General features: G+C 38.1%; 4 protein-coding genes across 5 annotated transcripts in view; 3 read left to right on the top strand and 1 right to left on the bottom strand.

Annotated features, from left to right (window-relative positions):
• Nucleotides 1–692, top strand: part of n4bp2l2 (NEDD4 binding protein 2-like 2) — a 3,875-nt gene extending 3,183 nt beyond the window's left edge. The window contains exons 5-6 of the mRNA XM_007555937.2: nucleotides 216–292; nucleotides 380–692. Coding sequence (XP_007555999.1) covers nucleotides 216–292; nucleotides 380–548 — 246 coding nt within the window. The 3' untranslated portion in view covers nucleotides 549–692. The remainder of the gene's footprint in view (nucleotides 1–215; nucleotides 293–379) is intronic.
• Nucleotides 693–6,676: 5,984 nt separating this feature from the next.
• trmt9b (tRNA methyltransferase 9B) lies at nucleotides 6,677–15,602 on the top strand. 2 transcript variants are annotated; one of them, XM_007555936.2, is made up of 4 exons: nucleotides 6,677–6,961; nucleotides 11,840–12,036; nucleotides 12,248–12,421; nucleotides 13,667–15,602. In XM_007555936.2, exons 2-4 carry the CDS (start codon nucleotides 11,880–11,882, stop codon nucleotides 14,617–14,619), a joined length of 1,284 nt encoding a protein of 427 aa, XP_007555998.1. In that variant the 5' UTR covers nucleotides 6,677–6,961; nucleotides 11,840–11,879; the 3' UTR covers nucleotides 14,620–15,602. The 2 variants fall into 2 exon arrangements, with proteins under 2 accessions (XP_007555998.1, XP_016528876.1); XM_016673390.1 differs by lacking the exon at nucleotides 6,677–6,961 and adding an exon at nucleotides 7,700–7,858.
• Nucleotides 15,603–15,614: 12 nt separating this feature from the next.
• Nucleotides 15,615–20,759, bottom strand: hdac12 (histone deacetylase 12). The gene is made up of 8 exons (XM_007555935.2): nucleotides 20,585–20,759; nucleotides 20,318–20,461; nucleotides 18,839–18,998; nucleotides 18,562–18,758; nucleotides 18,325–18,475; nucleotides 18,084–18,200; nucleotides 16,786–16,928; nucleotides 15,615–16,687 (listed from the first exon to the last, which is right to left on the bottom strand). The coding sequence occupies exons 1-8, from the start codon at nucleotides 20,669–20,671 to the stop codon at nucleotides 16,664–16,666; spliced, it is 1,023 nt and encodes a 340-aa protein (XP_007555997.1). The 5' UTR covers nucleotides 20,672–20,759; the 3' UTR covers nucleotides 15,615–16,663.
• An 11,710-nt stretch (nucleotides 20,760–32,469) lies between these two features.
• stard13b (StAR related lipid transfer domain containing 13b) lies at nucleotides 32,470–60,194 on the top strand. The gene is made up of 5 exons (XM_016673354.1): nucleotides 32,470–33,586; nucleotides 37,215–37,358; nucleotides 38,586–38,732; nucleotides 45,397–45,430; nucleotides 60,055–60,194. Exons 1-5 carry the CDS (start codon nucleotides 32,714–32,716, stop codon nucleotides 60,192–60,194), a joined length of 1,338 nt encoding a protein of 445 aa, XP_016528840.1. The 5' UTR covers nucleotides 32,470–32,713.
• The last annotated feature ends 11,561 nt before the right edge of the window (nucleotides 60,195–71,755 follow it).

Here is a 71,755-nt window from a genome sequence, read left to right as displayed (position 1 = left end):
ATTGACTTTTTTTACTCATCTAATGTGATTACATGATCTTTATGTACATTCGTAATAGTAACTAAAATTGTTATCAATTTAACAATATTAACCCTACACAAATTTTACTGGTACATTCAGGAATGTTTTTGCTTACCTTTCACAGTTGGGTGGTCATAATGTTTTGCTTGCTTGATACATTATAGTCAGTAAACAGTTTAAATTATTTTTTACAGGCCTTGGACAGAGGATACAAAGTGGACTTTTATGAACCTGACACCAGCTGGAAATTTGACCCTTGTGAATTGGAGAAGTAATTAGAATTTTTTTTTTCTGTAGATATTCTTTTAGATTTTAAAGCAGCTCTTTATCATCCTTCCTTTTTGTGCTTTTCCTTCAGGAGGAACAAACATGGCGTTCCTCAGGACAAGATCGCTCAGATGATGGATCGCTTTTCGTTTCCCATCTCCGTAGACATCGTCATGAATTCACATGAACCGGCTCACGTCAACCAGAGGCGTCGACCAGAGCAGCAGCAGCAAATTAGGAAAAAAATGCATTTTTGTTAGTTTTGATAGAGAAAAAAACTTCTTATTTTACCGAAAGAGTAAGTAAGACCTGTGCTCATGTAAATGTCACTTTTGGCAATTTCTAGTTTTTAATGTATTACTTTGTATATTGTAAATTTATAATGAAGAAAAATGAATCTATATTTTTAAAGGTGTTTTTTTTATTATTATTATTAATTTCTGCCAGGGGAAATCAGATTTGTATATATTTTCCATCAAATATTTCATATGTAAGTTTTTTTATTTTTTCAATATGCAGCTACAGTATGTTTTAAAAAGATTCCTATTTGTCTTGCGCCAATCTGTCCTTATTAGACTAAACTAGTGCAGTTCACTGACTTTAATAAATTCTCGGACATAACACTGTTCTGTTTTAGGATTTATTTGTCTGTGGCTCAACCAATACAAGGCAAGGAGTTGCTTTGCTGAAGAATATGGTCTTGTACATTAATGCGTAAGCTTTGGGCATACGTCATTGCACTTTAAGGTGATCTTACAGTGATTTTTTATTTTTTTTCTCAGTTAAGTATAAAATGCAGTACTTCAAAAAGTTTAGTCACTTGGTGTTCTTATCAAAGTCTGTGACTTTATGCAATAAGGTAGGTTTTCATCAGTAATACTTTTATTGGTAAGCTCAACCGGGATCAGTATTTTAATAGTCTAAGCCAGGGAACTTGTCTTTGAGTAGTTTGGAGCGTGAAAGTGAAAAACACACACAAAGGACTCAGTAATAGAAACAGAATTTCTTGTCATTTCCGCTGACCAGTGCTGTATAACCTGTGTGTAACTCAAGCAAGTTAAAATGATAATACATTGTGAAACTGCTTCAGTGCAGAATCTTTCTCTGACATTCTGGGATTACTGTCTCAGGAAATAAGTCGTGGTCTCCTTGTTCCCTCCGGTGCTCATTAGAGCAGCACACGGTGCTGTAAGGTGAAACTTTTTTTTTCCTTGTAATCCCTCCTGTGCAAAGTACCCAGAGCAATCATTCTCCTCGAATGAGACTGAGACTGCTTTTATTTCATGGTCAGTTTGTTGGGTGATTTTTTTTTCTTTTATTTCTTTTTTAAGCAAACCTGTTTTTGTTTTTTTGTTTGTTTGTTTTTTTTTACAATCTCTATAAAGGTTTTGGGAATGATTTCCCATTCTCATGCATCATGATATTATGGAATAGAAAAATCCTTTATTGCCCCACAGTGGGAATATTCAGGTCTACCAGCAGCAAGTTAAAAATAGGTGTAAGAAAACATATTCATAAAAATGTAAAAAGTCTAAAAACAAATCATAAAAAATGTATGGTGTGGTTATTAACAGCATACCCAGATTAATAGAGATGTGCAACCAAGTAGGCTAATTAAAAGAAAAGATATTACAAGTGCATGGAAAACAGAAAATGATGTTAATATTTATTATCCTCTCTTGTAGGCTTTACACCATGCAGTTGTTTGAAGCAGCGTACTCCACACTGACAGATGAATTGCAGTTTTTTTTTTAAATTGCAACTTTTTAAGTCGATCAATCTGAGAAATGCTAAAGCACTAAAAAATGTGAAAACACATCACTAGCCAGCTAAATACCTCAAATTTGTTGAATTAAAGTAATTGCACAGTCCTATTTAAACCATGGATTTAAAGATATCGCTTGTTTTGGCTGTAATTTCTCTTTGTGTGCTTTTGTTGACTCTCTCTCCTAAAAGCTTTTTTTTATTTATTTATTTTTTTTTTTACTTTGACCTTATGACATTGTCGGCACTGTTCTTGAGCTGATCTGACAGTCACGTCAAGTTTGGCTTTTGACTCAGCACAAAGTCTGCGACCCCTGTTCCTCAGCATCCGCAAACTATGCCCGGAGATTTTATATGGCCTTCCACTTCACGGCTGAGTTGCTGTCGTTCCCAGTCGCTTTCACTGTCAGATTTTACCACTAACTGGAATAACTTGGTGACTGGATTTATTGCACAGGATACATCTGAGCAAAACAGCCTCACACAAACCTTTGTAAAAGTCTGCAGTATATGCCTAGTTTCTTGTTTTTATGCCTATGGCCATGGAAGTGATTGGAACATCTAAATGCAATAATTCATATGGGAAAACTAGTATTTCTGGTAATTTAGTGAAAATTTCAAAGAAGAATGAGTGTACAATACAAATTGAGATTATCTGCAGAATAGGTGTGACGTGCATAAAGCAAAACCAGTATCTGAAGTTGTTCAGATTTTTGAGTGTTGACAGGAGACTTGTATGATCCTGTCGTGTCTTTCTGACCTGAAAATGCATTGAGTAGAAGAATCCGATGAAGATATTAACATGCTTTTATTTAAAGCTTTAAATGCACAGGGAATCATAGATATCCCCCTGAGGGGATCCCCTGCAGGTGAAAACTCCCGGTTGGAAGCCACGCCCCTTCGAGTCCACAATCCCAGCTGTAAGATCTGCAAACTCACATGGCTCAGAACCTCAGTGATTGCCTTACATGCCTCGTGATGACATTTACCGTGAATTGATGCTGAACACAATTGATGTGAAAAGCACAAAGTGATGTGTATGGGGGCTGTTGTAGCTGAGAGTTTGTAGTGAAACTGATCTGAAAGGTGGATGCCACACATTTTAGATTATTTTTTTCTTTCCTGTACAAGTGTGCTCTGTTTTGTTGATCAGTCACATAGTCAATTTAAATTCATAAACCTGTTGCCTTGCCCTGCTTTACACAGATACTAACTTTTATTTCAAATGTTCACATTTCATAGTGCATTAGTTGGGCATAATTGGATTGGAGAGACGGTTATGACTGAAAGCAATCTGGACACGGAGACCTCTTGAGAGATGCAGAATTGTAAAGAGTGCTTTGGAGCAGCAGCGGCTGCAATGAAGTGTGTGAGATGTGACATTGTTATTATAATGAGAAACCACATAAACATGCAAATGAAGGTGATTATGAATATAAATTCAGCAATTAAGAAAAATTGAAAATTCCAGACTACTTCATCCAATGTTTGGCATTAGTTTTATGATTTTGTTTCCTTCTAGTAAAAAGATAGAAATCTCTGATGCCCTTTCCATGTTATATTTCTTGAACCACCAGCAGACTGTTGCCCCATCATAGTTAGGGTTTTAAATGATTATGAATTCAAAACCATAAAAAATATGTATCATTCCAGCTAGTTCTGTAAATTTTGAATTTTGGGGTTTTGAATGCAAGCTGTCATCTCACAAAATTTCAAACAAATTTGAGTATAAACTTTGACTATGCCACTCCAAAACCATAATGTTATTGTTGCAGAATGTGTGGTTCCATTAATTTCAGCAAATTGTCCATATCCTGAACCAGCAACCCTCCCCTAGAACATCATGCTAAAAACTGAAATTCTTAACATGATTTTTTTTCTTTCTTTTTCTTTTTTTTTTTGCTAAATCCAAAATGAACTTTGTGTTTTCTTCTTTGGTCAGCTGTGTCTTGAGGCTTTCCATGGTTATTTTTTCTTAATGACACTCCTGGGAAGGTTTGACTGCTGTTACGCATTTTCTTTTTTTAACCGATTATGTTCTCTGAAAGATCCTATTTGTATAACTTTTTTTTTTATTCTGCAGATCTGGTGGTAATAAGGCCCAGGTGAGGTTTCTGAAACTCAGATTTCTGGTTAATCAAAGTTATTTATTGATGTAGCAAGAAGGCCAGTGACTTTCGTCTACACAGGGCCAAGTTGGCTTGAGTATTTTTACAAAATGAAGCAATCATTTGAAAACTGCTTTTGCATTTGTTCAGTTTATCTTTGTCTGATGTTAAAGTTGTGTTGAAGATCATAAATATTTCAGTGTGACCAAAAAAAAAGTTAAAACGTGTACAGTGCAAATAGGAAAGTACATTTTTTATTTTAAAAAATATATTTGTATTTATCCCATAAATCAGTATTACTTTAACTCTCTTTATTGCCTTTTTTATTTCCAACATGTAATATTTCTTTATTTTCAGGACTGAAGTATTTCTTGGAGCAGTTATCACATGTGTTAAGCCTAATTAATACTCCCTTTCATGCAGAAACCAAAGTTGACCTTTACATACGGACTCTCAGATGTTGGGCCTTCACAGTAAGAGCAGTTCTTTCAAGTCTGATTGTAATAGAAGGAAGAACATCTGCTAACTTCTGTCCACAATCATTTTGGAAGCAAAGTTGATTAGCGACTTCTTAAAAGCCTGCTTGCAAATAACCTCCCTATTATTAAGTTATAAATTATATTTTAGCAGTTGTGTTTTGCTCTCTTGAATGTATCTTTAACACCTGCATTAATCAAAAAAAAAATCATCAATGACTCAGTGTTTTTGTGTTTTGCACTTTTTTTCCTAACCAAATCCCTCTCACATGCCAGCATTGGTCACAGGGGATTGACTCATGTAGAAAAGTACAACCAAGACTTGCCAACCACTTGTGTAACCATGACACAATATGCAGCTCAGCAACAGGAAATCACAAACAGGAAAGGTCATCTATGGAGGGGCTAATGACCTTGTGCTTCTTCCTGGAAAGAAAGCTGTCGAAAAAGTGAGCAAATCAAACAGTGTGAAAGAGGTGTGTATTTGTTATAATCGTCTGTGTGTTTGTCTGCACACATTTGCATGCCAGGTGACTTCAGGTTTGTTATGTGAGGAAGCCAGCAGCTGCAAAGAGCAGGCTGCTTAGAATGATGATTATGTAAGCCAGTTGTGATTGGTGATTTGTGCTCCCTGAATGGCAGTGATGAACCTCTTACCTCTAATGATCAGAAGACAAAAAAAGAGAAAAAAATAAAATCAGAGCTGGCTCACCAGGACAACACAAACTAAATGTAGCAGGGGAATGGGCTCTTAATTTCCCCACTGAAAAACACATTGCCTCTTGCATAATCCATGTTGGGTTTCTAAGTAGAAAATCAGGATAAACAGGAACCTGATTTCTAAGGTAGAAATAATTAAAAAATCAGATTTAAGTTGCTTAGTTATCTTGTTGTTGTGTAGTTTATTTTTGCTGTCATCTTGTTGCAAAGTCAATTTACGCTGATTGGAAAAAGGGGTCCAAGCATGAAATTAAAAGCTCTCGTGCGCTGTCAGCTGCCGTTCACGTTGTTTGTTGTGTTTGTCACGTGAGGCTAACAGCCAATAACAACCGTGTGCCGCGACCGCACAGCTTGTCATCTACGTACACACCAACGGTTGATCGGCCTAGTCAAGTTCACCTCAGTTAGAGCAGAAACAAGATATTTTTTTAGCCTTCAAAATAAAAACGAAAATAGAAACACAGGAGCGTGGGTGTCCAACCCACTGCTTTTGGGGGTTATTTTTGGATGTGCACATGGATCCCATAAAACAATCAAAGTCAAAGTTTATGACTTTTGCTGGGTGTGTGTGTTGTCTGAAACTACCAGTTTATAAAGGGGTTGAAATCAACCCACCGCTGTGACAGTTGTAAGCTGCCAATAGTCACAGTACAGCATTGGCTGACTTGTTTAAGAGTGAGATGACTTTGTGGCTGGATGGTGTGACGTACCAATGACACTTGGGCCACTTTCTGGAAACTGCTGGTATTTTCAGATGTTAATTGGGGAAAAGTTTCAAGTTTGATTTCAATTTTCAGACAGCAGTCTTGTTTATGTGTCCTTAGGACCCTGGGACAACCAGACTTGTGTGTCTTATAAATAATTCCTTCCTTTTAATATGCATTGTACTGGCTGAGTAAAAGTGCCCCAAGAGAAAACAGATCTCTAGACTTCAACCAAGAGTAATAACTTGAAAACAGAACAAAACTGATAAGATGTCAGTTCTTATTAGAGGAGCTCCAATGTACCCCTGGATTTGGATATTTTGATTAAATAACAAAGTATTAAATATTTTTGGAAAAAATGTATATTTGTTTGAAATACATCAGCTTTTTTTTTTTCTTTTTTTTTTTGCTGGAGGAATCACCCAGAGACCTATCAAGCATTCATTGCAGATTGAGCTGCGAGCTGGATGGAGGTGTCTGGATTTCCCTCTGGCATATTTAATTTAAGGAGCATAAAATGCTTAAAAGTAAAGAAATGTCACTGCTCTATTGTTGTTCTGCCTTCGCAATTTCGGACTTTTATTTTGAAATGCACCACAGGAAGTGCTCTCTTACACTCTCACCGCCTTGCCTCGTGAGGAGCACCAACATGCTATGGATATGATGCCGTGCTGCGGTTGAGCTCCAGGCGGTCACACACTCAGACGGGGGGTGTTTCCATAGATTTCGGTTCACTCCAGCCATCCTCCCCACGCTGTTCACAATGTTTCCGCCGCCTCTGTGACCAGCACCTGCCGCCCATCCTCATGACGGGTCGACCATTTAGATCCTTCGCCTGGAGCACTGAGGGAAGTTTAACTCCGGCGACCTGAGGATAGGGGCGGATAATTACACCAGAACAGTAAGTGAACTTAACACTGTGTTCATTTTTAAACTATATTTGGACTGTCAATTCAGTGCATGAACTGATTTTTATTTAAGGTGAATTGCCTTTATATTTAGAAATGCATAAGGAGTGAAGCATTTGGCGTTGATGTTTTTATTTAAGCTGACGGGAAATCCAGTTCAGAAACTAATTATGTCTAACTATTTGTTTTTAAATTCGCATGAATCTGTCTGGATACCTGGTTTAAATTAGAAAGTATTATTGATTTTTTTTAAAAATCCCCCAAGCTATCCTGTGGCTTTGAATAAACTCAATATTTACTGTTAATTGTTAAAACGGTACCAGCTTCGAGGATGTTTTCATTTCGTGAGCCCTTTCTTCATATTTTTGATGGAACAACTGTTAGACCTGATGGGTAAATCAGTTCCTGTTCCTCCCTCTGCTCAGATGTCCGCTTTTGCAGTACACCATATCTGGGCTACCATCCTGGTTTTGCATACATATAACCAGAATTATTTGGGTTTAATGCAAACACTTTTGAGCTATCAGTTGTGCATAATTCTGTATCTATATGGCACTTTGTAATTGTTTTTTCTCCCCCTTTTTAACTCTTCCTTTTATTTTTGTATTTAAACTGACTGATTAACAATTATCCACCAATTGTCCCGATCCTCCAACAGCTCTGTGTCTGTCATGCATCGCATCTGTCCCCTGATTTAATTTTAGCTCCAATTGTCAGTCAGAGCCAGTGCTGTAGCCCTCCCAGCTGCTGGTTACATAATGTCAGCTGAGGACTACCACAGTCTACTGAGCAGAAGAAAGAACTCCAATTCCAACACTGATAATATAGTAAATGAGGCTGCATTAAAGCTTTATGTGGAGGATGTTTTACTTCCACTCCGCTGGGATGATGTAAGTATCCAGAAATAGGTCTGACAGAGGGATGCTGGCTAGCCTACTTTCATAACCAGAAGAGTACATCGGCACACTGAGGAGATGGATCTGGCAGTTTATATAGACTAAAATAGACATTTAATATGTCTCTGCTCAGTCTTCCCCATGCATATCCTGTTCCCACAATCCTCATTGTGTGCACACTGTAAAAAGAGATCAGGGGGGGAAATGTCTGGCATTAGATGGATCATTAGCTCCCACTGCTGTGCTTTGGTTAAATTAGTGAGTTTTTTCGCTGATTGACTTTAAAGAGCTGGATAGGTTCTTTAAATTGTTCAGGCATGAATTAGCAGTGTCTACAGAAGACCATATTAATAAATATAAATGTGAAGCTTTCCTCTTGTTGCCGAATAAGCAGTGAAAGTTGTTTTGCTTGCCTTTTAATGCTTTATTTTTGCAACGGATGCTCAAACAGGTGTGTCTGATGTGAGGCCTTTTCATCTGATGCTTTCAGTTCACAGGAATGATGCACCCGTCACTGTATTGCATGGAGCAGAAAATCTGAGAACAAAAACCTGTCAGGTATTGCATTGTGGCCAATATCTCCCAGAGAGACTTTGAAGCAGATGCGGTTTTTTTCAATAAAGGTTTTGTTCGGTTTGGAACAGCTTGTTTGAATTTGACTTGAATGAAGGTTTTGAGTTCTGATCATATTGTGTGCAAACCACATCAAGACTGGCTTGACTGCAGTAACGTACGTGTGTGTGGGGGGGGTGTTAATGATTGAATATTATTTTTGCTCACGCATACGAAACAGTAAAGATCAGCTGAAAGGAAATTGAAAACTTTCATATTCATCGTGTACAGTTTAGTTTATAAATAGAAATGTAGTGAGTTACAAGGTGTTAATAAATGGAGATGTACTGAGAAATTGGCTGCTGACCAGAAATGCATGATATTCACCGTGTTCATCCCTAGTGAGCTGTGAAAGGCTGGTAAGAAACTTAAAAATACAATATATTTTTAGTTGTTTAAAGCCCAGCATTGCTGCTTTTACTGACAGAAGATTGAGAAGAAGATTTGAAGTTAGCTGGTAATCAAAAAAGCTTTTAAAATGGAGCCTGAGGAAGCCCAGAGATGAGAGATGGAAACTGGTTTGTCTACATGTTGAGAAATGTCTGTCTTTCATTCAGGTTGCAAAAGAGGGTGAGACTTGAAGCAGGTAACACAAAGGATGGATTGTGTACAGTTTTTTTCTGTCCATTTGAAATGTCAGCCTTTGAAATATGCTGCATGTAGAAAGATGCATGTTTGGGGAAAAAATACAAAGCCCACATTTTAGCAATACCATCTCTGCTGACTGCACGGCTAAAATAATTTAAAAAGTCAACTTTTTGTGAAAGTAAAATTATTGTTTGAAAATAATATTTTTGGAATTGCTCTTTTACACTTACAGCATAACATGACCTCTACTTATGTTTCACCATTAATAAAAGAAAGGCTGTGCTAACATAGTTTTAATACCTTTTCTTTACAAAGTACTATTAAAATTGGCCACAGGTTGTAACACAAGTTGAAAGCTTTACAAAAATCTTAGACCAGAAGTCATCCACAAACTTCAAATTGCTTCATGTTGATAATTTCTTTAACACTCCAGTTTCTGGAGGTAATTCAGTTCACTTACCTTTATTGCCATTGTGACATGTACAACAAAATTCAAAAATGTCTTTCATTTGGTTGGTAATGAAAACAGCATGTAAACAAACATTTTGCAAAGGGTAGTTTTCAAACTATTTTGATGAAACTTGTCTAATTGTTTGATTCTGTATATTCAGAGTTTAATTTAATTCACATTTAACTCAGTATATTCAGTTACATTGCTTATCCATGCTGTCTTTCATTCTCTACGCATTAAATTAGGAAAATATTTGTATATTTGTGTAAAAAAATAAAATAAAATAGAAATTTCCACGTTTTAAACCAGTCATATTGTACGTATTGTAGGACTTTTGCACATTAAAAATAAAAAATGCTTTGTGTGAAACTATTGAGGTCTAACTAATCTTTATGGAAACAACTACAGCATTGATTTCTTCGCCTTTGTAACAACTCCTCCTTTGAATATTTCTTAGAAGCCACCACATGAGGTTCGGTATAAGATCAGAAACACACCAGCTGAATAAGGACGCTGCATCTTCAGGCATTTGTTGCCTAATATATCAAAGTAATCATTTTATATAATAATCAAAATTCTTTGTAGTGTTCTGCTTGAGGGTGACAAAGCAGCAGCACCGCAGAAGCTAAGGGGCTGCATTCTAATAAACTTTGTGGACTGCAGGGAGAACCGTGGATAACGGATCCAGAATGCATCTGTGAACGTTTCAGGATAGGAATGCAGCAGAGGGTAAATCGCATAATAGGAATCTCAACGAAAGTCAAAATATTTATTACACAATGCTGCTGTATAAATCCCAGTTACAATGACAATTTTACAAGCTGATTGTGATACCAGTGGTTTCCTGCAGTGGTTCATTTTGACACCACCAGGAATCATTTTGCTTCCGTCTTTAAAACATCAATTTCACATTACCGCTGTAGAGCTGGAGCTGCTCAGAGCTTCATTAGACGACTTCTGTGTTTTTCCTAACAAGGGTATGTTCATCTGGAGGACTGCATTATGGACATGAGAAAGCTGGCTGACGCTGCCGCTACTCCAGGGACACAGCAGAACATTTGGCATTAAATTTCCACTGCTGCTGCCTGACACACGTTGGAGTGTGTCTGCTGATTAAGGCTGCCAGCTGACCTCGCTGGACCTTAACAAGCATGTGGTGAAAAACATCACCAGGCTGTTCCCTGGGGTTCTTATTTAGGTGTTTTTCTCTCCAGCCAAGCTGAGTAACTGCAGTGCTTTACCAAAGTATACACTTTAGTGGAATTTCAACTAGCAGACTAAAAATAAGTACTTTTGTGTATACCTGTGAAGTGTAAGGACAAAAATACTTGCAAACAAAACTGGGTCTGTAAGGGGTTGTAAAACATCAAGGGCTGGACTTGTAACTAATAAAGGGGTGTCCCTGTCAAAAGCATTCGCAAGCCAAGACAATCTGATGGAAAAAAAAAAAACTGAAATCAAGCAAATAAAGTAGTTTGATTTGTTTTATTGTACAAAACAATGTTATTCATCCTAGATTCAAAACATAAAAGGAATTTTGCACATTTGCTGTATTTAAAGAAAGACATTTAGTTTTTGGATTCTTTTGGGCTCGATCGAACAAAATAATTTTCAGCTGTAAGAACAGGACTTCACTTTCTTTCAAAATGCTTCTCTAGCCAATTAAATAAAAGCTGATTTGGGTACTGAAAAGTTGGGTTTTCAGTTAGTCTCTGGATAAACATGGTTCTACGTATTCTAAAAATTTGGTCATAAAAACATGAATACTTTGTGTTGCGCTCAACATTTCCCATAATAAGAAAATGATGTTGGTAATAATTTTATCTTGATTACAGATGAAGACCTGTGCTGGATGGGCCAAATTTGTATCAGTCTTGAACTGCATTTGGAAGGGGGTCACACAAAATCAGTCCAAGGGCCATAAATGACTCCCACTTTCGACACCCCTGAACTAATAAGTTAGGTAGCCCAGCTAATGTTAACACCTAAATCCAATCGGGAATCTTTGAGATGAGAAAATTGACGTTCAGAGATGCTCACCATCAAATCTGACTGAGCTTGAGCTGTTTTGCAAAGAAGAGGGCAAAGGTTTAGTTTCTGTTTGTGCAAAGCTGATCGACACGTACCCCAAAAGACTTGCAACTGTAAGTACAGCTCACAGGTGGTCTTACAAAATACTATATCAGGGGGACTGAATACAGACGTACCCCACACCATTCAGATGTTTAATCCTAATATTTGGCGCTGATTAATGACAAAGTGTGAAAAAGCTCCAACTCTCTGCGCTATGTTTGATGGTTTAGTGAGTTCTCTTGCCATTGCAGCCATGAAGCTGTGAGGCTGCAGGAGGCAGCCGCGACGAACATGATGGAGGAGGCTGCCAGTCAACTGGAGAGGGACCATGTGCACAGTGTCTACGACAAGATTGCTCCATATTTCAATGACAGCCGCTACAAAGCCTGGCCGAAAGTGCGGCAGTTCCTGCTGGACCTGCCTCCAGGGAGCATCGTGGCCGACATCGGTGGGCGTCGCCTCAGAAATGTGATGACATGATAATTACAGCAATGTCCTTTTTTGTTGTTCTTGTCTATATTCACATCATTTAAAAGAGGCTTAAAATACAACAGCAAATGAATACTGCATGTAATGAAACCTCTTGTCTTTTATGTTATTTGTAATACTTTATATATATATATATATAAATATATAATTAACTGTTTTGTCATTGGCAGGTTGTGGCAATGGCAAATACCTTCATATCAACAAGGAGGTGTTCAAGCTGGGGTGTGATGTTTGTCGCCCCCTGGTGGACTTTGCTTGGAGCCAAGGACACGAGGTCCAGATGTGCGACGGCCTGCGCTTGCCTTACAGAGACGGCTGCTTTGATGCTGTGCTCTCTATAGCCGGTATTGGACACACACAGTCACACACACACACATGCACACACACAGTTAAAGATGACTAACGCAGCTTATTACTCCCTTCGTATGCATGAGCTCAACATCTGTAGCTGCCATTTGGTGTAAATTTCATTACCACGTCTAATGATAAACATCAGTTTACAGCACCATGTGTTGCCAAGTCAACAGTGTGAAATAATTCATGTTTCCTCCAACTAACAGTGTAATATTATGCTCAGTTAGGGCAGCAGTCAAAAACACAGTTACAGTGTGTACTCTCAGTGCATGGCATGATTTGTTTCTTACAAGTGTTGACACGTAATAATCAAGTAGTGTCTTGGAAAAGTATCTACCCGTTGAATTCCTTTTTTATGTTTTGTCACATTAAAATCACAGACTTCAATTTTATTGGGATCTTGGGTGAAAGACCAAAACAAATGAGTGCATTGTTGTAAAATAGAAAGGAGAATTATTGGTTTTCGAAACCGAAAGCGTCATGCGTTTTCTGTCATCTTTGTCTGATACTCTAGAATAAAAGCCACCATTTATCATTCTGTTGTATGAAAATGCAAAGACTCACAATGAAAAAACCTCCTGAGACATAATCACTCACCCAAACCATGTGGGTGGTTTTGTAGGCCCTTTGCAATCCTAAGAACTTTGTCCTGTAATGTTATAAATCTAAGTATTGTTTCAGTGTTTAAACTGAATAGCAAAGGGTTTGATTTAATATCTGCAGTGAATTTCAACAAGACAGAGACAATAATGGCACTTTTGTTTGTTCAGATCTCTTGTAAAGGGGGTCAACATTAAGAGAGCACAAAGCCTCAAACCAATTTGCTATTTTAATTTTTTTTTTTTTGAGTGGGGGGGGAGAGGGCTCACGAGATTATGAGCCCTGGGTTGGTGTTCACCAGGACAATGACTTTAAATGCACAGCCAGAGCTATGTTCAAGAGTTAGATTTTCACATTCAAGTTCAGAACCTAAACTAAAAAGTTATGCTACACTTTTCAGATTTTTTTCATTGATAAGAAAAATGTTGGAAACCCAAGTATCATCTTCCTTTCTCTTTATGTAAGTGTGATACTTGTGTAGGTCAGTCACACATTCCAGTTAAATAGACTGAAGTTGGTGCTTGTAACAAGGCAAAACGTGAGAAGGTTCAAAGAGAATAGATACTTTCCCAGGGCATTGTAAACATCTTCCCTCCATCTTTCTTTATTCTGAAAAAAGCCTGTGTTTTGCACAGTCATTCATCATTTTTCCACCAAAGAGCGTCGCATTCGGGCAATAAAGGAGATGGCTCGCACGCTGCGAGTTGGCGGACGCATCATGATCTACGTGTGGGCCATGGAGCAGAAGCGGCGGAAATTCGAGAAACAGGACATCTTCGTGCCCTGGAACCCCAACCCTCATCTGTCCTCCAGCTTCAACAGAGACGACACCAAACCCAGGAGGCGGGCCGCGGCACAGAGCGTGAGTGAAGCCATTGACAACGCTGAAAACTACAGGAAGGTCAGAAGCACATCCTCTGTGGCCGATGAAGAAGATGTGACCCAGGCGGTGCCGCAGCAGAGGACACAGAGACTGTGGTTCTTTTCCAGGTCTCTGGATTCCGTGTTTGATTTTGGAAGCTTGGCCATCTCCTGGCCGTCCTCCAGAGACCTGAGACATTTACCGTCAGCCACAGGTGAAAATGAGGGGAACAAGCCCAACCAGCGGGCGAGAGGACGAGGCCTCATCAAACAGGTCTCGAGCTTCTTTTCCCCTCCGTCTGTGATCGGATCAGAGGAGGACGTTTTTGACTCGGACACAGACCTGCAAAAAGATCGGAACGATCCCGGAGGCCCTAGTAACCCAACCAACAATAACGGCAAAGAAAATGAGGGTGTCTCAGTATCTTTAGCACAGGAGTGTGGCTCACTCGCTCTGCCGGATCTTATTTCCTTGCAGCAGGAGAACCTGAGGCAGTCTGAAGATCAAAGCGCCGGGGGGCCAGTAGGAACAGGGCGACAGGAAGGCACACAGAGTCCCGAGGAGCAGGTGGAAGCTTCCTGTCTGAGGTACTATCACGTCTTCAGAGAGGGAGAGCTGGCAGAGCTGATAGAGCATCATGTCGAAGAGCTCCATGTCACACACAACTACTTTGACCACGCCAACTGGTGTGTGGTGGCAGAGAAGGTTCAGTTATGGAAAATTTGATTTTAACTCATGTTGTGTGTGGGCCAAATTTTAGCACTTCGCCACACAGTAACGCTTTACATTCAACGCAGGAAAATGTCTGTGAATGTGCAGTTGTAGCTACAGACACCCAGATCATTTCCTCTGCTTCTACATTATTATTATTAGCACTGATTTAAGATGGAGTCTTAAAGTAAAATGGTTCAGCTCAGAGCAAAGCAGTGTGCTAGGAAGGCATACTGTATAATAATAGTAATAATAATAACATTTTAAGTATTTATTCTGTGTGAAAGCAAGAGGTGGAAACCTTATGACACAACTTGAGCTTTCTTCTATTTATTTGAACTCTTTTCAAATCTAAGGGGATGTTGATGGTTGCACTGTTTTCCTTTTTGGGCTTAAAAGCCAAAGCGACTTAAGAAAGACTGACTGACATTATAAACTTCCATTGGTTTTGGTATTCTAATCATTTTATCTGTGTAGGAATCTTATTGTCTGCCTGTTTTATGAAAACATGGATGTTACCTCTGAGTATGTAGAGCCAAATGGACAGTATCTGTTTGTGTTCTCTGTTAGTTGTTTAATAGATGGCTTATACAGTGCCTTACAAAAGTATTAATATTCCTTTTAACTTTTTTAGTCATGTTGCTGCCACAAAATTTATTTAAATTGATTGGGATTTTTATTTGATGGCACATAATTCTGAAGAAATTGGGTTATTGTTTCATTATCTAACCCTGCCTTAAACCTTTTCATAACTAAAACCCTTCCACCCTGGTGTTTTTCAGTCTTCACTATTCAGTTTTTCTTTTACTAAAGTTCTCTAACCAATCTGTGATGCCCTTACAAAACTCTATTTATACTGAAAATTAAAGGTAGAAGGTGTTGTGCAACTTAAACATGCAACTTTTAGAGGTAATGGGTTGGCTTTTATGTAGGAGTAATTGATTTGATGGGTCTAAATACAAATAGAAATCCACTTTTATATTTATTTTGTTTTATTTTTATTTTTTTAAAAACGACTACTCTGTGCTTGTCTATCGCCTCAAATCTTTGGAAAAATGTTATCTAGAAATATTCCATGGGGTGCGAATACTTTTGCAAGGCATTGTAAGTCATTTCTTTTACAAGTAGTGCTCTGAACAGCTTAGAACATCTTCTAAAATACTGGTGTTACCCGTCTTAAGTGTTTTGATGTTAATATCAGGAACAGCTGCATAATGTCTTGTAACAAGCTGAAAAAAAACCAGCAGTGTGTTTCAGCAAATAAACTGCCTCATTTACTGTGAATGAAACATTGCACTGTACCATTAACGTGTCACTGCTTCATGTCGGAAGATGGCAGAAAAAAGTGACGCTTTAAAATCTGACTCTGTGCTTTTATCTGTACTCATTGTGCCAAGAAGAATGAGTTTCTTTTTTTTTTTTTTTAAATAAAGTCTGTGTGGACCAATTAATGTTGTGCGGCGTGGATACCTCAATGTCTCGTGGTTTTAAATAGCTTTTTCTTCATTAAATAATTTTGTCCATAATTGAGGTGTTGCAATAATGTTTAGGGTCATGATCCGTCTGTAACGTGAGATGCTGTGAACATGTCTATATTCTCAATATAACCTTGCATATCGTTATGTTTATAATCATGCATATGATTATACTCATAATGATATGCATCAACACGTCTTTTCCTTTACTGCTATATTAGCGCCATCTTTTGTTCTCCACGGTTACCTTTCCCCAATGATCTGGTAGAAGTTGGTCGTTTAAAAGGTTTATAAGAAAGTATAGCGGGGATATTGCGGTTCCACAAAACCTTTTTTGATTCGTAGATCATTTCCACATGCGCTCCCATTAGGCTGTGTCTTTCCAGGACTTGTTTATGTTGGCACATTGAGCATTTTTTTTTATGTTGGTGTAAAAAAAAGGTGAACATTTAATCACAGGTAAACTGCTTTGTCTAAATTCCATACTAGTGAACAACAAAACAACAAAGGTACAAATCGTCAGCCTTTTCTTGTTGTTGCTTTCTATTTATTGGTTCTTAAAGGTCATGGTTCACCTTTTGGTTTTACATTCCACACTCCCTCCAAACCTGAAACAAGGAGAACACAAATGCAATAATTGTTCACTTTATATGTGAAACGATGTCTGGACCGATAAGATGTGTTTAGGACGCTGAGATTATTTTACCTGAGTAGCTGCTCTGTGGACGATGGAGTGCCTGAGGGCCAGTTTGTCGATGTCTCTGGAGTATCCCCCACCAATAACGGTAGCAATAGGAACACCTCTCTTCACCACAGTCTTCATCACATAAAGATCTCTCTGGTAGAGCCCTAGAAGAAATAATACAGTGTTTGAAACCCTTTTTTTTTTTAGCAGAGAAGCTGGTTTTCAACAGCCAATCATAATTCCACCTGCCAATCAACCTTGATGACTGATTGGCAGATCTGAAACTCAAAACTCTGATGTTTTGTGTTTTAATTGGTGAACACAAAAGAGACCAAAAAGACTCCCAGTGGGACATGCCTGGAACATGTTCTTTTATTTTCTATAAAAATAAAAAAAAACAGTTTGAGGTTTTGGTTACTTCATATTAGAAAATTTTCTTCTTTTTGGTACAAAAAGTACCAACTTCAGCTCATAGTAAGAAGACTTAAAGTGTTGCAGCAAAGTTGCTTTATTCTAGATGGTTTGGAAATTTCAGCATTGAGGCTATGGTTGAAATTTTCAAAGAAATGCACATACAATTCTGTTCAAAGTTAGCAATGCTAACAGTGCTAACTGTCAGCCAAAGTAAGCCAATAAACCCAGTTAAAATGTTAACTTTGAAATTGTTCTTTTAAATATTACTTTACAGTTACTGCTCTTCTCACACACCTGGTATGAAAGTTGCTTCTGCTCCTAGACTAAATAATTATTGGCTACAAAAAAATTATCTGAATGCTGTAAATATTTTAGACTAACATTCGTGAAGAGAAACAGCAGTTGGCTTCAAGTGGTATCAGCAGGTTAAAGCTTTACAAAATCTCCCAAAAGCTGCATCTCTTCTTTTCAAAATTCAGGGTTTTTTTGTTGTTTTTTTTTTAGCATGCACTGTTGAGTTCTATACTTCAGATCTGGGGATTTTCCACTGCAGTAAATGGGCTCTTGCTGCTGAATATGGAGAAAACTGAGTGCCAGGGCAGCATCTGTCAGCAGCACTTTGAAGGCTGTTTTTGCTGAAAAAGCTGCACAGCTTGTTGGTGGAATATCAAATGTGTTTTCTTTTATCTATGATATCAACAATCAAAGCATTAACTTATGGCTGCGCATCTTCTGATCCTGGAAACGTTTTACTGCAGCGCTTTACAAAATGAGCTTGAAGAACTGCAGCCTGCTTTTGCGGTATGACTTGACTTCCTTCTGGAACATTTCAGCACTGAGGTGTAAATGTGAAAACGGCTTCAGTGTGTACATAAGGATAACTGAATACTAGAGGAAGAACTCACCTTGATCGGTCAGACGGAGCCTCCCGAGTTCATCATCCCGATGTGGGTCAACACCAGCGTCGTACAGAACCAGGTCCGGACGAAAAGTCTCCAGCAGCCAGGGTAGGTGCTCTGCAACTGTTGATGACAGAATCAAGCAGTTTGAACTATAGAAATTCAATATTTTTACCTAAAAATGTCAAATATGCTCTTTGAGCCGAAAGAAACATTGTAGATTTTCTGAACGTCTTTGTGAACATGCCTGTGGAGAGATACTCCTTGTCTTCCAGCCCATCCTCCACGCTGATATCCAAGTCACTCTGTTGTTTGCGAACAGGGAAATTTTTCCCACAATGCACTGAGAATGTAAACACAGATGGCTCATCTTTAAATATGAAAGCGGTGCCGTCACCCTAAGGACACAGAAACAAGGAAGTTAAATAAAAGTCAGTTCCAGAAATGAAAATAACTAAAAATGACAGAGAGAGTTAAAATCCACCTGGTGCACATCTAAATCCACGATTAAAACCTTTCTCTTCCTTGATGAGCTGTTCATGAGGTATTTGGCTGCGACTGCTAAATCATTGAGGAGACAGAACCCCGAGCCATAGCTGGGGAAAGCATGATGGGTTCCCCCGGCCGTGCTGCAGGCCAGACCCCTCCGTAGAGCGACTTCAGCAGCGAGAACAGTCCCACCTGTTTAGAAGCAGTCTGGATGTGAACTTTTCTATCCAGTCTAGCTGTCAGGCCTCCTGCTCAAATCTCGTTCTTCTTACCCGTTTCGTATCGGCACCGTCGCACGATGCCCTCGCTCCAAGGAAAACCCGTCCTCCGCTGCTCTTGCTCGTTTATTCTTCCACTTATGAAGTTGTTCAGGTAATCCCCAGTGTGCACGGCGCCGAGCAAGTCTTTCGAGGCAATCTCGGGAACCCAAACCTACTGTGAGGAAGGAGATTAACATTAACAGGAAACTGCACCTATTTTACTCACCTTAGGCTTTTCTTTAATAATCAACGTAGCTCTTTCATGTATTGTCAAGTTCCAACTTCAAACCTCTGTGTTTTTTACTGTGATTTAAGAAACAAACCAAGACAAAGCAGCTCGTAACTGTGAAGCTGAAGCAAAGTTGAGGTTCTCAGTCAATTTACCTTTCCCCTATTTCAAAACCTTATTTTATACCAAAGATAAATTAGTTTATTTTTTGTAGTAGTATGAGATAAATAATTGTAAAATGTCTCAACTAACTTACATAATTTCATTTGTTATGTATTATTTACCTGAAAACCCTCCATTGCACTCTGACTCGTTTGGAAGAGCTGACTCTAACATTTTAAAATATATGACTGATACGAGTTCCTAATGAAACCAAAATACTGGCTTCCATTTATTAAGAGTCATAAAACCACATTTCCTTACAGTAGATCATAAGTAACCATACAGTGGCAATCCCTAATCACAATTGATTAAATTATTGAGTTTATTTATTTCAATATTGAATTTGTCTTAATTTGGAAAGGTGGGAAATGATGACTAAAACCTGAAATTTCATTAAAAAAACACTTTGTAAGTCAGAAAAGTAACACTGCACGACACCCTGAATAGCCTAAAAGATTTTGTCTTGTAATTGTACCAAAAAGTGGTTCTACAAAGTAGATGAATACAAATGAACACCACACGTTCACAGTTTTATAAATGAAAACAATTGAAATGTGTCCCATTCCTTCCACTTCACAATTGTATTGTTTTGGTTTACCATATAAAATCCCAGTAAGATGCAATGACATTTAAGGTTGTAATGACAAAATGTAGCATATTTCAAGGAATATGAGTAGTGCATTGTAGTTGTTAATGTCAACTATGTTCTCTATTACTAGTAGTTGTTTACAAGATTAAATAAAACTAAAAAATAACTGCATACAATGTCTGGCAGTTGCCAACAAAACAAAAACTTTGATACATTTTAACTGTGGTTCTTTAGTGTTTTTATTATTATTATTATTATTATTATTATTATTATTATTATTATTTATTTATTTATTTATTTTTTAAACGTGTGCATCTTTTGTTCCCCCTCAGGTTTTGGGATCTTTTCCTACCAGAATGTCATGCACTAAAAAAAATTGTTAGACAAATTGAAAAAATCTGAAAGTAAATGGGGAAAAGCAGCCAAAGAAAAGCAAAAGAAAATGATAAAACACGTTCAGAAGGCCTGGTTACCTACTTCCTACTACAGTTTAATCTACTGTCTTTCTCACCTGTCTCTCTGTGATGACTTGGTCTTGAAGTAAAAAGTGTAAAACTCTAGGAAACTTGGCCATTGGAAACCTGTGGTTTGCTGGAAGCTCGCACACATACTTGCTGTGATGAACAATGGGCAGTCCGCTGGATTCGGTTCTGACCTGTGGGGTGAGCAGGAGGTTCTCTGAGGTTTGGAAACCAGACGGGCTCATGTAATGTCAATACTCTGCCTCAGCGTTTGCAACAACCTGCAAGTCGTTTTTTTATGGAGCGTTAGTACTTACTAGTTCCGCATGGAAACATCTGCCAGAGGCGAGAGTGACTCCGACAAGGCGACGGGTTTTGGAAAATATTCTCTTCATGCAAGTCATTTCTTACTAATGTTGAATAACAGTTGCTTATCTAACAGAGGGAATTTTGTTGAATTTACTGTTCCTGCTGCTGCCATCTCCTGTCACGGAGTAGAAATCACGCAAAAATGTTTGTGTTGTGATGCCTTGTCTCCCTCTACTGTCCGTTATTGATCATTACACCAGAGGTTCACTACTGACCCTTTTAAGAATTAAATGGATCAATTTAGTTCAGTTATTATCCGGTCTAACAGGTTCGTTCTTACAAACGTCAGCCTGCAAGACAAAAATAAGAAAGCTTTAGTTTGAATCTATATTAAAAGCAGACTCTGCTCATAAAAGCACACCTTGTGTTAATGGGGTTAGGGATGACGGATTTCTTATAAATCCGTACCTGTAGAATCCGTCATACATTCTACAGGTATGACGGATTTCTTATAAATCCGTCATCCCTGTAGAAGTTTCATTGTGTGTGTTTTATTTCTCAGAAGTTTACATTAAATTTTATTTAATTAAGCTGCTATGTTAATCAAACATATTAACATAAATGACTTTTGCTGTTTCCAATGTCGTCACCACACTGTAAACAAGTTATTTATTTTCGCGCAGTGTCCAGAAAGACGTGTTGTTCTGCTTGTTGCCTAACAGCTTCGGTCAGCATCCAGCGTTATTCATGTGCTTTTTTTTTAGGACATATTCCGTGCAGTTTTCTAAAGAAGTAATAAATTATTAAAAAGGTAGATTAGCTGTAGGGACCCAATCTGTAGTCAAACAGTAATAATAGTGACGCTAAACGGGATTAATGTCTTGTTTACAGTATGGTAACGAATCTGTAGCTGTAAATGTATATCTTGCACAATTTTTTATAACCCTTTAGCTTTTTTTTTATATTTTTAATCTTAAATTAAAAGGATAATTTTTAGTTTAAAAATTATCTTTTTAAATTAAAAATAAAAAATAAAATAAAAATTAAAAATGTTTAATTTTTAATTAATTAAATTTTTAATTTTTTTTAAATCAGATTTCTGTTGGTCACTGTTGGTCAATCTGATGGTGTGATTGACCAACGGAAATCTTAACATTACCACTACACTCCCTTGCAGAACTATTCATACAATTTAAACTGTTTTTCACATTACAGACACACAGTTAATCTGTAGAAATCTGCTGTTTCATCTAACAGACTAGCATAAAGCTGTGTAGACATGGAAGTTATAAGAAATAAGGTTTGTTTTTATTTCATATATTTTGCATAAATTCTTTGACATTTTCGTCACAAAGCAGTGTGATGATTGCCTTTATCTCTGTGAGGAAAGTCAACGAGCCTCTATGTTGATCTTCAGGTATTTGCTTCTTCATTGTCGTCCAGTGAGCTCGGTACTGAAACAGATTGTTCCTGTTTCATATCAGATAAGTACATACGCAGTGTAGATGAGATAAAACGTATAGCCCTCTTTGCTTTCACTTTGGGTCATTTTGAATTCCTTTTTCGCATGATGATCTGTATGCATGCTGGCTTCTTTCAAATAAAGCCAAACTGCATTAGAGACTTCTATGCAAATTAGTTACATTGATTATTCACAAGACTTCTTTCATTCTGGGCTTTTTCTCTCCTTTTGATTCAGGAAGTGATAAAAGCTTCTTTTACACTTAGATTTCTGAGCTTTCAAGCCATGGCAAATCTTTCCTGCTGTATTGACATGGATGGGGATAGCTCTGCTCCTTTGAATTCACTGCACTTCCTTTCTTATTTTTTTTTCTTCCTTATTTGTCTGCACCCTAACTATCTCTCCACATTGAACTCATCCTCTTTAGCAACCACCTTAATAAGGATGAATAGTATTGCTAAGTAAGCATTAGAAATACTTACATTTTATGTAACAATACCAACATAGTATTTGACTCTTGCTATTGTGTCTGGGTTCACTCCTTCTTCTGTCTGCTTTAAATTACTGGCAGGTAGCTCAAGGCACCGTCTGGCATGCTCTCGTCTCCGGGGATCTCCTGCAAATGTGTGTGTGGGTTTGATGAGTCTGGTATAGGGGGATTAACTTAACCCCCACCCGGGAAACGCGAGTTTATTCACAGTCAGATAAGAAAAAAAAGACGAGTGTGGTGGCCCCAGGTGCACAGAAGAAATCTTTGCATAATGGAGAAAGGAGATTAGAAAGCTAATTCAATTACTGACTTCTGCTCTGTTAAAAGGCGTTTCAAATATATAGAGATGAAGGGGGAGACGGCACTCGCTTCGCAAATGGAGGTTTCCAATTTATTTTGACAGAGCAATTGTGTGGCTTTTTTTCAAATGTTGAAGGTTATATTAATTCATTATCATGTAGGCTCTTCATACCGCTCCTTTTAGGCAAATGTTCTCTCTTTTTAAACAGATCCCTTGAACCTTACTTCTACGGTGACATTTTTTAAGCAGTCTTTTTGCTCTTTTATTTAATATTGTATGAGGCACACAGGTTTATAAATTCTAAAGGCAATACAAAGGCAACAAGGTTGTCAGTTGTTTAGCCAGAGTATAGCTGTTGAGATGCAACCTACTCTGTGCTATCTAATCACACCATTTCTAATAAATAATCTTGTCTTTATCTCTAAAAAGTCTAAAATCTAGAAAATAATTTCCAACAATTACCTCTTGTCCAAAGTGGACCATCATATCCTCAGTGCAGTTTGCATTCACTCATCATGGGCATGAAAGTTCCATTTTTTTAACGGTGCTGTTGGAATGAAGGTAAAAAACTTAAAACTTCACTGGGTTACATTTATTGCAAATTCTTTCTAATTCAAACAGGGTCTAAATATATGTATGTTAATGAGCTTTGACACCTTGACAACCTGTTTTTACAACCGCCAAAAGGTTTCCTGCATGATTCTGGTTGAATATTTGATCACTCATCTATGAGTTATTCTTTTTTCTATCTCTAATATGCCAAAACCTTGACAAGCCAGGCTTTTGGCTTGCCTTAGTGTGCTGCTGGAATTGTTTCTCATGTTTGTAGATGCTGATTTTAGATTTTGGGCCTTTTGGTTAATCAGAAACCTCTTATTTAACGGTAATGTGAAACTACTTCACTGTGGACAGGGACAATAATGTTTCTGTAGCTTCCTTTTCATTATACAATTGATTCTCTGTGGTTCCCGAAATGTTATGATCATGATACAGTTCCCTTTTATTTGAGGGGTGACAGTTTGAGTATGGTTTAATTTGGTGCTCCAACTAGAGAATGATCATGTACATGAAAACAGATTTGGGAATGGGCAAAGTAGACCAACACTGAGGTTCTGGCAAAGTACCTCAATGCAGTCTCTTGGAGAATCAGCACTCGTTTCAGGAGAGGTGGGCTCCACCTTAGTCAGTCCACCACAGCGACACACACACAGGACATTCCACAGTAAAATAAAATATTTTCGTTGTGCATTTTTCCGTGTCTTTAGGGTCGGCTGTTCTTAAAGCAGCTCTCATTACCTGTCATCACAAAGATCAAGCAGAAAGCCGTAGAGTTGATCTAATATTTTTTCTTCTCATCACTCTAAACTCATGTTGAATTTTTACTGTTTTTTTTTAAGATGTTTTTTTCTCACTCTCTCAACGCAGTGTTGTAAAACTTAATAATGTAATTGCCTTGCAATCTGCACACAGATGTGATTGATTATCCTCTGGACTTACCATGCATTTATCTAAATGAATAGCTCTGCCACTTCTTAATAGCACCGTCAAGCAGGCCGGTATTTTCTTGCACCAGGAGGCCTTTTTGTGTTTGTTGTCGCGGCGCAGTACGGCGCTGGGTGGTGTAACGTTTGCATCAGACACCAGATTTGATCGTACCTGTCAATTACACAACATCAAAATCGCAACGTCGAGCCCACTAACCCCTCCGTCGACTCGTCTTCACCCTCCACCTCACGGCTCTGAGCGGAAGGAATTTGCCGGTAGATTGCGAGGCCTGGCAGAGCATGTTGCAGCAGGTGAGGGCAGGGGCTGTTGTTGGAGGGAATTAATCTGTAGCTGCTGTTGGTGTGTGACTGTGACGGCCTCATTCCTCAAAGGCAATCCCCCAGTCACATTGATTTCTTTCCCCTCACATCTCTGTCCTCCAATAAGACCTGACAAACAGGGGAGTCTATGTGTGTGTGTGTATAAGTGTGTGTATGTGCCACACTGCAATTTTCGTTCACTGTCGACATCTGTTTGTTCATTGACGCTGGAAATTATATCCGCTTTACTCTCCATCATCTCTCATTGTTTGGAAGTGTCCTTGCAGATTACTGAGCCCTGTTGTGTCTCTGTCATGCGTTTTGTCAAAGCGTTGAGCGACGAGACTCTGTTTTTGTTAAATAATGCTGTTACCGGTTGTTCATTTGCAGGAATTTATGTTGAACATTAAAAAAAAAAAGTAAAAAAAATCCAGATACACAAACACTTGTAATAAAGCCACGCAGCACCACTTTGAATCTTTACAACACGTCTAACTAAATGACAATCACTTTTGCTTAAAGAGTGCCTTGAACAGTTTTAGCTGTAATGCGCATCACCATGGAGATCTTCCTATTGCTCTTTCCTTGCTAATTTTTTAGCAGCAGAAATAAGTTGGTCATTTAGAGCCAATTACCAAACCAGACGACCATCTGCTGCCTGCCAAATGTGACACATCTCATGGGTGTTTAAGGAACACTTGATCCAATCATTAAATGGCAGGTGGGAATTTAAGCACTTGCTCGGGAGTCAGTCACATGGCCAGATTCTGTTTCTTCCTTCCCAACTGTATATGTATATATACATTTATCAACCAGTGTAATAGATTTTTCTGAAATATCGCACAAGCTTTAAGCCAAAGCTAACAGAACACACACACTTAAAATAAAACATTGTTTTGCCTCACTATTTTCCCAAATGCCCTGGAGATCATAAAAATGTTCATTTTTTTCTCTCTCTTTTTGCTTAATTTCATTGGCTAAGCAATTGTAAAGAAAATATTCAGTGCTTCCATCAGATGCCAAATTGTGGGATTATGTCCATTCTTCAAAGTGTTGGTCACATTAAAGAATGCTCATATGTTCGGCCCTGAAACGGGCAGCTTTTCACAGCTCGGTCTGGAAGCTGCATCATGAATTATGTAAACTTTGCACACGCAATAGCTGCGTGATGTTGGTGCAGCTCCTCAGATTGCTAACGTTTGAAGCCACAGACAGCAGTGATAATGCAGAACATCTGTCCGTGATCTGTGGTATGATAGAAATCTGAAGGCACGTCAAACAGCAACAGAGATGTTGAGTCAGACTGTGGTATCGCTGGAATGTTTTCTAACTGTGCTGGAGTTTTGGATCGTATTTGCCTGTTGCCACAGCTATGTGCAGTTCACATTGCATAATAGAGCTGTATAAAACAGCATAAACAACTCAGTTAAAGCACAGCGTGATGAGATTGGCGGTCTATAAAAACAGATCTATAATTGTTCTTAATGCGCTTCATGTAGATTAGAGTTGTTGGTCTTTGCTGTTTTTACAAACTCCCTTTTGTTCTGTGTTAAAATAGCAAAGTGAAATGCTGGCAGGCGAACCTGGCACGTTTCAGAAACACAGCTGGCTTCATTCACTTTAATCCTACTATGCCATAGGAAGACCACAAGTACTTCAGAACGTCTGTCTCTTCTTGGCAGCTGAACCGATGCAGATGATGGCGCCAAGAGGGAGAGAAAAGACTCAGCAGAACCTAGAAAACTTTCTAGCAGCAGTTTTCTTCATGGTTTTTAAATGTGGTATAGAGTAACTGTTGAAGAACACGCAGATGAGTCACTTAACCTGAAGCTGGTAAGTAAGTTCTGTACATGACAGCAAGACGCAGGGAAGTCATGCTCATAATGCTTTTTCTCCATTAGTAGAGCCTTGCTCTGTGGGTGTGGTGGTGTTTGTCTATGTACTGGTAATGAGAAACCTTTTAATGGGCCGTCAGTTAAAATGAAAACGGTGCACACTGATTTGCACATAGCATCAAGATTGCTTTCACAGATATTACAGCTTGTTTCCTGGCTTCCTTTGCCATTGTGCACATTTTCTTTTCATATGTTTAATAATTATTAATTGTGTTTTCTCCCATATCTTCAAGTGTGGACTAAAATACTTTTATCCCTCAGTATGTGCCAATTACTTGGGTTGTTGTCGACATCTGGTGTGTCTTTAACATCAACGACCACTTTGGAATTAATGAAGAATGGGAATAATGTTGACATGTTTTGTACTAATTTAATCCACTGTGCAAACATGGAGTATTGGGGCCACAGTAGACCATTTCAGAATTTATGAATCTATACATGTAAAACCCTAATGCATTTGTGAATTATTTAACCTGTAATGTTAAAAAATATATTTACCAAACATTATATAAATGTTTGGACACTGGCACTGCTATATATAAAGGCATGAACTCCATTTGACTTCAGAAAGTTTGCTGACCTGGAACCCTGGATTTTAGTTGTAGATTACTTAAGTCGTGTAAATAGCACGGTGAGGACCTCCATGAATTGAACTTGTTTGTACAGCTCATCCCAGATGTTTGGTAGGATTGAGATCTGGGGAATTTGGAGGTTAAGTCAACACTCCAAAGTCATTCTTTGCACATAGGGATGAAATGTTGGCAAAAGGGGCATGAAAACCACAACTGTTCCTTCTATAAAACCTATATAATATCTCAAAATGCTGGTGTCGGAACTTGAAATTTGCAAGTGCAAGTGATTGTGTCAAAATAACACCTTCCTGAAATGAGACATGGAAAGAATCCAAATATAGACAAACATGTTAAACTGAGTGATAAAAATTGTGTAAAAAAAAAAAAGTATTTTTAAGCTTTGCTATAAATTAATAAGCAAACTAACTAAGTAACCAACTAACAAATTGTTGCACAAGTTTTGATGCTGTGTGCTCTTTTGTCATGAACTGAGTTTTCCATGCTTCCAGTAAAAAATGAGCAGTGAAGGAACTGGAAATTGATATTTTTATTACTTCAGTAAATCAGTCAAAGCGGACCTTAGTAAATTTTTTCGCGTTGTGTGTGTGTTTCTCAAGGGGTTGAAACTGAGCTGAACCACCTACAGATTCCAGGCTTTTGTTATTCATCTCTGCTAGTTTACTTCCTCTTAGCCGTAGGTCCCCCTGAAGTTTTGCTTTAAGAAAACTATCATATAAGTGCATTTCTTCAAAAAACCCTTAACATGTTTCATTTAATTTACCACCACTATGATGCAATATTCTTTCGTATGTAAATTTCCCTTTTGAAGCATTATGCTGCCATCACCACGGTAGACCACCTTTACAGTATTCACAGGTTTTAAACTTGACAACCATTCTTGTTGTCTCTGAACCCAAATAGCTCAAACATTTTCTTGTCAGATGATCAGACTCAACCCGAATGCATTTCCTTCCAGCATTTCTATATGCGGGAATGTGCAAAATGAATCATTTCTTGAACAATGTACAATGGTTTCGCTCTCCATTATTGTTGTTGCCCCTGCTGTTGCTGTTTCAGACTTGTCTCCTTTAAAAGCAAAGCCAGTGTTTTTCTTGCCAGTGAGAACGTCCAGCTGTGGTTAAGTTGAGCTTTTCTCACTCCCACTGGCCTTGGACTTGTTACCTCTACAGCTCTGATAGATTTCTCTTTGTTAGGCTTGTTCTCTCCTGTGTTTCTTTTTCACTTTTTCCTTTTCATACAGATGGAGCTGTAAGATTTTTTTCCCTCTTTCTAATAGAATAAGCATGACTAGCAAACTTCTTTTTTTTTTTTTTCCAAAATCCCATGTCGTCACACTTACTTATATCGGCGTAATCAAGTAAAAACAAACTAACTTTTATGCAACCACTCAACAACTTGTGCGTTTTCTGCAACAATTTCATACAAAAGGGGAAATGTAAACTGATATATCCAACAAAGGCACCAGGAATGTCTTTCACTTTGCTCAATAAATCTTGCCTTGCACTAATACTATGAGTTGCTAAATAGTTTTCCATTGTGTCACTGCTGATTTGTTCCATAGTCGTCTTTTGCAATTTTTGTATCTCAGTTTTTAAAACACAAAATAATCTCATGAAAAGACATTTTATTTTGTAAATATGAAACATTTTAAGTAAAAATTATTTTCCCAGTGGTTAAATTTGGGGCTTTCTCATGAGTGCTTGATTCTCAAATGAAACCGGTGGAAACAAGCTTTATCATGGCTCATTTGCGCATTAACCCATGAAAACATGTGCCCTAAGTATAAACACTTCAGATATTTTAACATGACAAACATGCAGTTCTCAGTCTGATCCACCTGAACTGCCATGTAAAATTAATTTAGTTAATTAATTAATTCAGTACTGAATATGTATGATAGAACATATGTTTGTTCTAAAAAATAAATAACCAATCATCTGACAAGAGCTCCTTTCCCCTTATTTTTATAGTATTCCCTGTTGCTTGAGAAATCAATCATGATTACTTTTCCTAACACTTTACAATTGTTTGACTTTGTGCTGTTCTAGACCATAAAGTCTCAATAAAATGCATTTGATTGTGTCTTAGCCATAACAAAAACGTTGAAAAAGGCTCAAGAGATATTAATGTTTTTACTGTATTTGTACAGTAAAAACATTATCAGGGCAAGACTGATAATTATCAGTCTTGCCCTGATAATTATGGGACTACTTAAATATTCATAATGTCATGGAGGTATCTAAATGTCAGCTTGTGTAGTGAAACATGCCTCAGACCTCTTGTGAAGGTGACATCCTCCATGTTTCTGTAAACTACGGTGCTCCACGTTAATCTCCTTGGCCTTTAAAGCATTCCTCTCTCCGCTGTTTTAAAGCAAAAGATCGCGACTGTGGTTCCATCTCGTTCCTTCAAAAGTTCAGCCATTCCTTGGAGCCTCTTTGAGCGTCCTGGAAACTTATTTCACCTTGTCCCTCCACAGTGCCAACCTCTGCTGTTGCTCCCCTCCCTCTCCTCACGTCAGCCTCTGTCTCCTTTCTCCTCCCCTTTTCCATCTATCAACAAGTACACATTCTCTCTGCTCTTACACATATTCTGAATGGCGTAGTCACTGCTTGTTGATCAGCCTTCCCCAAGGAAAGAACATGAGGAGGCAGGGGTGACAACCCGCTTGTCAGAGTGGCTCTATGGGAACATAATAGTGGCTCCTCAAGGGTCTGCCCGACTCTCTTTGCTTACAGGAACCAGCCTGGCTGTCACTGTTTTGCCATGATCTCAGTGACACTGTTTGAGCAACACAAACATCCGTTTTCCACTTATCAGGTAAGTTTTGGTCTGTTTTTGTTTTCCTTTAACGCGACTTAGATGCATTATAGGAAAGAACCTGCTTAAAACTTCCTCATCTTCTTCTTTTTTTAATCATACCTGGCTGAGGTTTAGCGTTATATGCTATATGGTGTTTCTGCATGAGGAGACTTGTTCAGGACCTCTCTGTGGAAAATTGAACTTGAAGCTTTTCTAAGTAAGTTGTGGTCTGGCCTTGGCAGTCAACACACCCAGTTCATTTTCACCCTGTGACTTCTTGTTTTCATTTAAATCTGCTTCGCATTCACCAGGGGATAATGAGACCCTCTTTGCATATGTTTTTTTTTTGTTTTTCTTTTTAACACAGGGGTTTCTTAGAGGGGAAACTCTCTGCATACTTCAGATTCACCATGTAGGGGCAAGTTTCTTGGAGGATGGCAAGCAACTGTTTGTTTACTTATAATGAAACGCTGCAACAAATTAAATCAGCGTGTATGCATATTTTTGTAGCACAGTCGAAAAATACTTTGTGCTTTGCTTTTACTGGAAAGCAGAGATTTAGTGAGTTTGTTGTCATTCAGCAGTTTTCACATAGCAAAAATGACTGATTTTTATTGCTCTTCAGTGTTTTCCACATAACATTTAACATTAGTGGTTATAATATAAGATGAATATTTTCTTATAGGTTTTGAAATCAAACTTGAGAGACTTAATTTGCTTTTGGAGACAATAGTTTTTTTTTTTTTTTGTTTTCTTGAAAGTTTCTAGCTTCAGCTCCCCTCTTATCACATCTCAAAATGTTCTCTGAGAAAAAAAAAATGTTTGTGGTTGAACAAGATGATAAACCTCTGCACAAGCGAGATAGAGCAACGCAGTGTTTGATTTTCTACATGTACTTTGGAGGCCTCAGAAACTGTGGAAGGTGAGTTTTAAAGGACAGCCTAATGAAGGGGTAAGGTGGATGCTAACCGCACTCGTCCGGGGACATCTTCTGCTCTAATGAATGGTGTAAAGTGCTGTAAATCACCCGCTGTGGAAGAGCAGTAAGATTCCTCCGTGCAGTGATGTCACTGCTCATATGTGAAGCAGATCCAGACATGAACAGTTCAGTCTGAGCCAGATGTTGAGTTTAATTTCCCTACACACTCTTGGCTGGATTGACATGTAATCAGAGGTGCGCTTCGGCTCTTCACACTGAGACTTTGGTAATAGTAGAAGAGAAAGAACTTCAGGAAACATCTGAGGATTAACGCTGCCTTGTAAAAGTATTCGCACCCCGTTGGTCTTTTCATGTTTACAATCATAACATTTAGTGAGTATTATTGAGATTTTAGGGGATAAACCAGCACAACACAAGCTGTGCATAATTATGAAGCAGAAGGGACGGGAATAGTTTTCAATAGTATGAATAAAACTGAAAGTAACTGAATATATTTATATCCTCCCTCCCTTTACTTCGACACAACTAAACAAAAAGTTGGAATTTATGGGATAAATTCCAACTGTGTGTACTTTAAGCAAAGTAAATACAGCTGATATTTATGATCGTGATGACCAAGGAAAACATCAAACAGGAAAGGATAACATCTTAGGGACAATTAAAGCAGAGTTAGGATATAAAACAAAATCCCAAGCTTAGAGCATTTAACAGAAAACTGTTCAATCCACCGTCTGAAAATGTAAAACAAAAAAAATGGCACTGAAAACCTGGCAAGTTGAAGCTGTCTGCCAAGGCTGACCGGCTCATCCAGGAGAGCAGAACTCTGGAGGAGCAGATGCTAAATGACTCCACTCGAGTCCCCTTTTGAGCACAAGTGGCTAAATTTTAGTAGTCTTGACAAAAGCAAGAAACAAAAAGAAAGCAGACATAGTTAATAAATTAATTTGAATAACATTTTGATTTGCCTACATCTTTGTGAAATGCTCTTCTAAATAAAAACTCCACCTTAAAACATTTAAAAAAGTGTCCACCTTTCCCAACCCTCTATGTTAGTAGTCCAAATCTGTACTGTTGTTGAATTGTGAAAGCAGGATGTATAATATTATTTTCAAAGATTAAAAAAAAATCCCACATCCCTGACTTTGGAGATCCCTAGTTTAAATCAAAGCATATTCATGAATTAGAATTTACAAGTTAAAATCTTGATCTAAATCTTGATTGAAAATTCATGGCAAATCTCGAAAAAATAAGTGTTTACACGCTTTCAGTCTCATTTAGCTTGAGTTACTTTCCAAAAGAGAATGGGCAAAAAAATATACTGCTCAAAAAAATAAAGGGAACATTTCACTTTAATTTTGTGTGTGTCTCCAAATCCAGGCCTCCATTGGTTAATAAATTTGATTTCCATTGATGATTTTTGTGTGATTTTGTTGTCAGCACATTAAACTTTGTACAGAACAAAGTATTCAATGAGAATATTTCATTCATTCAGATCTAGGATGTGTTATTTGAGTGTTCCCTTTATTTTTTTGAGCAGTGTATATGTATATATTTTGATATCAGAAACATGTAGGGACATACTCAAAAATACTCAACTTTAGCAGTAGCAGTAACTCTGGGGTTCTGAGCACAAATGTAAAATATTCAGAGATCATTTTAAAACTTACCGTTTTGCATCTATTCTGTTGATATGATCTATATAAAGTGTCTCATCTGTTTTACTTCTCTTTCTTTCAGGCTACCAAACAGAATATATTTTTGATTAAAAAACATGGCCATCATCCATACAAAGCACAAATACCTATGGATTTACGTTTTGAACTATGAGTAAAACAAAAGGAAAATAACAATGGAGACTCCACATGATGCGAGTTTGGAAGAACATCAGACAGCTTTGGGCAGCGTGACCTTTTCTGCACAAGAATTATCTACAGAAGATGAGGATGCTTCAGAAAGAAAAGGTCAAAGGGGAGATGATCTTTTCCCTTCAGACCAAAGACCACAGTTGGAACCTGGTGGGGAAATATGTGATCTAAAGAAAAGTTTTACCTGCGTCTGTTACAACACTATGGTCCTCAGAGAAACGGTGTGTTTTCAAGAACCCACACAGGTCCTTCTGGATGCAGCTCCTGGAACGTCTCAGCTTCTTGTAGAAAATTACCCCTCCATATCATATGCTTCAAACGAAGACTGTTGCCTTCCACCTCCTGCTCATGCAACAAAAGTTCAGTTAAGTCAATTTGCTCAAAAACAGCCTGTTGATCCTCTGAACCTTTATTCTGCATCTGCACAAAGAAGCTCGGAGACGCTGGAGCCAAATTCAAACGGATCCATCATCAGTCAGGCCTGTGCATCCACTCTGGAGATCCCTACTGACCTGCTTCCTAAAATCTCTGACTTGCCACATGTCGTGAAGCAAAGACCAAGCACCATCACCTTCTCCACCAGCACCGGCTCCGCTTGCGTCAACAGCCATGCTTCTGGCTATGACAGCTGTGATGGGGAAGAATCGTCAGAGGAGGAGAGAGTGAAGTTTAACTTTAAGCATGAGGACGTGGGGAAGGGAGACGATGATGTGCTCCTGGAGTGGCCTCATAGTAAAGATCGCCATATGACTAAAAGGAAACAGAAGAGACGAGGCTGTTTGGAGCCACAAGCAGACTCTGCGTGCACACCCAGCACCTGTGGTTATGAGGCGGAGGAGGAAATAAGCAGCAAGGAGGTATGCCATTAACAACACAATACTTTTTTTTGTTTCAACCTTACATTGCCTTGCAAAAGTATTCACCCTCTCGGAGCCTTTCGCTATTATGTGATAACAGCCACAAGCATGAGCATTAACAACAGTTTCTTATGAAAAATAAAACACAAAAAAGTAAACTTTTCAACTTTAGAATTTGTCTAAGCATTTAAAAACATTTAAAATAGATTTTGAGGTGACGTAACTTCCATTGGTTCTTAGAAGACACTAATGGAGTCATGTTATCATTGGAAAAAGATATGAGGTTTGGAGGAGTGTACCGACTTCCCATTTATAAGTGAGAGACAGATCCAGGAGGAATTCAAACAGCTTCTGCTTTATTTCCCCTCCCATAGCTGTGGATTGAGTTTGATGAAGCACATTGGACCACATTAGCGCTGAACTTCACCGTCCATTTCTGGCCTGTCTTCTTCCTCGCCTCCCTTTCTCTTTGAGGTGCGCCTGTGTCCTTTTCACATGACCTCCATTCCTGCTTTTTTTTATTTTTTATTGCCTATTTAAAAGCTTACGCGAGCTTTCATAAGCCTGTTGTAATCCATTATATATATGCCTTGTTACACCTTGAGGGAACATAGCCAACATCACATACCTGCCATGCTTTTTATAACGGTGAGAGGTAATGCACTGGTACATATTAACCTCTCTGTCTGGTGGTAGGACACTGAGATAACACCGGCTTTACACGTAAATGGCACACAGCTCTGAACGGGTTGTTTTGGAGAGGACAGCAAGAATGCAAGGAATCGAGGGAGTGTGTAGTAAATATTATCAAAAGGAGTGCAGTAAATGCTTTCCATGCCATCACACCACAGACCGTGTTAATGCTTTTAGGCTGAAATGCAAAGTAAACGAGAGCAGCTGTTGCATCATTTTAAAGGAGCACTAGATTCTTGAGCTATGTATATATTTCAAAGTAGATGTTTTAATTTATTAATTTTTTTCAAAGCAGTCATGGTTTATCTGGAGGAACAGCAGAAAATCACAGCTCAGGTGAGATACTATAAGTGCACATGTAAACTATTAATTGTGCTTTCAAAAAAATCTGGCCTTAATTGGAAGAGGGCTTGGAAGAAAGTATCAAGCACCCCTGTTTGCAGTCAGATAAGAACTAAATTACATTTTCTGAATGTTTGTCAGAGTTGATTGGAAAATTGATGGAGCAAAATACATAGCGAAGTCCAGGCCCAAATCTCACTGGGAATTTGTAGCAAGACTTGAAAATCAATGTCATGGATGAGATTCAGCCACCCGACATTTGACTAATTTTGCAAAAAACAATTGGCAAAATTTCCATCTGTTCATGTGCAAAAAGACAAATCTATGAAACTTTCAGCCTTAAGTACAGAGAAAGTTCACTGTGCAAAGCATTCTCTCGGGAAGGGATTTCACACTTTTATTCCTTATTTGCAAAGGTATTTGAAAGCCATATATCCGTTTTCTTTCACTTTACAAACATACACAAATAAACTTAATGATTTAGCACATTATGCTCCAGAAGACACTAATACATTGAAGTTTAGAGTTGCAAGGGAACAAAATATACCAAAATTTAAACAATATTATATCAACACAGTCTTCTGAGATGGGAAGATGTAAAAAAAATAAAAAACGACAAATCTGTTATTTTTAAAGACATTCAGTAACAAAAAAATATGTGCTTCGGCTTGCCTTAATTTTAATAAGCACAGAAACACATGGTTCTGCCATATTTGATTTTACTATTCGCATAAAACTTTAGGATCATTTCTGAAACAAGCTGAGGATGCAGTTGTCCCCATCAGCCATGTGAGGGCACTATATGCACAAGGTTCCCAGTCCGGTCACCTAACGTCTTCCTTTACAGTTGAACTAACAGATGAATAAAACAAACGCATATCTTTCACATATCCCCTCGCTCCCACCCATACATTGCTGCGTTCACATGCTGCTTCGCACCGTGGGGTATTGCCAATGTAATTTATTCCCTCAAGCCTCCAGGTAGCCCATGCCCTTTTCGCATGACCGCTTGCTACATTGGGATACCTCCATGGTGATCTCTGGCACTCTCAGTGGGTGGCACAGACTAGGCACTGAGCCCAGAGCTCACACACTTAACTCCTCATTTCCATCTCAAAGCCCCTATGTTGGGGTTCCACAATGTGTCCAATTTGTGCTGATAAAGTTATAGTCTCTTCGCTTTTTGTCATCCCCTGATGATAACATTGCATCTGTCTCATGGAATGACTCACACCGGCTCAGTTCCCATGGCAGTGAGCCTTTGCGCTACTCCCAGGGCCAGATATAGAGGAAAGGGAACGGAGAAATGAATTGAGGGGAGAGTCTCACTTGAGCGTCAAAGCCCCTTCTGGTATTTCTCTCATTCTGAGGGGAAGTCTCTGCATTCCCAAACAGCACCTTGAGGGGATGTCACTAAAAAGATACTTTGTAAGTGCCTTCCAGATTTTGCTTGACTGCGGGCCAGAAAACAGGGCATCTGTTTCTTGCGTTTCTGTTTGTTTGACACCAGGGGTTAATTAGCAATCTGGCTCACAAGATCCTGACCTTCCTCTTCTTATATGTTTTCAAGCATTTGGCTTAGAATCTTGAGCTTGGTTTCCTCTCAGCAAGTGTTATGTACACATTTGTACTTTATATCTATAAATTAAAGAATTAAAATAGATAAAATTATGTATCATCACTACAAATCAAAATAGTTCTCAGTATTTTTTACTTTGTTTAATTTCTTTTAGGGATAGCTTTTTTTTCCCTTATTCTAGGGTGAATGAGAATCCTTTTTATTTGTAAATAGACTCAGAGGTTTGGACAGATAAATATACTGATCCACTGTTACACATATTACATTCCCTAGTCAGCACAGAGCTGGAAAGACATACACTGCAAAATGGGAAACTTTATTTTTTTCCTCTTGGTGACCCAGAGTGATCTTTAAGACCCGTGAGGGCACCAGGGACCGGACCGGGACAGATTTAGATCATTCCTCAGGGATTCAGTGGAAGGAGGTACTTTCTCCCAGCGCTCACTTGGTCAGCTGACACTGGGTGGTCCAGTGTCAGCTGAGTGGTGACTGGTCTGTTGCTTCCTTGCTATTTAAAGATAATGCACTAAGTTCAGTATTCAAAACAATTTCATATTGAGGAGGCTTTCCAGTTAGAGGAAATCTGTCAAGGATCTTTCATGTAAGAAGTCATACCCCTAATGTACTTCTTTGTTGAAACTGTATACTTTTGCAGTTGTTGACTTCATTCAATATAAAAAAAATAGATTCATATTTTATGAATCTATGGGAGCCAAGCTGCCTACCATGTTAGGTAGGCAGTTTGGCTAATTTAGTACAGCCACTATGCTAACAAAAAAAACAACAATCAAAAATAATAACTACCAATTTCTTTGTAATAAAAGGGTTATTGCTTCAAGATAGTTACTGTGTTGTAAATATTAACAAATGCAGGATTTAATTATTTGCAAATAATGAAAAGAAGCAGGAAAAATGAAACCAAACTGTCGTATTCCCTGTAAAAGTTGTGATTAAGTCTAACTGTCGCAGTGTTTGACTGACCTCTCTTATCTGACCTTCTCTGATTACCCCCAGGAGTCTCCACAGGTCACGTCTCCATGGTCTGAGTCAATGAGCCAGCTCATGAGGAAACTGGACCAGCTTAAACAAGACATAGAGGAAGCTCTGAGTGCAAGTTCATCACCCTCTGACACACCTTGCATTGCGCGCAAGAAGCAGGTGAATGTCACACACTCTCAGTATATCTGCTGTCATTGCGTGATTGAAGAGGTTGGCCGTATATTTTAAAATCACATAGCCCATGCGTTCTTTGTTTTGCCTACAAGCGCACAGAGAATTAACAGGATGTACCGGGACACTTTTCGTAAGAAATTCATCAGACCTCCATGGGTTAAATCAGAATCATGACTGCACTTTTGATGCTTTATGGTGTGCGCAGTCATGGCTGATTCTGCACACATTGCTACGAAGCTCTTGCTGCATACTTTGTCATGGCTTTTAAACTTTCTTAAATCAATTTAGTTTGCTCTGCAGAGAATAAAATCCAGGCGGATTATCCAAACCTGCGAGCAGCTGGTGTTTGGAATTTCATGTCCATCACCGTTTCTACAAGCTTTCCACATTATTTTGAGACTCCATTAAGACCTGTGAGTTCAGTGAACAGTCTCTTGCAGGCCCAGTAAATGAAGGGGTACAGTAGATTTCTCTCTTGTGGCGTGTGTGACTTTTGCAGTATGATGGTACATTCTGTGACAAAACAACCTTCGTGTAGTGAAGCAATACAGAGCGTCTAAATATCTGTCTCTGTCTGTTTTATGATGTGGACCCTCGGCACTCGGATGTGATATTTGATTCTAAAGCCTGACGACTGCAGTAAGAACAGACAGTTATTGTACTTTCAATGATGCAACAGGGCGAATGAAACTGTGTTTCCAAAAGAAAAAAAAAACAGACCCCAGTCTCATGGTGGCGTGTTCCATGAAATATCTCTCCAGACTTGGTGTGCAGGAACAAAAGTGGCCTTTTCAGCTCCTTATGCGTGTCCTGCACAGAGGAGCTGTTGTGTTAGAAAGGAGTTTGTATGATTTGGTCTATTAGGAATGGTTCAGAGAGGCTTACATGCCTCCTAGGCATCTGCATAACCATCCCAGTCATTCACTACGACCTGCTTCAACTAATGGCAGGAGACTGGCAAAGACAAGACGTCTTTACTGGGATACTTGACAAGGTCATAATCTCTGTTCTCTCAAAGGAAGATCTGCATATACAGCCTTCTTTGTGAAGCTCTGTCAAGTTGAACGGAGAGTGGAGACTTCTCTTCCCCAACCGCTGACCTCAGCCTGTTGTTTTCTTTCCCCCTGCCCGTTGTTGCGTTTGTCCTGTCCTCGTCTGTTTGGCCACACAGAGACAGAGCTGGTTTTGATTGTTGTTGTGATGTTGTTGCAGTGGGGTGCTGCTTCAAAGTCCTCGCCGAACCAAACCCAAAATGACACAGTCCTCCAAAGAGCAGACAGAAGGGAATGTCGGAGCCAAGACACATCTTCTGCTTCATGCGGCTCGTCAACGGGGACAAAAGCAAGAAACAAGAAGATGGTAAGTTGCTCTAAAAATGGTTTCCGGCTCCAAGCTGACAGCTGTTTTTTTAAGACTTATGGGACTTTAAGCTGTTGTTCTTTTCAAGCAGCAATAAACAAGTCCTTTTTGAAAGCTTAGCTCTGAATGTCGGCCTTTGGTATTCATGTCTAGGTGCTACCACCTGGTAAGAATCAGCTAATCAAAGCCTTGCCTATGTAGAGCTGAAATTGTTTCTCCAAAATAAAGGAAGGTATGTGACAAATAACATATTCTCCAAAACCTCTTGAACAAAGACTACTGTATAATCTCTAATATGTTTCGCTACTGCCATGATGCTTTTGATGCATTTTTGGTTCGAATATTGTGTATTGAGAGTAAGATTGGAATTTTTAGTGTTATGCGATGCAACAATTCACTACATTTCTTTTGTCATGAAGTGCCCCCAAGTGGTTACGTAATTTTTAGACAAATTAATCAAAAAGTATGTACTGTTAGTTCAAGCCAAAAGCATTCAGAGGGGAGTAAATATTCATTAGTGCAGACAGATTGTCTGCATGGCCAAGCATTAAAGTAAGTTATATCGTTGTCAATGCTGCAATTTTTAAATTGCATTGATTCTGTATGAGATGCACATCTTAGTATTTTACAGCTGAGAGTAACTATTGCCCTATCTGTTGCAACAATGTCACATGCATAGGAAAGCAATGCTGGAGCCACGTTTGACTGAGACATGGATGTCAAAACTCAGTTCTCAGCTGGTGCCACTGCACCGTTAGACACATCCCTACTTCGCGTCAAATGGCTGAATTACCTCCTAAGCATGTAATCTGAGTCCTGGACATAATTACTTTATCCAGATGTGTTCAAGTAGCAATAAATCTAAAAATTGCATCATCCTGGCTTGAGAAAATTAGTGTTTGAGACCACTTGACTCTGGCATTGAATCTTCATACACAAGGTGTCTTAAAATAATGTTCTCAGGGGCCAGCTTCTTGCAACTTCAAGACATGTCTGTGCTTCAACTCACCTGACTTAACTACCTAATTATTATTATCATGCAGTGAAGCTATGTATTGCTTCATTACATGTTAGTTAGGCAGTTTAGCTATTTGATTCAGGTGTGTATGACAAAGGATGAAATACCAGCCTTTGAGAAATGGTGTTTAAGATGCCTGTAAATCACTGAAATACAAGACAGATATGCTATAGTCTAAATAGGGTATTAAAAGGATTTTTCAGTCAAGTAATTGAAAGAATTTGGGGATGTACGGAATGAAACAATTTGTAAAGGAAGATGAACTCATCATCAGATATTTCAAAACTTTGTGCATAAAATGCTTTCTCTTGCAAGCTGCAGTGAAAAATGAGGAGCTTGAGACAAGTAATTTTAATTATGTACCAGTATATGTTTGATTCCAGTTACACTTAATGATTAAAATAAAATAGCCATGGCTCAGCGTTGGTGAATGTCCCAATTGTTGAGAGAAAACAGGTGGCTGAAAAATGAGTCTTCAGTAAAGAATATTTACCAAAGAAATCCTACAAAAACAGAGTCCGTTGTACTGGCATGAGTGATTACATATCAGATTATGCATAGACATGAAAATACAGAATACAACTACTAGGATGAATGAAAAGCACATTTTATGGGCTCCTAAAATTTATTTCTGAAACTTAACTTTTGAATGTAAATTATGCCTGATGCTAAACGGTTTCCCTTCCTGTCGGACTGCCACTTCAATCTGGGGTCATAAATCTCTGCCCAATGCAGCAGTGGAGTGTTTGCAATTAAAATCCGTGAAATCAGTAACAGAAACGACATAGCTGCAATTAAGCTTGTAATAATCTACTAAATGCCAACATTTATGACAATTTCATTGCAGTTAAGCTTTGAAAGTGAGTTAAAATTACTTCTGTCTCACAAGAATTGGTAATAATCCACTTATCTTTAATAATTGAAGTCTGCCAGATTTGTCTTGTAGAAACAGAACCCACACAGAGAGCAGCTGCTGCAAAAGCACTTAGACTCTGATCGAACCTAAAATGGTGAATAATAAACAATTCTTGACAATTTTTGATTTGATCAGTATCTAAATTTGAGAGAGTATCTATGTCCAATTGTTCAAAGAAACTAAAAGCGAACGTCTCCACATCCTTTATTTTATTTCTTTGAAATTGTTGGATGTTCTCAATATAATTTGCATTCAAACTCTGTAAATCTCTCTGGTATTCACTATTGATGACAAGGTTTAACTGTTGTGTTGCCATACAACAATACAGTGCAATTTAATATTAACTAACAATATGATAAACTAGGAGATGATTTAAAAAAATGCAAGGAATATTCAACCAGTGAGACATCTTTAGCTATCTCCCACTTAAAACTCAACTTTTAGTTCACAGTCAATTCCTTTGCTTTTGGTTTTTGGAGTAGATATCTATCAGTTTTTTTTCTGATTTGGTCTAAGTTTCTGCAACTGAAACTCGGGATGGAGGATAGATCTCGCTGGTTCCTGAAAATTTCTTACAGTGAAAGCACACTTATCATTTTTTACAAACACAAAGTGATGGAAACTAGGGCTGTAACAAATCACTGAATGATTCAAGTACCTTGATTACTAAAATTCCTTGAGGCAAATTATCTGCCTCAATATGTTTTACTATTTGGCGAACTGTGTTCCACCCAGATGATTATTTGTGTTGCGTAACAAACTCACTTCCGCTTATGAGTTGTTGACAAATGCTAATAAGGGTTACAGATATGAGTATTTTAGCTGAGAACTAACTTTGACTATAATAGGGTTAAATCCCTTTCAGTGCTGATGCAATTTTAGTCATCCTATTTTTAGTAAAACAAAATAATTATATTAAGAAAAAAAAATAAACGTCTTGCCTATCAAGAGTTTGCTTCCTGAGAAAGTTTTGTTTTTATTGTCTTGGCAGCAATGAATCGTACATAAGGGCCTCTCTAATCCATATGGAACATCTGGAAGCAGCCTATGATAATGTCATACAGTCTGATTCAGTCTTGAAGTCTGAGAATGGTGGACAAGCTCAGACTGGTAGAACTGACAGAATTGAAAGATGTCTTGTTGATCTACCTGTAAAAAATGTTTTGCAACATGTGGTCTTTTTGAAGTTTAAAATCTGAAATTCATTTCATTCCATCCCTGAAGGACAACTTCATGATATGCAAAATGTTTTTGTGATGATACAGATTGTGCATTGTTGAATGAAGCTACAGTACATACTAATGCTTGTTTCTTCCTCAAATTGGGACCTGCAGAGGAAATGTAGAATGCCTTTCAAATAGCAGGAAGAAAACCACAGGTCTTTCAGGTCAAAAAAAATATCTTAACTGTATAAGACTCTACTGACTCTACTGATGACTTAGTAACTTATGAAACTATTAATAACTCTTGAATTTTTCCAAATTGTGTCAACTACTTCAAATATCACTATATTTTATTGAGATTGAGAGAAATTGTGCAATTGTGAAGAGGAAGGAAAATAGTATTTACCTTTTAAATGTGTTTAGCACATAAAATCTTAAGAGTGTGGCATGGATTTGCATTTAGAACCCTCTCCTCTCCTGTGTGTTTTACTCTTAGACTTGTTTTGTCACTTAAACTGGTGGAAACATGTTTATTTTAGAAGACGCGCATATAAGAGTGCATCTAAAATCAATGTTACATGTGATGCAGGCAACTCTAACCTGAACAAATTAAAAGTGGAGTTTGCTTATGGAAAGTAAAGCTTAAAATTTAGTTTGTACGAGGCACTGCAAGAAATGTCTATGGCAATACCATGAAGAAAACGTGTCTTCTTAACTAGAATACTTTTACCTCAGGTGTGATGTCAAACCCAGCTCGGAGTTCCCACTTCCTAGGTAACCGAAATGCAGCATAACAATGTCATTAGGCAAAATTATGTACTCTAAGAAAGAAAATCTCTTAAATTTTATTTTAACAAAACAAACAAACAAAAAAAAACAGCTAATTTCAAGACACATGAAATGATCACAACATGTGGTACATCTGCTTGGATGTACCACAGAGTGGAAAATTTCATCAATAAGTTTTCAATAAATAGCATTAAAATGAAATGTTGCGGTCAAAGCCAACACACACAGTTTATATAAAACACTCATAGTTTCCCCGTTATTGCTGTTCAGTGTAAACTGTGATTCCACTATTAGTGGACGGAGACATAATCAGGTTAAGTATTCCTACGTTTAGTTGCTGTTGACGGGGTCGGGCATGCCAGTCTGTCAGCTGGACTGACTGGTTCTGTTTCCGCCTCTTTGGCTTGTCACTGTGTGGGGACCGCAGCCATCATTCACCCGCACAAACCTGTCACACCACATAAACATCCTTGTTGATGCAGGCAAGGGGAGAGTTTTCCAGTTGCATAAAAGCCCCCGAAATAGGTCCTCTTCTCCTCAGTGAAGGATGTCACTTTTTCCAACCTGTAACCTTTGACACATGTCATTCGTCTAGATACAGCTGGCCTGAATTGGGGGGGACGTGTGTTTAATGCAGGTCAGATCTTGAGATATGCTGAGATGATATACTTTCTGCACAGAAAGAATGGGAGAGAAGACCATGCCAAATTCATACCTCCTCTCGGGTGCAACATCTGGTTTCTGACTTCTAATCTTCAGAGTTTATTTTTGAGTCTGGGACTGACGGAGGTTCATGGAGACTCCCTGGACAGAAACCTTTAAAAGTGCAAAGATAATAATCCTAGTTGTGTCCCAAGTGTTTAAATCTGTGATGAAATTCTGCCAGACTGGCAGATTGCACAATCATTAAAGAGGGACATGTTGTGGCTATTGCTCTCAGTCGCTATCTACTTCTCTGTGTTTTTAAACACATGTAATACTGGAAACATAGAAGTGTGAGTCAGATATTTATGACTTTGTTTTTCAGTCTCCCAGAAAGTTGTTTTTTGAACCAAGGGGGCTACTGAGTGGTTGAGGCAGCTACCCCTGGTGGTTCATCTCCTAAACCTGTCAAAATGTGTTCACTGTGGCAGCTTATTTGCTTTTGATCTTTTTCCTTTTAAATAAGTTACAAATGGCATGCCAGCGGCATTGTGTTCTGTGACCTCATTTATTATGTGGCCCAAAAGTGTCTAAGGCTAACATTGAGCTCACCCAAAGTTCACCTATCTTCATAAATTTAGCTATTTGGCTTATTGTTGTTTTTTTTCTTTTTTGTTTTTGTTTTTTTGTTTGCTAAAAGAAGAAAATGAAATGGTTGGATGCTCATCCAACCAAACAATTGAATACTGCCAACATTTTTGCTTTCATCGGAGTAGTGATTACATCTCTCACTGCCAATGCAAAATAATTTAACTTAGAGAATTTTGTCCAAATTAAAGTGAAAAAAAACAACAACAAAAACAAACAAAAAATAAAACAAAAAAACAATCACCCTGGTAAACTCAAATTGATTTCCTATTGTCTGTTATGATGAGGCATGTGCAGCGTTGCAGCCGACCATCCTGGGAGGGAAGAGGTCCCAACGAGCAGCATGTGGGTAAATCAGAACATCATGCCACAGAGAAGAAACATTCTGGAACTCTTCCTCAGAAAAAAAAAAAAAAAAAAAAAAAAACTAAACTAAAAACACTGTTGTTGTTTTCCGGGTTGCATTGCCTTTTTAATTAACTACAAATTTAATCACAATCACATGAGACATCTTGTTTTTCTGTTTTGTTTTTTAAGTTACTAGAAAAATTCTGTCTTTATTTTGAAAAAGAGCTAGTTTACATCAATACTGTTTTTTTTCCCCTTTTTTATTTAGCATGCCAAAATCATTTTAGTGACACCATCTCAAGAAAATAACAATCAATATTCACAATAAATACTGTTGGATGAAGAACTACTATAGTGAAATTATATATAGATTATTTCATGTCCGAGTTTTGGGTTCTAAGTTTTAATTTCCAAAAATGGGTTAGAGTAGAGATGTTTAATGTCATGACTACAGAAGACAGATTTGGAAAGAGTACACAAAACAACAAATATTTGAGTTGAAATGAGTCAGTCTTCTGTCGGCTTTCTATACCTGCCTTGGTCCTGCATGCAGGATTTCTAGAGACATGCTGCCTATCTAGTGGTCAATGAGTGAGATTAGAGCACATCCTGGACAGGTCATCAGTCCATCACAGAGCAACACGGAGATAAACAGCACAGACAAGCATGCACATGTGGAATCTCACCTTAGTGCTATTTTCTTCTGGTTTTGTAAGTCACCTGCAGTACAATAAATAAAAGAACTGCAGATAAGAACCTCATAATGCTGTGGCCCACAGCATGATTTTACCATCTTACCATTTTATGTTTTCTTTTATGGAAGAGGTTAATCAAAGATTGATCAACCTTATAGTCCATCTAAACCAATGTTTGGACTAAAGCTTCTGTTACAACAACATAAACTAAACACAAGATAGACCTCAAACTTTGATTTCATTTCTGAAATATTACCTATTTTGCCGTATCACTGCAAGCTGAGCTGCTAAATAACGCCACCTCTGCGTTATTTAGCTGCTGCTGTGGGAAAGCTGTATTGATTTTGTCATCACAGCACAGATTGCAGCCTTGTTGAAGAATGCAGGTACGTATCGGCTCCTCAGCAACAGTTAATCATATTTTGCTTCTGTTTCTGCCTTGCAGATGTTTCATAAGATGACCAAAGCAGCTGGTGCAGGTAAGATGTTTTTTATTCTCTTCCAGAGGTTTTGGGATGTGATGCTCATGTTGCTTTATAAAATGTTACAGCTCCTGCTGCTGCCTGAGTGTAGAGAAAACTGGAGTTGACCTCTAAACCTTAATGTTTTTTGTGGAATTTATTTTCCACAAATGTGCGCTTTTTAGGGAGAGCTGAAAGACTAAATATGTATCTAATACCTTTTTATGCTTTGAGTCTGAGACTGATGGGCAGGGTGATTGTTGGGATAGCAGACAGTGACCTTGGACAGCTGCTGGAGAAAATTTAATTATCAAGGGATTGGATAAATGGATCTAAGACAGTGTTGCTTTTTAAATAGATGGCTGGCTAGTTTAACAGGAAGCCGCAGACATCTGCACATTTGCATTTGCAACAGTGATGCTGAATGGCTGTTAAGGTACAAATGATTAACTAAAGGAAAACCTGAACAGAAAAAGAAGCTTCAAATTGATGGTGGCTGTGTTGATTCGAGTGTGTTGGCATCTGTCTCTATTCACCATGACTGAATCATTGATCAAAGACAGGCCTGTTATCTAACGCACTAAACTTCGGCGTTTAGAAACTGTGAACAACTGAAAATCATTGAAATCTAACAGTGTCTTGCAAAAGCACATCCATTGCACTTTTTCAGATTCCAATATGTTACATTCACAAATTGTATTGTAATGTATTTTATTGTGATTTTTTATGATCACAAGGCAAGATGGTGCATGGCTGTGAAGGGAGTCTCTAAGAACAGATGTTGCAAAAAATGTACTTAGGGCTATCGCAGTAAAGGGGACTCAATACCAAGTTACACCACACTATTCAGATTTTTGCTTCTAAAAATAAATGATTCATACTCTTCCTAATTCGCAGTTATATACAGCTTTGTACCTACCTCCTAACACCCGGGAATATGCTTTCTTAGCTGTCGATGTCATGAAGAAATGTGAAAAGATTAAAGGTGTATGAACATTTTGGCAAGGTGAAGCGCATGACAAGGTCAGATCATTTAAGGAATCCCTAATCTCGGTGTCGTACTGTAAATTAAAAGCTTAACAGATTATTAAAATCTCCCTGCAACTTAATCCCACAGAATGCCCTGGCCTGCCTGCTGGCATTGCTCAAGCTCCAAACAATGTTGGTAAGATTGATGGTCACAGGTGTCTGCTCTCTCCCTCCCAGCCTGGTGGAATGTCCAAATGCACATTCTTTTATTTTAAACGCCTTTCATATGGTTCCCGCTCACAGGGATGCAGTTAAAATTAGGCACCGAGCCAGATCATTGTTTCTGTTTTGCTGAGGGGAAATATTTGGCCTGCTGTGATGTGGCCCTTGGGGGGGCAGCTGCGGGAGTTGGGTGGATGCCATTTTGGACTCAGGTTGCGATCTCACATGACCTCAGTTGTGCGTGATGCTATCGCACAAATGGAGTAAACAAGGCAAAAAAAAAGCCAAAACAAAACAAAAAAATCGATACAATATTTATGGAGCAGTTAACTAACGTGAGGTCTGCTGCTGAATTATGAGATCTTTGCTGAGAGTTTCTGCCAAGTGATTGGCGAGAGAAGAGTGAAACTGAGATGTTTATCAACATACTTGTATAATTCTATTCTGATTATTTAAAACCAGATCGCAGACCGTGTCACTGTCAGTTTCATTTACTTTGAGAGTAAATAGATTATACATGTGGTCTTAACCTTAAACGAATGATAGAATGACTTGGAGATGAATAACGCTATAATATAAGGACAAAGCTGGCAGAGAGTCAGACATATTAGGTGTGATTTTTTTTCTTCTCTTTTTCTGGCTGGATTTTACGGCTGAGCTGTCAAAACCTTTTTTAAGACATGATTACGGGACAGCCAGATGGTTCTCACTATCGACCATAATAACACTGTCCATACTGTTAAGTTGATATTGTCCAGAAGGGAGAAAAAGAAAACCCACATTCCTGAAGATGAATTCCAAAACAGCAAAGCAGCTGCAGGAGAAGAATTGCTGTTACTATTGAGGTTCCTAAATGTTCAGTTTTAGCTTCAAGCAATGGTTTTCTTTGTTCTAATTTCTCTCTGAATCATCATTTTTGACCATCTTGATCAGTGCTTTGGTCAAATTCTTTAAAATGTTAACATACTGTTTTGCTAAGCTATTCATACAGTTTTTTTTATTGCATTATGTAACATTTCAACCACAAATTTAATGTATTTCATATGGATTTTGTTCGACTGACCAATAAAAAGCGGTAAAAAAAATTAACAAAAAGAAAAAAAAATGTAATAGTGTGGTTTACAAACATTTCAGTCACCTAATCGGTTCATATTATACTTTGTGTGTGTAATTTAATTTCAATGTAAATACAACTTCTCTGGACTTGAAAAGACTATCATCTGGAATGGCAGTAAAAAGTGGTTCTAAAAGCTTTTGTAGGTGATAAAAATGAGTTAATGAATTGTAACATAAAACATGAACTAACATGTTCTAGTAAAAAAAAAAGTGCTTTTAACCTTCTGAAGTTAATGTTTATCCTGCTCCCCCCCCAAAAAAAATATAATTATTCAGCTGAAAAGCTACACCTGGGTATCCTTAGAAAAGATGTTCATGCAAGTCTGGAAAAATGCCCAAACCTCAATTTAAAAGGTTTATTTTCTGAAGACATTACTTAACGTCAACGTTAACCCAGCGTCTTTAACTTTTCAGCACATGAAGAGCCAAAGGTTCCACATTTACTCTCACACTGTGAAATTTATCTAAGGAAATCTATTCCCCACAGCCTCTTTAATTTCAGCGCAAAAATTAATGGCTTCCTCTGGTGATAGGAGGCAATTATGTTCATGCATGAAAACCGGCTGTCTTGACATTAATCTTCGAATTAATGAAACTTCAGAGGCAACCTAAAGCTTGGATTTCTACAAGAGATACGGCATAGATTTAGGATACAGAATCAAACATGCGCATGCTGACTTAAATTTGACTAACTTGATATTTTGCAGTGATTTCTCCATAGATAGCATGCATTTTGCGAGCGTTCTGACACATTTCAGACATTAATTTAGACCACCAAAATGAATGCGACGGTGTCCAAAGAGAAGCAGCTGTGCAGAACTGAACGAATTCAAATTTGCATAAATACATGCTCATGTGCTTTGTTATGATAAACATCACCATCCCACAGCAAGTCAGTGGGGAAATAAGACACGTGCAGCTTAACCAGCACTCTGTGGCCCAGAACTGTCAGGAAGAGGCTTCCCTCTTGGCCTCTGCGGTCGCAACCAGCCTCCGCGCATTTCCCCAGATCTTCCCTCTGAATAAATATGCTAATCTACTCTCAATGTGGAAATCTCAAGCTGCTGATTAAAAGTAAAACAAAGAGGATACTCTGTGAATCCCTTGGAGACTTCTGTCTGTTTGTGAGGAGAGGAATGCAAAGCCCCTTGTTGTTCGGACATAGTGAACCAGCATTTGGCTAAAAACGGAAAAGCTGTAGAAAACGTGGAAAGAGCGTGTTTTAGCTTTTCTTTTTAATCCATGGCAGTGAGTGTGAAATGTCAGCCAGTTATTATTGATTACCAAGAAGAACTTTTGTGCTTTTTGTCAATTTGTATTTTAGGGTTGCGTTCTGTCTTATAAGCATGTTTCGCTTCTAAGTGAAGCATTTTTGGCAGAAGGGAAAACCAGTGGACGGAAAAGTGAATCTTGGATATAAATATTCTTCCTCAACAGCATGTTTGATACGTGTTTTCTTCTCAGTTTGAAAAAACAGCAACATTTTTGTTGCAGGAATGATACATCTCTTAATAATTAGGCTGCTATGCGCATGATTGTGATGGTGGAAGCTGGACTGTTGCTGGATCAGTGGGCTATACTTTTAGAAAAAATGGCCTTTTTCTAAAGGCACACTGCAGTGTTTTCGAATTTAGTTGAATTTCCCTCTTGCAGGATCAAAAAGGAAATGATAAAACAGACCCTAATTGTTTTTGATAACTAAAGCAGCATTGTAACTAAAACACTTTGACATTTTACAAGTTTTTTTGAGGTATGTTCTGTCGTGACATTTTCCTGTACAAGAGCTGCTCTCCCTGTGCCTTGACTCTTCTGCTGTGCCCTTTGTGTACACTATCAATCTCTGTTCCAGTTAAGAAAGAAAGCACCAGTGGGTATTACATAATGTCTGTGTCTTAGCAATGTCGTTCGTTCTGTATTTTGCCTCTTGTGTGCGTCTCAGCTGTCCTTAAAGTTCAGGGCTTCAGTCTTGCTAAGGGTCACTGACGGCGGAGGCCCACTGTGACCTCCCACAGCTGCAATCTCTTTCTGTCTCTCTGGAGTCCTCTAAGAGACTTTAATATAAACATCCCCAATGCTCCATCACAGTACACTGAGAGCAGAGGACATGGTCTGAAACCCCATGAGAAAAAGAAAACGACACAAAGAAATGAATAAATGTGAAGTGCCTGAAAAGGTAAAATCTACAAAAAAAATATGTGCCACATGTGATTCTGCTGTGAATACTTTAGAGGACCATTTTAGACTTCAATTATGAAAGCAAATCTGATTTTCTTTTCACCTCTACCAGATTTGTAGATGATTTTTCTGTCAGTTTTTCTTTGCAAAATAGTTTAACTCCATTTTGATTTGTTGAAAATGATCAATGAACATAAACTCATATATTCTCAATTGAATTAAGGTTTGTATTTTGACAGTTTTAACATATTAATTATTTCCATCCAAATCATTCTATTATAAATTTGGGGAACTCAGAGTTGATAGCAAGATGGTTGATGCTAAACACAAGGCAGTCCTGGAAGAAATGCTATAAAAAATGGGCAGAATTTTGTGATGGACAATATTGCGACCAGATACTTAAATTATTATTGTGTGAATATGGAAAACAAATATGTACATCATCTCTCATCTTAGGTTTGAGCATAATTTAAGGATGGAAGTTTTAAGTTTTTGATGTGTCAAATGTCTTTTAAATGCTGGCATTTTTGTTTCTATGTAATTATTATTAGAACTAATAATAATTATTATTATGATTAGTATTGTCTTTATTTATTTTGCACATTTGACCCCAATTGTTTTGGCAATAGAGCAAAACTGGATTAAACAGAAGTTGCAACAGAGCACATCAGTCTACCCTCACATTTAAAAAAAAAAAGGCAGGCCATTTTTGTCAGCGCAGCATAAAGACGTAACCTGGGAATTGTGGAACCTCTTGATTTAAGGCTGCAGGGAAAATTAATTTTCATTGGATAGTGCCAATATATTTTCTTCCCATTTAACTGCTGAAGAACAGGTGCCAGGTCTGTGACATCATGCTCTAAATTTATCATTTCTGCATGCTGCTCAGAATACGAAGCTCGTGCACCGCCATGATGAGCGCATGAAAAATTCCACACATGGAAAGATGGAAAATGACTTGTGGTTTCCTGAGTGCAGAGGCCAGCTTTGCGGTTTGACAGGGAAAGCAAAAAGACGGGGGGAAAAAAGATGCCTGGTTGTATTTCTGGACTTCTCTTTTTATATACAGTGATTTGTCAAGGTTGGGAAAACATTAGAGAACTATATGGATAACCTGTTCTGAAATTTTATAACATTTTCATCTCAATTATTGTGGCCATGCCTTTTAATAATTTCTTCCAGGCTCCTGAGGTCATCATGTTCAACAATTTCCATCTTTTCCTGGTATGAATTATTTCTGAGTATAAATCATCTGTCCATTGTGGATCGTGTTACTTCACAGTGCTGCTTAATTCTACTAATTTTATGTTTTCCAATTAAAGGAAACTGATTTAAACTTCAGATTCCTAATTACTCCATTCTGCCAATTGGAAATGAAGCGGCCAGTTAATTCTTTATGGTGCAGCTTTTCTAAAAAGTCCAAGTTTTGCATGTGCGTGCATGTGCTTATGCGTGTGTGTGTCTGGTGAGGAATTTAGGCCTGGGATTTGTAAAGTAAGTGGAAGGAGACTTGGGACGTTGTGTGAGGATGCAGTCCAGTTTAACAGGGAACATGTGTGAGTGTGTGGGACTATTATGTGAGAAGTGACACAAACTAGGTTGGTCCAGCACTCAACTGCCACATAAAAGGAAATACAGAAGCAAGATTTGGGAAGTAATGAGCCAGGAAGGGACAAGCAGCTTCGGGGCTCCTATTGCTTGACAACAAACAGTCCACAGGGCAACTTAATTAAGGGGCACATATCATTAGTTTTACAACTGCTCCTTTTCAGTTGTGTCTAGGCTTGTAGCTTGTATTTATTTCCTTGACCAAAAGTGAAAAATCTGCTAAAACAAAAACCCAGCACAAAGCAACAGAGCACATAGCTGAAATGAAAACATTTGGATTCATGAACACATCACACACATCACGCATCAACACATGACACAATGGCCACCAAAAGACAAAGTAGTAATAGCAAACTTTCCAGCTCCAATTTCCCTGCTTAGAGAATGAATGAACCAGGGACTGGCAGAAGAATTTAATACAGAGGTGTGCAATGAGAGGAATATACTGTACTTTCTTTAATTCAATTTTCTCCACAAATCAACAGAGTCTGTGATCACATGCTTCCACCTTTTCTGGATGAAACACAGTTGCTAGTCTAGTCATTTTGACACTATATTTAACAAATTTTCTGCAGTGATGGTTTTTTAAGCAACCATCAACTGTTTTGCTGACATTTTCTTGTGTTACTGCAAACCTTTGGAGTGGGCACTTCCCTTGTCACAAAGCTGCCACAAGTGGCTGAGGGCTCGTACGTTTGCCCCTTCTCCATCTGGAGGCAGGCCAGTTCCATCTGGGTCCAAACTGCAAATAATTCACACATGTGCAAAGCCACCATTGGCTGACTGGCAATTAAAAACAAAGTTGTTTACTAGAAATATCTAAGCTTAAATAAACCACTGCATTTTTTTTTCTTGTCTGTTTTTGGTCTAATTACATTAGTGACGTTGATAGTAATCAAAAAGCAATCTGAAATAGTTGTTCTTTTAAATTACTTATCTGCGCTAAAAAGAAAATAACAGAAAGACGGCCTGATTTATTTGAACATATTTTTGAGATTTTTCAGTCTCAGTATTCAAAGATACAGTCTTTATTTTTTTTAGTTTTACACACAAGTAAAACTAAAATCCTACAAGAAATGTACATTTTGTGTTTTTCTGTCAGTGTTTCTGAAACAACAACTCTTTTTCACATTCGGTGCTTTTATTAACAGGTGAAAGATGTTTAGTTCTGTTATTATATTTCATTGTTAAGAACTTTGTCATTGTTTTCCGTGTAAGGTTCTACATAAAAACTGTTTACTTCTTCAGAGTCAGCTTCTTTCATTGACTCTTTCAGTGGCCTCACGGGTTTCCCACAGAAACTGTAGGGATTCCAGATGTTGCAGGGAGGCAGAAAGTCTAATCCAAATCCATCCCACCAGCCCCAGGCCTCTCTGTCCTCAGGTTGACAGAGCACATGGAACAGCTCACACCAAGGTCTGTCCTTCTGCAGTGAAGCAAGGCGACCGGAGCTTTACATAGCTGTGCGCATCCACCTGCACTCAGATAACAAAAAAAATAACCACAGCATGCTGTTTAAAGACGTTCTGTCCTGGGTCAGTGTACCGATGCCGCTTTCTTGTGGTTTCAGATGTGATTAAACAATCTGGCTCAATAATCAAAGCAGGGTGGCAAGACAAATCGGAGCAGGTTTCCTGTATCCTGTAGGCTTATCTGTGTCTCAGTTTCAAAACAGGACTTATGCTGAAGGAATGAGGTTGTGTTTAAAATAGATTAGTTGGTTGTTGTAAGCTGACAAGCTGACTTAACACAGACTGTCGTACAATGATCACATCGGTTCTCTCCATCTTTTCATGTCAAAGTGTCCTTGCCAAAATTACGAACCATGATGTGCTCATTATACAAAATATAAACAGTGTGTATGAAAAGCACCATATGAAAGAAATGTCATCAGGAGGCATTGGTGGGCATGTTATGTATTTTGCACATTGTGCTTTGCTACTGCAAGCTCACAAGCTAACTGCAACTCAGATATTGCAGGAAGTACCCAGCAGCAGCATTACCAAATATCATACTCTGCTGTCTTAATGCTTAACTCACTTCAGGATACTGCATGCTTGACACTTTTGCAACCATCACTTATATTCACATTAATTAGACTAGTTATTATTTGACAATTTGGAACCTTTAGTAGAGCAGTTATTAAAATATATAATAAACTAAAAGAGGACAGTGACCTTGTGAAAAGTAAAATATCTGGTTCTGTCGCATTCAGAATACTCTGGGGATCTCCAGTTTGTTTCAAAATATTAAAATGTTTCCTTTTTTTTTTATTCTTGTATACCCAACACTGAGTATCCTCCAGGGAACTGGATGGATTATTACAACTCTACAGTCACCAGTGAGATAAACAGAACGGAAAATAGAAATTGTCAATTACATGGACTTAAAAAGGTTACAGAATAGTACCTATTGGCTACAAGTTTAGTCATGTCACGCTCTGTGAGAAGTTACACTGCTTTCTAACCAGAAAGACAAACAGTCCTCGTGTTCATCCTTGCACACTGGTGTCTTGGCAGACTGTTCCCAATGAGAGCATGTGCAGCTGTATGGCGTAAACTACTGTCTGCTATCAATCTCCCACAACTCTGCAAATTTCTACTCTTGGAACTTCATCAAATCTCTGGGTATTTGTCTCTCAACTTACAAAAGTGTCTGAAGCTGCACCAAGAAGAAAAGTATCTTAGTTTGTGGAAATGTCTAGAAAATTAATTTATGCAGCCTTTCGTATACACAGTAGTTTTCATAGATAAAGTAGACTAACTTTGCCAGAATAAGAGGTTCTAAAAATTACCTCTACCACATAAAACACTAAAGAGACTCATCCAAGGAAAGTAACAGAACCTAAAGCATTCATTCAAAATCTGCTTGTGATGTTAACTTTTCTATTTATTTTCTTTTTTATGAAGCGCATAATGTATAACACATTGTTTATCAACTTTATGAACGGATTTTCTCTCAAAAATATTGATAAATGATTTGTGAAAGACAAAATATAGTATTTGTCATTTCAATTCAGTCCTTTGGAGGAAAATTTGTGGAACATAGAAGGGAAATTCCACTGGATAGAAAATTGTAAGTTCATGCTGTAGGTTTAATTTCAAGCAGCTGTTTCTTTTATAATTATTATTTGTTTTGTTTTGTTTTTGCTCTTGGTCAGACACTTAACTTTATTTTCTCCCTGGGAAAAATCCTCAGGAAACATAAACATCAACTTCCTGTTTGGACTTCATTCACATTGGCTTATGTCATCCCTCAGAATATCATTAAATGTTATTTATTCAGTTATCTTGCCATCTCTATGCACTGTTGATTTCTATGGCGCTTAAATAAACTGTGATGTGTGCCGTGCATCCTTAGGAGTTAATTCATTGTGGAAAAGGAGAACTAAAGCTTGCTTTACAAAGATCTGAATTTGATTAACGGTATTATATTTTACATCTGTGAGAATACCAAAAAACAAAATGCTGAGGGAATTGTAGCTCTGTGATTAAATTCTTGTTGCTCTAATAGAAACCAGGTGCAGAACAGTGGTTGAAATGTTTTCCCATGCATTTTTTGTGAGCTACGCAGCCTTAACAGATTTTGAACTGACAGCATTACATGCTTTGTCATTCAATTAAACAATGGCCACATAAAAGCTTGTCATGCCAGTTTTGCATTTTTCAAGCTACGTTATGCAAATGTTAATGCCACAAACTTTAAACGCTTTACGTCCTTGACATGTTTTTTGTTTGTTTGTTTGTTTTTTCTATTTACTTTATTGTCAAAGAAGTCATATCAGAAATGTCAGCGCTTGTAAAAAATCTGCACTTCATAATTAGAATTTTGAAGAAATGGATTGTGCAGACCTGATCTCCATTTTGAATATGAATGAGTCTATAAAGCACAGCCTGTACTAAAAGAAGAAACCGTGACGTTATAATTGACGTCCCACTAACAAAACAGAATTAGTGGCAACTTTAATGCATTGGGACCAAAGTCAGCTCCTCCTTTCCCAACCACACAACCTAAAGTCAGATATATACCACATGTGTGGCTCCTCTGGAAAAACGAAGTCCATTTGGGAATATATGGTCAGGAAATTTATAGCACATGCGTACGATGAGCCCTCAGGGACTGGGATAGAGGTGGAAGAGAGATCTCCCCGGCTCCCAGCTCCCCCGATCCTTGTTTCCATTAGGCTGGGAAGTGCAGTCTCCCAGACGTTTCAAGGGGGCCTGGTGTAAGACCTCCTGGCCAACAGCATGACCCATTCATGGAGGAGAAATCGGTTTCCTCACATCTGGGATTTTCCCCCAGCAGCCACAGGATAAGCATTCCACATCAGTCATCAGACATGAATGGAGGCAACACACATTTAGAAACTCTGCAAAGTAGATAAGTTGTTCACAAGTAAATATCAGTTCATCTGTATGCGTTAATCAAAGCTGTGAGAGGGGGTAGAGACAAGAAAGAGCAGATGAAAAATCATCAGGAGAATGTCCAGTTTTTCAGGAAAACGAGTGCTTTCTGGAAGCCAACTGGCCAAAACAAACAAAAGGGTGAGTCAGTGGAGGGAAAACTTTCCCAAGCTAACTGATGTTTCCTTCCCTTGCATCTGCTGTTATTTCCACTGCCAGCGACTGCTCTTGAGGCTGAGACATTGTTTGGCTAATATGATCTTCAGCCTGATAAGGATCATCTTTATCCTGCAAGATATTTGGGCATACAGGAGGAGCAGCACAGTGACAGGACCTCTGGTGATTCATACTGGAGGTCAGAACCTCGCTGCTGTGTTTACTTCTGTCACCTTTGCACATTGGGTTGACAGAAATGGTGTTTTCCTGTCAGTCTGTGTTTCCATTCCCACCTTTATTGAGGCTCTCTTTGCAGCCTGACATTGTGTCCAACTTTATTATCCTGTTTTCAGCCCATATCATTCCAAAGGATATCCAACGTTAATTTAACTTGATGATAGAGATATTTGATGTAATGATTAGTTAAGGGCCTCAGAAGGGAGGTAGATAGAAAATGTATTGCTGACATACAGTGTTTTGACTTCTGTCTCTCTTATTGGTGTGACCATTTTCCAAAATGGTGCTTGACTTACCCTCCAGCTGTAACTGTGCGGCATGTGTTTGCGTGTGTGTGTATGTGCGCGTGTGTGTGTGTGTGTGTGTGTGTGCGTGTGTGATCCTATTGGTCCATGGCATCCGGTCTTTACACATTAATTTGGCTATCTTGTGACCATTTGAGACAGAATCACTTGGATCCAGCTAAACAAGAATCATTCTGAGAATAGTTTAGTTCTTCTACTGTGACTGAGCACTTTTTAAAGGTTTGCTTCATGGGAAAAACATGCAGTCTGTTTTTTTAAGATTATCCAGCTATTATCTTCTGCTAGTCAAAGATCAGGTAGAAGAACCAAGAAAAAAAAAACCATGATGGTGTATGATGTGATTCCTGGAGACCCCAATATGTTTCGGTAACAAACTATCTTCAGATCCACAAAACCTCTGTTGACTGGATAACAGTAACTCCCATGATCCCCACGCAGGGTAAAGATCTGGTATACTCTTCCATAGCCAGGACAAAATCCACTTTGTTTTCCTTCGATGTGAGGTCAGACAAATTGGTCCGATTCTCTTTTTGAGCAGCCCAAAGTAAGGGTGTCCAACTCCAGTCCTTGACTGGTTCAATTTTCAGATGTTTCCCTGCTCCAACACAGCTGGATCAAATTGTTAAATTGCCACCTCATGGAGTTTTTCAAAGAGCTGGCAATTAACCATTGTTTGATTTAATACAAATCAAGTACATACATCCTAATACGTGCAGGACAACTGGTTCTTGGTTAGTGACTTTGGACACCACTCCCTTAGAACAAACTTTTCCAAGAAAACCTAAGAAGTGCATGACTCAGTCATCTTGGAACGAGTTTCAGCCACCATTTTACAACACTTTTCAGATCAGATATAATAAAATTGGAACTGTTATGTGATTCATTGTCTATGCAATATTTCATTTTTATCAGCTCAGGTATTCTTTTTTTTCACAAACGACCCGTGGACAGATCCCTGTATTTGCTCTCAAAACAAAGTAGCGATATATTTCTCAGTAGTGTCTATTTCTGTTCTGCTTTTAATCATTTGTCTTTCTCAGATGCAAAAATTTGTCCTTTTTTTCTTCTTGAAATGACACACCAGATCGTCATACTGACACTAAAAAACTGGCCTTAGCTTGTTCATCTGAGAAGCTGTCAATCTTCACCCACTCACTCCATGTCTTTTTAATAGGCTTTAACCTATTATAACAGTAATACTAGTTGGTGCCCACATAATGTTTTCAGCTGATATCCTATGACTTGTCTCAGGTCATGACGGCCTGCGTGGGCATACAATAATAGAAAAGAAATTCCAAAAACTATTCTGGTAAAACGATTATTGGTGCAGTTGTCCTGCAGGCAGCCTTAGCCGTAGGCTTTTAGAGAAAAAAAAAAAGATGTTTATTCTTCAGGCATGAGCAAAGGCCTTCTTTTGTTTCAGGATTTCTGGTGCAAGCTTTTGTAATAACAAAAGTAAATGGTCCTGAAACTGAATCCGTGCCACTGTTCAAGAGCTGATTTGCTCTAACTTATCCAGAGAAAACTCACTGACCTCTAATCAATATTTAAAGCAACAAGCGGCATAATCCTAAAGATCTTGAAAATACATAGTATATAGTCACACATGGCAGCATGGAACATTTCAGAGGAGAAAGAAAAAATATTATAAGGGTTCACTACCCCAGGAGCCTGAGAAAAGGACAATTGAGTCCCAAGGATTTACGTATTAATGATGAGGAAATTTGCCAAATTATACATTTGTAAAAGTGCGATCAAACAAAGACACAGGAAGTAATTTATATACTGAAAGTTGTTTCAAGACAGTCAAACATTTGTGTGTATTTATTTCAGTGTGGTGTCAAATGGTTTTGCTACTGTGATGCCTTGAAGTACTTAAGGTAGAACTTGGCTTTCTTTTAAGTCAGAAGTTTAGACTTTTGAAAATCAAAGAAGCTGAAATTGTACAAGTACATGTAGTGATGAAGTGTATTTATTAATTTGAATAGTATTTGCAAAGTAAATCTTAAATGAATAGTGATCAGGTGGATGACTATGATCTAGGAACTGATGACTTTAGATCCATTCTAACTCTGCTTCAGCTCAGAGTTCAAAAACTACAGGTTTAAGAAGTAGGTCAAATCACCAGGCATTTAAGTTCACATTTTGTTTATTTTTTAGTGCAATCCGCTTATTTTAATACACGAGGAAACAAATTTAGATATTAAGGTCTGTTTTGGGGAGAAACTATGACTTTCAAATTACTTAACTCGGTAACACTTTATTTGAAGGGGTGTGCATAAGACTGACATGACACTGTCATAAACATGACATAACACCTGTCATGAACATGAACGAGTCCTTATGAATGTCTATGACAGTTGTCATGAAGTGTCATTCGGTAAATAATGACACTTTTATTGCAAAGTTGCTTTAAAAGTTGCATTAAAAGTCCATTAAAAGTGGCAACTTTGCATGATTATGTAAATAATGACAATTTAATGCAATGTTGGCACTTTTAATGGACTTTCAATGCAACTTTTAGAGCAACTTTGCAATAAAAGTGTCATTATTTACCGAATGACACTTCATAACAACTGTCACAGACATTCAGAAAGACTCGTTCATGTTCATGACAGCTGTCATTTCATGTTTATGACAGTGTCATGTCAGTCTTATTCACACCCCGTCAATTAAAGTGTTATCCTTAACTCTGATTTGAAGGGAAAGTTTTGTTGATTTTATCAAATTGAAATCGGTAATCTTTATATCTGAGTAAAAACTAAAATAAATATCATGTCCTTCAATCAATCAAAGAAAGGCAATAGATAAAAAAAAATCGTCTGTTTTTCGCCAAATATAAGAAAGTCCAATCCCTCTTATATCTCTGTTTAAACAATTTCAATACACTTGAAAAACCTGATATTCACAGATTTGAGAGACCTTCTTGTCTGAAAACGTAAGAGAATCTTTGGTCTACTGAGCTTTTCTTCAATATACACTCGAAGGGTTGTGAGATCATCTGTTGTTCCTTGCGTAATATAACAGTACCAAGACACTAAGTACATTCTAACCGATCATAATATAGTGAACTGGGAATCCCTATGATTCGTTCGGTACGTGAAGGCATCACGGCTGTCTCTGAGTAAATCACTATCCACACAATAAACCTAGGAACACACACGCACATCTGGGGGGCAGTGTGAAAGCCTGTCTCTTTCTCAATTTTATTAGTTTAATTTATTTCCGCTTAAGTTTGAGGAATATATTTCTTTCTTTCTTTTTTCTTTTTTTTTTTTCCTTGAAAATGTTCAGGAACTATTTACCGGCGTTGATGATGCAATAAAAAGGAACTTAAAGCCGGGACGGCGTGATTCTTTTTATTTTTATTTTTATTTTTTTCATTTTTTGAAAACTTTTTTTTTAAAACCTGTTTGAGGTAACAAGCGGATTATATTATGCCGGAGTTCAGGTTTTGAGATGACTTCTAAAAGATACTCAGCGAGTTTGAAGCTCCGGCGGTCTTTCAGCGAGCAGCTGCGGAACTCCACGTCCAAAGCCTGGGATTTACTCTGGAAGAATGTCAGAGAGCGGAAACTGGCAGGTCAGTAACCCGCTTTATGTGCACCCTGGAGCCGACGCACATAAGTGGAGTTAAGTGCTTTGCGCACCACAGTTGGATACATGCACTGGTCAATTAATTTAATCCAGGTAGAACCGATTTATTTAGTGAACGACCCTTGCTTTAACAACACATTATAATGTTCCAGTCAGAAGCGTGAAGAAAACTGTTTCTTACATCTACTAAAACTTTCACTCTATTTTTTTTCTATTTCCCTGATATTCCTGAAGTTTGACCTGTGATTACTCAAGTACCAACATAAACTCATTGTGTAGGCAACTAACACAATATCCTAAACGTTCTACTCTTTAATTTAACATAGTATTTGTTATGCTTTGGGGGATGTGGGGATATATTGAGTTGATTTTCTTTTTAATTCTCGAAGCAAATTATTACTAACTAATATCATCTGTAGAAATAAAACATAGCCGTATCCATTGTGCCGCTTTGTTACGTCAATTTCTCCAATACAAAGGAAAATGAATTTATTGTGGCCGCAAGGGGGCGGCGATGAGCCATTTTAAATGTCTATGAAATCAAAAGCAAGCCTACACTAATTGAAAATTAATAATATTAATCTGGCAAGGATATATGCGGTGCAAAGTTATCTTAATGTTCATAAAACAAATTTAACACTAATAACAGTTTTATCTCTTAGTAAAACTGATCTTATGCTGTTAGTAATTTTCTGTTTAAATTCTTAGGACTTGCCATAAAGTTCCAATTTTTAATACATTTACTTGTCTTTGGGTACATTGTAACAATAAACAGTGTCTTTCTGAGAGATGACAGATCTTATTAACCTTCATTTGCTTTGTTTATTTTTAGAAATGCCTGACTGCAAATAAACCAACCCAGACTGTTTCCAAGAAATGTGTTTCAAATGAACCAGACAATAGGTATTTGGCTTGTCCAAACAGCTGTTTATCAGGAGAGCAAGGCTGCAAAGCATTGCTCAGTAATAATAGTCTCTATTTATATCCCTCAACCTACCCACCGTTACCCATACAAACTCCTTTTATTTCCAAACACATTGTTTTATTAAAAAAAATAAAAAATAGACATATAAAAAAATTCAAAAAAAAAAAAAAATTCAGCCTAGGGTGGAACAAATCAAATAAAATCACAAAAAAAATCAATGTTCATTCTAAATATAATACCTTAATATGTTATATAAAGAATAAATTTTAAGTGAAATGAATGAAACGGCTTATTCAGAGGCCAAGAGTGATGCTACAAGGTTGTGTAATTGCGTAGCTTTACCACTAGATGCAGTGAACTGACCACACCAGCGCCACAGTTCATGTGGGAAAGTGGCACGAGTTACAAAAACCCGCTTGGTCTTCATCAGGCATGCTGAAGTCATGCAAATGGAGAGCAGATGTTTTATGTGATATAAAAACTCGCTGGAGTGCTGTATTTGTTTAGCCTGTTTTAAATTTCCCACCAGCCTGCGTGTTTTGTGTGTGAAGTCTGACGTTTGCTTGGCTCTGAAGTGCCTGACTGCGAAGGGACCTCACTGGTAAAGCAACTGAGACCTGGGATGAAGAGTACTTAACACATTGATCTTCTTTACTTTTATGTCTACGTATTAAAAGGGAGTAATCAAATTAAGTATGAACTGTAAATATATCCGGTGAATATGATTGGGGCACACAGAAAACACATTTATTGTGAACTCTGAAAAGATTTAGCTTTTTTTTCTTACATTTCTAGGGTGGCATAATTTATTTGATTTGCCTTTGCATACAAAACTGGTCCTATGCTACAGACAAGCAGCTGAGGACTTCTTCACAAAGCAGAACATTAGTGAAATCACAGGGTGAAGCTAGATGTGTATGGAATTTGGATCACATTTACGTCACTGACGGCAAATTTGTGGCTCACTGCAGATGAATTTGGCCAGTCAAGAAATAATTTTATGTGTGTCACATCACAGAAGATGACCTATTTATAACTTAGGACTGATGGATGGCTGCTGTCTCCGAGAGTCTCAGAGTGCTCCATAAAACATGTCTGCCAAGGCACTAACTGCAGCTTGAGATGCTGACTGGAAAAGGGGAAAATGCTATTTAGACATTACGGTTTAAATTGTGGATATTTTAAGTGTCATTAAGCAAAGGGCAAATGTGATTGTCCGCTGAAGGTGATGCGTTTGTGATTATAAGAGGTTTGTTCCAGATTAATTGCAGGAGGAGAAAGATAGATTTGAGCTGTCACAATACATTCCCATAGGAATATTTCATAAACCTGGTACTTATTTGAAGGGAAGTTGTACAATATTTCTTTCATTACGTAACACTCTGGCTTTTAGGTGGGCAGCAGCCATCGCCCACAAGCAAATCATAGGTATTGCATTTTTTTATATATTATCATAGAGAGCATTTGACTTACAACTTTAGAATAATCTCTGTCATTTAATTTTTAAAAAGTAAAAATTCTGTTGCAGAATAGGCTTGGACTGGTAGGTGTATCTCAGTATGACCACAAGTAAATGTACCAGACTTTCACCTGTTTATTGTTTATTTATAGTGCTGGTAAAGTAAGATAGCAAAATGACAGTTGTAACAATGTTACACCACATATGTATCATTGTTTTGATTTTGATACACATAGTTAGAAGAATATACAAAAAAAAAATGTAGTTTTTACGTACTTACGTATTTGTTACCTTCTACAGTTTTGCTCTTCTTATGTGTCTGCAACTCCAGGCCTCGGATGCCGCAATCCTTCAAGTTTTGGATAAATCCCTACTTCAACAAACCCCAAACAAAAGGCTGAATTACGTCCTCGGTATGTCAGCAAGGTTTGCAAAGACCTGGTCACTAACCATTCTTTTGATGCAGGTGTGTTGGAGTAGGGATCCATCCAAACTTTGCAGGACAGTGGCAATCAAGGACTTGAGTTGCAGAAAACAAGCTGGTATGATTCCCACTCTTGGTGCTCTTTTAGTTTTAAACACCATCATAGCTCAAGATTTTTGTAGCAGGCACAGTTAATTCTGACTTCCTTTTAAGCAGGGGTGGCTGGTAAAAAAAGATTCTTGGTAGAGCTGATGTGCCAGTAGATTTCCTTTCCACCATAAGGATTTGAATGAACAGTTGGAAGATGACTACAATTTCACAAAAGAATAACATACTTTATACAGCAAAATAACAGGAGGGGATAAATTAGCTAAAAGTGAATGGATCGTTCAGTAGCTTTCAAAATGAACAGTATTTAATCATTTAATCTGCATCAACAACTAACTCTGAATGAGAATCAACTGGTGTGTGATTGCCTATAAGTTTAACTCTGTACAAAACAACAGCAGAAACTCAAAAAAGCTACAGTGGCATCAGTATTATTAACCACAGGGGGGGAAAAAACAAGAAATCTTAGGGACATTCATGTTGTTGTCTCAGGAGTTTGGAAATTTTGCATCACACTAGAGTTATTCTTAAGATTTAACCACTGGAAACATCGCCAGAGTGGAACCATGACTGTCCAGCGCAGATTACATGTCTGCTGGACGATCAAACCACATCACAGCTGCCTTTGCTGCCACATGTGAGCCTCAGGATGAACATAATTTTCCCTCTCTGTAATCACACCTGGCTGAAGCTGAGCAGCTCAAACTAGAAGTTTCCAAAGGCCGGAGTTGTATTAAACAACTGCAGTTGCGCATGCACTCAGTACAAGTTATCATATGGGCCGTATCATGAAGATTATTATTTATTTATTTTGCTTTTTCCATGAAGATGAACAATCAAATCGTCCCTGTCAGGCATGCCAGTCTATCACAACACCTTGATATGTATTTGTTTGTTTTTGATGCGAGCCTAGATGTCTGCTGCCATGCTGTATTGCAATTTAGCTCTGAGACCCAGACAGAGGCATGCTGCAACATGTTTGATATGGGCCCGAGTCGCAGCACTCCCTCTGTGGACAGACCACAGCCGTTTCTGCGTGGCATGCAGTCCAGAGTTAAAAACACAATGGCATCTCTGAGCACAGCGGAGAATTTTTAGCTCTTTCACAATCCTAACTGAGCTAGCTGAGTGCAGACGGAGGCGATGTCACCACTGATCTCATTCATGATGATTCCCGTAATACGATACATGGTAAACTTTATCGTCTAGACAAGAAAGGAAGTCCAAAACGGAGACTGATTGACGGCAGTTACGCTTTAACGAACACACTGCCTCTTATTTTTAGGTCCGATTGGTTAAACGGTCCTTTTCCTACGTGAATGAATACAGGTACTTGTGAGTAAAACATGAGTCACCACTCGATGAAATCATCAGAACAGACTCGCACCATCAGTGACTTCTTTTAGGTGCAGCAGCCTCCTATTAATACAACTCCTCTCCAGGGTGTGAAGAGAGCCATTAAACCCAGGAGAAGTTTATGAAAATGTGCAGCCGACGCTGAAGTGTGCTTCTCAATTGTGGTCTTTGTGAGGCTAAGCTGGGGTGGATTTTGCCAGCCAGGCAGAGGAACAGACAGAGGCTGTGTTTAACTTGGTGGCTTGCCCGTTTGTCCTCTTTTTGCATGTATGGCACCGTGGTTGTGCTAAACTGGCAGGCTTGTATGCTAAGTCTCAAACAGTCATAAGAAGACCGGACTTTTGGATGCAACCTTTATTTCTGTTTAGATGTGGGAAGATTGTTGTTTCAGGCAAGGATAAGGATAAGAGTATATGTTTAATTCAAAGTTATAATCTATAGTGCTCGGGCTGGACGATAAAACAATAATGATTTCTATCACAATAGATGAGAAATGTAGGCAATCGATCCGCATTACTATGGAATCTCAACTGTCTGCAGACAAATTGCGCTCCACAGAATGTGTGCACAGTATGCCTAAGGATGTAGGAGCAGTTTCATGTTCAACATGTTCAACAGCTGAAAAATAAATTGTGGATAAAAGAGGAGACATCACTAGTTTGGTATTGTTTACATAAAAAAACAAAAAAAAAACAAAAACTAATCAATAAGTATTGATATCGACTGATATGAAGTTCTTGAATAGGGATACGTTTTTCACCAATATTGGCCAGCCCTAAATTGTGCTGTAAATATCTTTTAGAAGTATTTTACATTGTTCTTCTAGTATTAAACACAAAGTTAATTGACTAATCCTACATAATTTGTAAACTACGCAGATTGGGAGCTTGAGATCAAGTTAAATGAACCAAACTGCATTGTGTAGCTTAATTTACGAACCATTCCCCCAAATTCGTCTTTTCTGACTTATATTTCATACCTATAAAAATTATTGTATACACCATTCATTTTACCATTTCATATCAGTTTTCATGGGTATTTTCTTGAAGATTGATTATAATCATGTCTGTCTGAGAACTCGTATGCTTTGCTTCTCTCTTTAAAGTTCAGATTGGAGTATAAATTAACGTAATGGAAGATTGCATAAACTGTCCATTTGCTGACCTCGAGTTCAGAGCATTTCCTCGAAATTTAACAAGTTTTCATGCCTGCATGTTTGCAAATTATATATAAACATGCATGAGGTGTATATAGTCTTCTATTTTGCTCATTTTTAAAGCTTGATTTTTATTTATTTATAAATTTAAATAATTTCTTTATTTTTCTCATAACAAAATTGGGAAAAACTGCCTCGGCATGTCACGAGTTTACAGTCGTTATTACATAATATTGGGCATGCAGTGAAGAATGACAGTGAAATATTTGGTGAATGAAAGCGTTTCCATCGGTGAAGATCAAAGTCACGTGTGTATTTAGGCTAAATCTTTTTCTTTTTCCCCACTCAGTGGCTGACACTTTGAGGTGACCTACTGTGAGAACTTCCTGCCAGTGTCAGTGGAAATAGTTTGGTGGGGGTTAGAAATTAGCATTTCCCATACCAAGAGAAGGACGTCTCTCCTCCTCCTCTTTCTTTTACCGTTTTCTCCAAGTCTCACTCACACCCAGTAAATTTGGCACCGGTGTCACCTGAAACAGCACAGAAATTGTTCTCGTGCAGGGTAAATCCAAGAGCCTCTATTTTTGTAAGCCCTCCCACACCCTACATCATCCACTGTTTCTCCCTTACTCAGTTCATAGGCATTCCAGTGGTATTTATATTTCCCTCCAGAGCGGGGAAGGCTGTCGAGCCTTCATACAGGCACTGGATTCAGCTCAGAAAGGTGGGCCGTACTTTTTCCTGCTTCCTTGTGATTGGCTTCACCACGGTCACGTGACCCGCAAAAGGGCTGACTCTCCTCCCCTCCGGGCTCCACTGAGCCGTCCCTCTCAGATCTCTTCAGGCTTTTTTTGCGCATGTATGTGAAGTTTTCTGTTGTGTGTGGGTGAGTGTGCTTCAGGCACTGGTCAGGGTCTTGTTTGGGATAGAATACAGCCATGTTTCGAGAGCTCCCAGAGTCCACAGGCAGTGACTGCCTGAGCAGCATGACTCCTGAAACTCAGGATATCTACCTTAGAATGGATCATTGCCGGAGGCGCTCCGGCTACAGGCTGGGCAGGATCATTGCCAGACACCAACTAGTGAAGAGGATTGCTGGAGGTAGGAGATGTCTCTGGAAATAAGTGACAGCTCACGCCATTGCTTCACAGTTTTGGACTTGAAGCTGTTTGTCTCGTTTGGTCTCAGTTTTGTTTTCAACTCAGATTAGTTCCCCTTTGACAGCTTCACTAAGTAGTCAAAGCTCAAGGTGGATAGATCACAACATGCTTGGAATAAAAATTGAACAGAATCATACTTTAAGGTGAAACACACTCTGTGAAAGCTTGCGTTTGTTTGTGTTACCATTAAAAGTCAGATATAACCTTCGGCCAATTGGTAGTCAAGGGTGAAGCCTCGGAAAATGAGTAGTATCGACAAACTGTAACAAATAGTAATGTGTGATAAGCCTTAGGATTAACCATCCAAGGAACACTGCGCCCAGAGTGTAAACAAGAGATATCAATGAATGTCTTTCTAGGCGGTTTTACAACCTTCCGGCTTATTTGTGCACTGCTGCTTGGAGCTGGGAGTGTTTTCTTTCATTGCAGTAGAGTTTGACTTCTCATTTAGCTTTCCCCAAAACTCTAAAATATTGCCTTGGCTTTAAACTTAAGCTAAATAAATACTCATTGAAATCAAGAGGAGGTGTGGCATGCCTTAACAGTGAGGAGGACAAACTATGTGACGCCTTGGTTCTCCCTGCAGGTGTAAAAATCCTGATGCTGGATGAGAGGGGTGGCTATAGACACAAAACGTCAGAGACACAGTTCCCCTACCAAATGCTCTAACAAGAGGGAGATAAAATAATAGATTGTGTGGGTAAGATTTTGTTTGTCACGACAGAGGACGTAAGGCAAACTATGCTCTTTTGATCCTAGTTTTTTGTTATTGTTGCAGAGATTTATGAAGATGCCCTTGAGTTGTGTGTACAGAAGTTGACATAATCTGATGTTTGCTTGCATCTGGAGTCATGTAATTTGTCATGTGTTACAGATGTTAGCAATTAGGCTCCTCTTTGGCATGGAGAAAAAAAAAATCATGTAAACCTTTGGATTCTTCTTTCAAAATAGATGTTTTTTGACAGCCATTTTTCAATGTCAAAAGTCACTTTTTGGTGTTAGTCCAAATTCACTTTTGTCCTTATTCCTTAATTAATTCTAAATTTTTGGATGTCTCCATATGTGACAGAAAGAAAACACTTCAAAGGTCATTTGTAATTATGAGCGCCAATATGATTCCAGTTGAGAGAAACATCACCAGCGATGGCATGGGAACCAAAGGAGCACTGCTTACTACCTGTTTCAAAAACAGATTTTAGAGAAACTTTTGGTGTCTCAGTATGTTTTCTGAAAGACAACATTGGGTTGTTGAAGTTCCCAAACAAGGTATTCACAGCCTTGTACTTGCTGATATTGCAGATGAAGGAGTGGCATTATGAATGCAACTAGCTGGGAAATTTAAAGCATACTGGCTGATTGTTACCTCATACAAATAGTTCCTTCTCATGAACAAACTCTTCTTGGGGTTCTGGTGATGGCAGAGGAGCTTTCCAGATTCCAGTTTCTTTATCAACTCTATATCTACCATGCAAAGTTATATGTCTTGTTTTGGTTCCACAATTGAAAATAGTTCTTAAAACAGTGGTGTAAATATTGCCATGGTATTTTTTTTTACTCAAAGAGATCATACCGTGAAAATTTATTACACTAATGAAGACAAAAAATGTGATATTTTAATGCTCCATCTGTCTTTTGTTCTTTTTGGCTTCTTGTCTAGTATTCGTTGTTGTCTTATTGTAAATGTGAGATAAAGTCCAATATGTTGCTTGCATTCTGAAAATTGTGATACGTATTATAATTTTGGATGATTAATAGAATTGCGGTCATGCCATTGTCTTGACTCTTGCATTCCTGCTTCATTGACATTCCTGCTCTATTGGTCTGTTGACCTCTGCAGGCCGTAAGTGAATGGGCACAATGGGGACGGGCAGAAATACTCACATACTCTCATCCTAAATTCTAAGGATGCCTCTTCTTCTTAGTCATATTTACTTTTATCATAGTCAAAAACTCTATCCAGTATCTAAGCGTCTTCAGTAACAGATAAGACAGATGAGACAGAGACATTGTTGGATTGTTTTCAAGTAAAGATCTCTGCCTTCACTCACTGAGGAATGTGTTTCTTTCCTGAAGATATTCTTCATATTTCCGAGGAGCATTCCATATGTTAATACTTGGGAGAACCTGCTGCATAGTTTCTCCTTTGTCTGCTTCAGCTCCTTTCTTTTCAGCTCATCCCAAGTTTAGCAGTATTTCTGCATCTTTTTGTATATTGTTTTCATGCTGGGTAAAATATTCGCCCATTCGGCTCCACAGAGCATGCGTTGTCCTTGGAGACAGTGATAAATACCAAAAATAACTGCAGTAGCTCACTAAATTAATTATGTCAGGCAAGTTGTTTTCTTATAAAATATGCTGGGCCATAATGGAAACTTAGCAGCTGAATGATTCACAGACCTTTATGTGTGTTTCAGAGTGTTCCAGCTTTGCCAAGAAAAAACAAAAAAAACAACTCTGGAAACTTCATCAGTATGTTGGTGGAAACTCGAAGCAGCTGAAAACGACAGCGTGACTAAAAGCTCGACTTCAGACTGCGTTCGGTGCTTCTCTTTGTGATGCTGTTGTGTCTCAAACAAGAAGTTATTCGACTATTGCCTAAAGCTTATGTATGCAACCCAGACCAGTAAAAATCTATTGCATTATGCTACTATGGCTGGAAAAGTATGTAACCATTTACAAGTGATCTTCACAATCAAGAGTGCTTATGTGCCACTTGTTGTTTATGTCAGTGACTCTCCCTGCCTTTTGGAAACACATAATATGTCGCTTACCATACAATCATGTTTTCATTGACTATATATTTGCATAATTTGACATTTCTAAACCAAAAACAACAACAACAAAAACAGTTTTTTTGATAAAACGTTTTGCTTCTATGATGAGGTGGATTTTTAAAAATAAATTTATATGACAGGAAGTAGTTGGAGGATCACAGTACAGCATATTTTTTAATGACTTATCGTCTGAACATATGTATTCATGTGTGATTTTGATTGTGTTTTCTTATTTAATGCAAACAACAGTCATGGCAAAATTATGTCGTTTCAACATTAGCAGAATATTGAATATAGCAGTTTTGTGCACATTTGTAATGGAAACACAGCTACTACCCTAAATAGCTATTGGATGTAAAGGTCATTTGCGCTAGTTGGTCCACTGTTGTGCGGTGTTTTTATTCAAATGTGAAGTTACTACTCACTGCTGTTTTTTTCCAACAGTTTGTTTTGCTTGTTAAAGGGGTGACAGTTACTTCCTCCCTTTGCCTTTTCATAGCATTTCACTTTTTGTTGTTTCATGCCTGACTTTTTCAGGTAGAGAAAAAAAGATCTACCTGACACAAAATGTTTCACAACATCCATCTGTTTCTATCGGGGAGGTTTTATGCCCACTTAGACAATTTTTTTATAATCTACTGATAGACTTCTTTAAGAAAATGGGGTTATGTTACTTGAGTTACTTGGATATGAACCTGTAGAAAGTTTTTTAGACTTTTTAAATAGGAGTCATAATTTGTCCCACTTCAGTCTCAATTTTCTCATATTGGAATCACAACTGCAGTCAATGGAAATAGGGTGTGAACATTGAATACAAACAAATTAGAATATGTGGGATTGTACGTATTTCTGATTTCTGAATTATTTTATAGTACTTAAATGGTAAGGCTAAGATAAATCATTTGTATTTCTGTGGCTAAAAAAAGGTAAAAATGAACAAAATGGCAACACCAGGGTTTGAATTAGGGCTATAAATTGGGGAGGAGTAAATTGACCCTGAGGCTTGTTATGGTGCTGTGTTCATTTGTTCAGCCAGTCACCATACATCCTGTGTGTCTGGATCAGTTATTGCACATTTAGGTGATATAAATTGATCCCCTGGTGGGAAATACAAATAAAAACCCAGCAACAAGTGAATTTGTAGAAATCACTATTGTTCACCAGTGACTGTAGTGTGAAAAAATAATTTGAATACTTCCTCCATAATTGCTTCAAACTCTCAATTGTCAAGGAAAACCTACTTATGGAAGTGTCTGAACAGGATAATGTGCTCGCTCTGGAAATTTGTAGAATAGAGAATACAACGGGCCTCCTTCCTATTTAGACAAGAATTTGTGCTTTTCATCCTTTGACTGTGGCAGTTGTTTGAAAATCCAGCAGAGAACTAGTTTGCATTGTTCTCTCTTTTTGAGAGGGATTATAACATTAAAAGGGCTCTTCAAAGTAAAGAATAGAAAGACTCTGTCCTCTCACTCTCGGAATCCCTCTCGTATCTAGACTGCTTTATTCATCAACGCTTCACTGCAGCATGAGAATCATTTCGACAGCTAAGTGTGAGAAACAGTTATCTGCCCCTTCGTTCAAACTGAAGTTTGAAGATAAACGTGTATGAAAATGAACATGTTGCTTTGCTCGTGATGAGACCTACTTCCGATCAGCTGTTAATTGGGGTGTATTTTTTCTTTCTGAAAGAACATTTTTATCTCCATAAATGTTAAGATTACTTTTTTTTCTGTTTCTTTCACCTTGTTGATAAGAAGAATTTGCATGAACAGCATGAACAAAGGTTGACCTTTTTGATCCATCTCCATCTCAGGGTTTCAATAATCTTTGAATTCATTTAAATGACATTAATGTGTTTAACTGTCGTAATTTGGAACAGCATGCTGCAGGAAAAGTGCAGATTTGGATGGAGATCAAACAACTTTGATCAGACCAGTTCAATATTAACAGTATTTTCCAGAACATGTTCTTTTAATCTAATTAGTGAAATTTTTAATGTAGTCATGAGAAATATTGTGTTTTGACTTAAACATGTTTGCCTTTCATGCTAATTTGAAATGAAGTAGAACAATTCAATTGAAGGTAGCTGTCAGATTCTACTTCTGCAAAATGCAGTCTCAGACGTAAACATAGTTTCATAACATGCTTATGTAATCAACATTTCCCTTTTTTTCCTGTAACATTTTCAAA

Source organism: Poecilia formosa, unplaced genomic scaffold (genome assembly GCF_000485575.1).
Source record: "Poecilia formosa unplaced genomic scaffold, Poecilia_formosa-5.1.2 Scaffold74, whole genome shotgun sequence".
Taxonomy (NCBI): Eukaryota; Metazoa; Chordata; class Actinopteri; order Cyprinodontiformes; family Poeciliidae; genus Poecilia; species Poecilia formosa.
This window is presented reverse-complemented; position numbering and strand designations above follow the sequence as displayed.

Bases quoted from the DNA above. Each gene is read 5' to 3' on its own strand.
- trmt9b (XM_016673390.1), top strand. From the start codon at position 7,821: ATGTGGAGGATGTTTTACTTCCACTCCGCTGGGATGAT. The intron at 7,859-11,839 runs GTAAGTATCCAG...TTGCCATTGCAG, and splicing joins TTCCACTCCGCTGGGATGAT to CCATGAAGCTGTGAGGCTGC. The intron at 12,037-12,247 runs GTGGGCGTCGCC...TGTCATTGGCAG, and splicing joins GAGCATCGTGGCCGACATCG to GTTGTGGCAATGGCAAATAC.
- hdac12 (XM_007555935.2), bottom strand. From the start codon at position 20,671: ATGACTTGCATGAAGAGAATATTTTCCAAAACCCGTCGCCTTGTCGGA. The intron at 20,462-20,584 runs GTAAGTACTAAC...CTCACCCCACAG, and splicing joins GATGTTTCCATGCGGAACTA to GTCAGAACCGAATCCAGCGG. The intron at 16,929-18,083 runs GTGAGTTCTTCC...TATTTCTTCTAG, and splicing joins GCTCCGTCTGACCGATCAAG to GGCTCTACCAGAGAGATCTT.
- stard13b (XM_016673354.1), top strand. From the start codon at position 32,714: ATGGAGACTCCACATGATGCGAGTTTGGAAGAACATCAGACAGCTTTG. The intron at 33,587-37,214 runs GTATGCCATTAA...GATTACCCCCAG, and splicing joins AGGAAATAAGCAGCAAGGAG to GAGTCTCCACAGGTCACGTC. The intron at 45,431-60,054 runs GTAAGATGTTTT...GCCGGAGTTCAG, and splicing joins GACCAAAGCAGCTGGTGCAG to GTTTTGAGATGACTTCTAAA.